This window comes from Physcomitrium patens, chromosome 14 (genome assembly GCF_059467195.1).
Source record: "Physcomitrium patens ecotype Gransden chromosome 14, ASM5946719v1, whole genome shotgun sequence".
In the NCBI taxonomy this organism is placed as follows: Eukaryota; Viridiplantae; Streptophyta; class Bryopsida; order Funariales; family Funariaceae; genus Physcomitrium; species Physcomitrium patens.
This window is the reverse complement of record NC_143423.1, coordinates 3,243,854-3,315,021: the sequence shown is the minus strand read 5'-3', so window position 1 is coordinate 3,315,021 and position 71,168 is coordinate 3,243,854. Positions and strand designations below refer to the sequence as shown.

The 71,168-nt window shown below is 35.0% G+C and overlaps 5 protein-coding genes and 1 long non-coding RNA gene across 28 annotated transcripts; 3 read left to right on the top strand and 3 right to left on the bottom strand.

Moving 5' to 3' along the window:
* The first annotated feature begins 30,994 nt into the window (after positions 1-30,994).
* LOC112291481 (transcription factor HBP-1b(c38)) lies at positions 30,995-35,281 on the top strand. 2 transcript variants are annotated; one of them, XM_073538949.2, is made up of 8 exons: positions 30,995-31,714; positions 31,899-31,979; positions 32,248-32,307; positions 32,426-32,503; positions 33,169-33,253; positions 33,586-33,857; positions 34,027-34,266; positions 34,456-35,281. In XM_073538949.2, the coding sequence occupies exons 1-8, from the start codon at positions 31,658-31,660 to the stop codon at positions 34,600-34,602; spliced, it is 1,020 nt and encodes a 339-aa protein (XP_073395050.1). In that variant the 5' UTR covers positions 30,995-31,657; the 3' UTR covers positions 34,603-35,281. The 2 variants fall into 2 exon arrangements, with proteins under 2 accessions (XP_073395050.1, XP_073395040.1); XM_073538939.2 differs by having other exon boundaries at positions 33,166-33,253.
* Positions 34,995-36,965, top strand: LOC149987802 (uncharacterized). 7 transcript variants are annotated; one of them, XR_016506235.1, is made up of 4 exons: positions 34,995-35,136; positions 35,424-35,533; positions 35,910-36,304; positions 36,531-36,965. It is a non-coding gene; the product is annotated as an uncharacterized LOC149987802 (long non-coding RNA). The 7 variants fall into 7 exon arrangements; XR_016506232.1 differs by having other exon boundaries at positions 35,128-35,268; XR_016506237.1 differs by having other exon boundaries at positions 35,128-35,268; positions 35,424-35,540.
* Positions 36,519-47,245, bottom strand: LOC112291733 (uncharacterized). 7 transcript variants are annotated; one of them, XM_073538936.2, is made up of 16 exons: positions 46,689-47,245; positions 46,505-46,587; positions 45,762-46,255; positions 45,288-45,500; positions 43,284-44,914; positions 42,960-43,097; positions 42,660-42,731; positions 42,427-42,468; positions 42,067-42,162; positions 41,686-41,793; positions 41,307-41,399; positions 41,007-41,086; positions 40,725-40,773; positions 40,166-40,502; positions 39,585-39,810; positions 36,519-38,948 (listed from the first exon to the last, which is right to left on the bottom strand). In XM_073538936.2, the coding sequence occupies exons 3-15, from the start codon at positions 46,213-46,215 to the stop codon at positions 39,611-39,613; spliced, it is 3,513 nt and encodes a 1,170-aa protein (XP_073395037.1). In that variant the 5' UTR covers positions 46,216-46,255; positions 46,505-46,587; positions 46,689-47,245; the 3' UTR covers positions 36,519-38,948; positions 39,585-39,610. The 7 variants fall into 7 exon arrangements, with proteins under 7 accessions (XP_073395037.1, XP_024395329.1, XP_024395330.1 ...); XM_024539561.3 differs by lacking the exon at positions 36,519-38,948 and adding an exon at positions 39,221-39,426; XM_024539562.3 differs by lacking the exon at positions 36,519-38,948 and having other exon boundaries at positions 39,221-39,810.
* A 183-nt stretch (positions 47,246-47,428) lies between these two features.
* On the bottom strand, positions 47,429-51,465 carry LOC112291734 (uncharacterized). 7 transcript variants are annotated; one of them, XR_016506230.1, is made up of 8 exons: positions 51,258-51,465; positions 50,945-51,129; positions 49,686-49,858; positions 49,346-49,530; positions 48,785-49,081; positions 48,508-48,596; positions 48,196-48,317; positions 47,429-47,996 (listed from the first exon to the last, which is right to left on the bottom strand). XR_016506230.1 is itself a non-coding variant. In XM_024539567.3 (8 exons), exons 2-8 carry the CDS (start codon positions 51,047-51,049, stop codon positions 47,835-47,837), a joined length of 1,101 nt encoding a protein of 366 aa, XP_024395335.1. In that variant the 5' UTR covers positions 51,050-51,132; positions 51,258-51,462; the 3' UTR covers positions 47,429-47,834. The 7 variants fall into 7 exon arrangements, 4 of the variants coding, with proteins under 4 accessions (XP_024395335.1, XP_024395332.1, XP_090111744.1 ...); XM_024539567.3 differs by having other exon boundaries at positions 48,196-48,285; positions 50,945-51,132; positions 51,258-51,462; XM_024539564.3 differs by having other exon boundaries at positions 48,196-48,285; positions 51,258-51,462.
* Positions 51,466-55,809: 4,344 nt separating this feature from the next.
* On the bottom strand, positions 55,810-61,371 carry LOC112291035 (uncharacterized). Of its 4 annotated transcripts, XM_024537969.2 has the most exons (14): positions 61,150-61,286; positions 60,661-60,739; positions 60,132-60,354; positions 59,708-59,781; positions 59,428-59,587; positions 58,762-58,786; positions 58,413-58,502; positions 57,867-58,038; positions 57,641-57,714; positions 57,287-57,356; positions 56,974-57,045; positions 56,642-56,778; positions 56,325-56,398; positions 55,810-56,021 (listed from the first exon to the last, which is right to left on the bottom strand). In XM_024537969.2, exons 2-14 carry the CDS (start codon positions 60,685-60,687, stop codon positions 55,969-55,971), a joined length of 1,251 nt encoding a protein of 416 aa, XP_024393737.1. In that variant the 5' UTR covers positions 60,688-60,739; positions 61,150-61,286; the 3' UTR covers positions 55,810-55,968. The 4 variants fall into 4 exon arrangements, with proteins under 4 accessions (XP_024393737.1, XP_024393739.1, XP_024393738.1 ...); XM_024537971.3 differs by lacking the exon at positions 60,661-60,739 and having other exon boundaries at positions 61,150-61,371; XM_024537970.2 differs by lacking the exon at positions 56,974-57,045.
* Positions 61,372-63,789: 2,418 nt separating this feature from the next.
* On the top strand, positions 63,790-67,273 carry LOC112291048 (elongation factor Ts, mitochondrial). The gene is made up of 8 exons (XM_024537991.3): positions 63,790-64,287; positions 64,417-64,589; positions 64,917-65,006; positions 65,120-65,291; positions 65,774-65,961; positions 66,263-66,388; positions 66,610-66,701; positions 66,887-67,273. The coding sequence occupies exons 1-8, from the start codon at positions 64,050-64,052 to the stop codon at positions 66,894-66,896; spliced, it is 1,089 nt and encodes a 362-aa protein (XP_024393759.1). The 5' UTR covers positions 63,790-64,049; the 3' UTR covers positions 66,897-67,273.
* Positions 67,274-71,168: the final 3,895 nt, after the last annotated feature.

Genomic DNA, 71,168 nt, shown 5'->3' with positions numbered 1-71,168 from the left:
CGTTGGAAGAATTTATGTCCAACCTACACCACAACTTGCTTCATATAAATGCATACTCTATGTTTAACAATTAAAAACTTCTTGCGGTTTTAAAATAATTTTTTTTGGATAATTATGGTATTATTATTTCTAATTCAAAAAACACATGCATGTGTGTGCATATATTTTTAAAAGCATAATTTAATCCTTTGTGAACAAGAATTGTGTATTGGTACATCTTTCTCTTCAATCACAAAGTACTATGTGTTGTTATATACATATTTTAAATTTAGTACTCATTAGAATCACATGTTCATATTTTGAATGAACTCAGTTGAAAATCATAGTCACAAAATATTGTATTGTCTTGTAATAAGATATTTAATATTAAAAAAGTATTGAAAAAAAGTCTGCTCTACAAAGTAATGATAATTTACTGTTTACTTTGACAGACTTCATTAAAATGGTTGACTCACAAGATAGGAAAAAATTGATTATATTTAATAGTCTAGAATTTTGTTTATGTGTATATGTATAATCTGTGATTATTTTATCTACCATGCATTTTATTTTATTTTCAATGTGATTTGTAAATTTTAATTTTGAAAATTTCTTTTTATTGATCAACAAGAAAAAATATTATTGTACATTATCAAAATTCTTATAAGTAGTTTTGTTAGTTTTCTCAAATCAAAGTATTGTCAAAAGCTAAATTTCAATTCTTTAATTTAAAAAGTTTCAAATGGTTAAAAAATATTATTTTATTAAATTTAATTACTATGTTATTACATAAAGTTTTTTTATTTAATTAATTATTCAATACAAAAATTCTAATTTTTACCTTATATCTATCTTTAATTAATCTAACTTATCTTTTTAAGTATCATAAGAGTGTATTCTTTCTTTAGAGTTTTATTATGATTTATGTCCTTGATAATTTGATAATATATATATATATATATATATATATATTCTTATTTTATTTTAGAAGAAATTGGATTATTTTATTTTTTATTGTTGTATTCTAAAGGTTAAAAAATATCCACTTTAAAATTAATATTTTTATCTTTTAATATTATTTTTTTCTTAAATAAAGTAGACAATTCTTCTTTGTAAAGATTTTGTTTTAATATAAGAGGTTGTGAATTATCTGCTTTTAGTTTGACTTGAGGATTTATTAAAGTTATTTATTATAAAGATGGAATAGAAAAAACTTATGGATTCTACACTTGGTAGAAGTGACAATAGCAATGTGTCACGGACACAGAAATATAGACTCGAGATCTAACAAGAAGTCTAAGAAGAACTGGCAAGAACTAGATTAATCAGATGAGAACAACATTAGAGAGGTGAGCTAGAGCTCCAAGAGATGTGTTGTCGAGAGTGAAGAACTCTTCAGCCTCGATTCCAATATATACTTCTATTTAGGAAGCTTCTCAAACAACTTCTACCAACTATGAAGCTTCTAGAAGGTTCCAGAAACTTGCTTCTAGAAGGTTCTAGAAACTTATCTCTAAAAGGTTCTAAGGACTATGTCCCTAATATCTTCTACCAACTAAGAAGCTTCTAGAAGGTTCCAGAGACTTACTTCTAGAAGGTTCTAGAAACTTGTCTTTAGAAGGTTCTAAAGACTATGTCCCTAACATCACCCCCTCCTTTAGCTTCGAGGTCTCTGAGAAGCAATGTTGTTATCAATCAATACTAATGCAAGAAAATGAAGATCTATCGCATAACGTCTACTATGAATTCCAACTGTTGTTCACGAGGCAAGTGGTTCATCGGCCCTTGAAGCCAACGGTAGTGGCCCACTCCTTCAACTTCTGACCAAGCATGAACTTCCGTGTCCTCATTATGAAATTGTTCTACAAGCACGCCTTCTGGCTGACCATTGTAAGCAGGCTCGGACTGAAATACAATCACCAGTGATCGGTTACTCGGTATCCTCCGACATTCTCATGGTGTAGGTGGTTCTTCATCTCGGGGTCGCCTTCGTGAGTTAGTCGGTTGAGATAATCTGACTGGCATAGTATCTATCTCATGGCTATCCATATCAGAAGACCAAACTATGGCTACTGAAAAAATTCTATTTTATCTTGGAGAAAATAACTACATCAACTACGAATTTTGGTGGTGCTCTCCTACTTTCTTATATTCTTAAGTGAACAAGCTTCAGAAGGAAGCTATTGTCGAACCGGCTTAGGTTTATGAGGATGTTGTTGATGAAACTCCTGTACCTTTTGCGGCGCATTGGTGAGATTTTCAGCTGGCTCCCACGTTCGCTCATTAATGTCGTAGCCGCACCAATGAACAAGATACTCCAACTTGCCCCACCTTTGCCGTGAATCTAGTACCTTTTCAACCTCATATTCCTCGTGGTTCTCGATCTCAATACTAGGTGGCAGACATTGTACTCTTCCAAGAAAAGATGACTCTCGATAACGCTCCAACAAAGAAACATGAAAGACTGGATGTACCTTCATAGAAGTCGATAATTCCAGACGGTACGCCACTGGATTGATTTGCTTTTGGATGATAAATGGTCCCAATCTTCGATAGTCCAACTTATCACATGGTCGCTTGGTCTTGATATTCCGTCGAAAAAGCCATGCTTTATCTCCAATTTTGAAAGTAGGTGCTTGATTCCGAAATCTATCTGCAGACGCCTTGTAGGATTCTTGAGCGGATTGTAATTGAAGCTTCAACGTATTTTGAAGCTCTGATAGTTGTTTCGCAAATCCTTCAGCTGCTGGATTGTTATTTGTTGACGGACTCAATAAATCAAGCTTCGGATGATACCCATAGTTGGAAAAGAATGGTGTGTATTGAATCGACGCATGGAGGGTGTTGTTATATGCAAACTTGGCTAGCGATAGATATGTGGTCCAATCGTCTTGCTGATAGTTGATGTTGCATCGTAAGTATTGTTTCAAGACTTGGTTCATCTGTTCCGTTTGGCCGTCAGTTTGAGGATCAAAAGCCGAAGAAAGCTTGATATCCACCTTCAGTATTTCAAAGAGAGATCTCCAAAACTTTGATACGAACTGGGTTCCTCGATCTGATACGATATCATTTGGTAGTCCATGATATCGATATACATTATCGAGAAAGAGCCTTGATGTGACTTCACTAGACGATGTCTTCTTGTAAGGGACAAAGTGCGTCATTTTTGTAAGCTGATCTACCACGACAAAGATGCTGTCAAATGAGTTCGATGATGGCAGGTCTGTAATGAAGTCCATAGAAATTGAAGACCATGGTCGACGTGGAATCGGCAATGGCTATAGGAGTCCATAAGGGCGATGCCGAGGATTCTTGGATCTTGAACAGATGTCGCAGGAGAGGACAAAATCTTTCACATCCTTCCACATTTGGGGCCACCAAAAATCTCGAGAAATAAGCTTCAAGGTCTTGTTGAATCCAAAATGTCTCGCAGGTGGAAAATCGTGGCGAGATTGAAGAACTCGGAGTCGTGTTGGTTCTTTTGGGATATATAACCGCTCCTCAAAGTATAAAAGATCTCCCTCCACCTTGAACTTGTTGTCATTGGCATGCTGCTTAATATCAATTTCTACTGAATCTTCAATGGTCATGGCATGTACCTGATTCAGGAAGTCAGCATCAATTAGTACAATAGTAGCGCGAAGCCAAAATTGCCCTGGCTTCAACAATGTCATACATTGTTGATCAAACGCTGCTTCTCCAGCCTTTGGTACAAGATACAATCTCCTCGATAAGGCATCAAATAGTCCTTGTTCTTTTCTAGGTCGATAAGTGATAACAAAATCGAACCTAGATAGCAACATACTCTACCGAGCTTGACGTCGATTTAGAACTCGAGCCGACATGAAATACTCCAAATTCTTGTGATCTGTGTATACAGTCACTGGATGTGCAGCTCCTTCAAGAAGGTGATGCCATTCTTGGAAAGAATCCACTATAGCAAGAAGTTCTTTATCGTGGATCTCATAATTGATTTCAACAGCAGAGAACTTTCGAGAATAGAATGCAACCGGATGGAGCTTCTTGTCTTCTCCCATTTGTGAAAGTATAGCTCCCAAAGCAAAATTCGAAGCATCAGTTTCTAAATAAAAAGCCTTTGTAAAGTCTGGATGTACCAAGATTGGAGCCGTAGTAAATGCGGTCTTCAGGTTTTGAAACGCCTTCTCTGCTAGAGGTCTCCATTCCAGCTTATTCTTGCATGTCAACCGAGTGAGAGGAGCAGCAACTTGAGAGTAATTCTTGATAAAGATCCGATAGAAGTTGACAAAACCAAGAAAGTATTGTACGTCTCTAACCGTCTTCGGAACCTCCGAAGATACGATTGCTTCCACCTTCTTGGGATCCATCTTTAAGCCTTCTGTAGTCGCAACAAACCCCAAAAACTCCATCTGTATTTGATGAAATAAACACTTCTCCAACTTGGCATATAGTCCTCGCTCGCGTAGTTTCTCCAAGACCAAACGAACGTGTTTTTCATGCTCTTCCTCATTTTTGGAGAATATCAAAATATCATCCAAATAGATGACAACAAAATCGTCAAGGTACTCTCAAAAAATGTCATTCATCATATGTTGAAAGATCGCTGGAGTATTGATAAGACCAAAGGGCATGACATTATACTCAAAATGGCCATACCTTGTATGGAACGTTGACTTCCACTCATCTCCTTCCTTGATTCGTACAAGGTTGTAAGCTCCCCTTAGATCAATTTTTGTAAAAATCCTTGCACGTCCAAGTTGTTCTAAGAGACCAAAAATCAAGGGTAACGGGTAATGATTCTTCTTTGTTACCTTGTTGAGGCCTCGATAGTCCACGCACATCCGTAATGAGGCATCTTTCTTCTTCACAAATAAGATGGGTGCTCCAACTGACGATTTTGAATGATGGATGAAGTTCTTGGCTAAATTCTCATCGATGTACTTCCGCAACTCCGTCTGCGATAGATTGTAGATTGGGCCAAAAGGCGGTTGTGCTCCTTCCTGTAAGTCTATGGCGTAATCATATGGTCTGTGTTCCGGTAGCATGTTGACATTTTTCTTTTGAAACACGTCTTTAAAATCCTTATATTGCTCCGGTATACTTGTTGTCGAGATCTTCTCCCCGATAGTTGGAGCCGCATAAATGACAAACGGTGTGCCTTCCTTGGACGATCTTATAAACGCTCTTGCTCCAATAAATAAGGATTTCTCTATTCGGGGTTTTCTACTAGGCTTGCTCTTGGGTAGTTTTGTGGGAAAGGTCATCTTCTGCAACCTCCAATCTATGGATGGGTTATGCTTTTTCAACCAAGAAAGATCAAGAATAACAGGATTTGATGGAGTTCTAATAATATTGAAAATAATATGACTACTATGGTTCTAAAACGTCACTTCTATAGGTTGTGATTCATAGGTGATACTACCAGACAATAAAGGTCGTCCATCTATGACCTCAACGTGAACAGGTTTGGATTTTTGTACTAAAAGGATCTTATGATGCTTCGCAAATTCTTCGTCTAAGAAACAAGCAGATGCTCCTGAATCTAATAATGCTAAGGTTCTCAGTTTTTGAGGGCCAATAAGCAAAGGGATTGTAAAACAAAGGGCAGGTTGAGCGGAAAGAAAAGAACTTGGTTGTTGTTGCGATATTTCACTATCCAGCCGCATGGTTCCTATTGCGACTGGGCATCCTCATTTTCCTGAATAAACGTGCCCCTTGTCTTGACAATACGTCGATTTTACTTCTTGGAGTAGTTTCCAACTTTGTGGCCTTCTTCACCGCAATACAAGTATAGACCTTCCTCCATACGCCGCTTTTTTTCTTCTAGAGTAAGGAATTTGACATGTACCACATCAATTTGCATGTCTTCTACCTCTGAATGTGAATTCACGCTGCTTGCCGACATAGTTGGGGCGTGGCGAACCGTATGTTGTCTTGAACGTTGGTCTTGGCGGCGTTGGAATAAGCAGTTATCGGACTTCACAGCTTGCCTAATAACTTCATTGAGCATTTGTGGATCAGGAAGAGTTAACAACAAATCCTTCACATCGTCTCTTAAATCCCAATAGAGTTGATTCATCAATGCTTCTTCGTCCCAATTGATGTCGCATGCTAATTGCCTGAAGTCCGATGCATAGACTGATGTAGAGCGCATTCCTTGTCGTAGTGACCGGATCTTTGTTGTAGCCCATCGAACCTTGTCGTATTCACCAAATGCTTCCGCAAATGCCTCCAAAAAGGTTTCAAAGTTGTTTAGTATGGACAATCGTTTCTCAAACAAAGGAGCAAACCATGATAGAGCTTGTCATGTAAGTAAGGTTCCAACAAGCCTAACACGTGACTCCTCCGTTGGATAGCATTCGGATTGTAAAATTGTTATCAACCTGATTTGGTTGACGAATCCTCAAAACTTGGAACGCATATCATCGAACTTGTCCGGAAGGCTAACTCGGGGTTCCTTATGTTGTAGAACCAGCGGTGCTTGTCGAACCTGAGGCAAAGTTGTTTCTCCAAGTGTAGAAGTTTGAGGCTGGTGCAACCTAGATTGTGCCATCCCATATCCTCCATCATTATGAAGCCTTGCCATGACTCCTTCAATCTCTACAGTTCTTTGCGATAATGTAGCGAGGGCATTCATGATAGCATCTAACTTGGACTCTGAACTTTCCGTCATACTAATGTCTTGGCCTTCGGCCATTCTAAGAGAAGGACAGAAATGACTCTACAAGAAGACAATATTGATTTAGAGGAGGGTACTCCGCAACCTCTAAAATGCCTTAAGAGCTTCAACAAAAAGGATAATCCACTCTCTCCAAGAAGAATAAGACTCCAATATTGTAACAAAAGAAGTATCAGTTTAGAGGAGGGTAATCCGCAACCTCTAAAATACTAGTACACTTCCAAGCAGAGGGATAATCCACACTCTAACAAAGAAGAAACTAGCTCTGATATCTGAGGTGAGTGAAGTCTCGACAAATTATCACGGACACAGAATACAGACTTGAGATCTAACAAGAAGTTCAAGAAGAATTGGCAAGAACTAGATTAATCTGATAAATACAAGAACAACACTAGAGAGGTGAACTAGAGCTCCAAGAGATGTGTTGTCGAGACTGAAGAACTCTTTAGCCTCGATTCGAATATATACTCCTATTTAGGAAGCTTCTCAAGCAACTGCTATCAATTAGGAAGCTTTTAGAAGGTTCTAGAAACTTATTTCTAGAAGGTTTTAGAAATTTTTGTCTAAGAGGTTCTAAGGACTATGTCCCTAACATCTTCTACCAACTAAGAAGCTTCTAGAAGGTTCTAGAGACTTGATTCTAGAAGATTCTAGAAGTTTGTCTCTAGAAGGTTCTAGAAACTTGTCTTTAGAAGGTTCTAAGGACTATGTCCCTAACAGATATATTAAGATAAACTTTAGTGAAGCAAAGAAGGTGAAGCATCTTTTGAAGCCTTGAGGATAACATTTATTTGTATACCAATCTTATATCCTGTTGACTTTTTGAAGATATTTTTTTATAGAAATAGATGCATCAAACTTTGCTATGGATGTTGTTTTGTTACAAATGGGAACAGATAATAAGCTCGACTTGATAGCTTTTCATTTTAAAAAAAAATTCAGTAAAAAAGATTAATTATGGAATCTATGACAAAGAGCTTTTTACAATTATGGATTCATTTCAAGAATGGCATTATTATCTAAAAGGCACTTTTAGTCCTATCACCATGTACACAAATTATAAGAACCTCAAGTATTTTATGTCGGCACATGTAAAAAATCATTCACAAGTTTGTTGAAATATCTCTATATCAAGATTTGATTTAAAGATCACTTATTGATGAAAAAAAAAAAAAAAAAAAAATGTATGATACCTTTTTTAAAGGTTTTTAGCTTACATCTAAAGGAGGATATATAGTTTTTGATTAATAAAGAATGATTCTTTTTAAAGCCAAAGTATTTTCATCTTTAAATAATATAATCAATATTCAATGTTGATTCAAGATTTGTCAAGCAAATTCAATCAAGTATGTCCTTTAATCTTTTTATTCATGCTATCAATAATAATTCTTTTAAGACTCATGATACTTCCAAGTTTGAGTTTAAAAATAATCTACTCTATATCAAGAAATAATTATATAATCCAAAAAGCTAAGAATGATTATTATTCTTTAAACTTGTCAAGGCTTTCTAGTAGTTGGTCATTTTAGATACAATGAGACTTTGGAGCTAATATTAAGAGATTTTTGGTGGACTCTAATGTAAAAGGTAGTTAAAGACTTTGTACAATCATGTGATTTTTTTTCAAGTTTAAAAAATCCTCATCATTAACCTCATAGACTTCTTCAGCCAATACCTATTCCAAAACAACCATTGTCTTTTATTTCTATAGATTTTAATAGAGATCTTTTAATCTCAAGTTTATATTATTTTACGTTTGTGATAGTAGATTATTTTAACAAGATAGTATATTTTGTATCATGTACAAAATCTATTACAAGTAAAAAAATAGCTAAGCTTTTTTTTAATAACATCTTTAATTATCATGGATTATTCAAAGACATTATATTGGATAAGGGAACTTAAATTATATCAAGATTTTGGACGATCCTTTTCAAAATTCTAAAGGTGGATATAAAGCTTTCTTTGGCTTTTGATTTTTAAACTAATGAATAAATAAAACAAATGAATCAAGTTTTGATGCAATATTTGAGGTATACCATCAACTATCATCAAGATAATTAAACAATTCTTTTGCTATTAGAAAAATTTGTATTTTTAAAGGTTTTGTCATTTTTATATCATATACAAATGTCTATTATTAATGTAATAGAAGGTGAGGTTGTTGAAGAGAAAATATAACCTTCATTAGATATTGTAAAAGATTTCAATTGCACAATTTTAATTGTAGTTTAAAAAATTCTATTTTAGATATATTTTTATTAAAAATTATACTATTTATTTTATAGTTTTATTTTTTATTTAGATAATATTAAATAATATAATCATATTTTCTATAATATAAGGATAATTTTTTTTGACAATATTATGTCTTTTTTTATTTGGTGATAGATTTAAAGATTATTGTATTAATTTGCATAGGTTTTGATTTTGAAGAATAAGTTTTTGAAAACTTAGAAATTATTGTCATAACTTCATTCATTCTTCTTCAACCAAATCTTTGTTCTTTGTGCTTTTCAAAGAATTGATTGTTATATACAATGGCTTAAGCAATAAAAAAATTCAAGGAGTTTGCTTTTAATATTTTTAATAGTAAATCTTTAACATCATTCTTTAATCCATATCAAAATTGATTAATAAGGGCTTTATCATTCTAATCTAAATTATAATAAAGACTTTGGAATTTGGTAATATAGATGGTATTTGATTGTGATCTATGTTGTAAAAATACAAGTTTTATTTTTGATATCATTTCTTAATTATTTTCTCTAAATGTAGCCAAAAATACTTCTAAGAATGAATTTAGATCACATAGAGATTGTGAATCTTTTTCTATCAAACATCCATGCCAAGAGAAAGTATTCTTAGATATTAATGCAACAATAGATCTTACTTGAGTAAGTCAATCAACATATTGCAATAGATGTAATCTTAAATAGAATATGATTTGTTGTAAAAATCTTCAAAATTTCGATCTTATTCCATCAAACTTCTTTAACATACAAATCTTTGTATCTTATGTATTTATAATAGCATAGTTATTTTTTATTCACTTATAAGATCTTCACTCTTGTCAACTCCTTTTTTGCTTCTAGTCTAGTTTCAAGAGTCTCAAGTTTTCTTGTCTTTTGATAATATTGAATACTCTAGAAGCATTTTTGGCAAAATTCCAGTCCATATATAGAAAACAGGATGCAACTTATGTTGCAACCAACAAGATCCGTATTTTGTGACAAAATAATTGATTTGTAATATTATATACTTCATAGTTTTGATAACTTATAATTGATATGAAGTAGGATGATGTTGCACTTATTAGCCAATTTTTCTTTGGATTATAATATGAAGTAAAGAAATTGATGCTCAACTTATCTGATCCTCAAATATTGAGTCAAGCAATTGACTTTGCTGTGAAATGCAACAATCGACTTTTTGAATTTTGATTTGAGAGTTTTATAAATGAACCTCAACATTACTACAATTCAATGGTAATACCAACATCTCTTCAATACATACATTCAAAAGTAAAGGATATGCAAATTGATGCGCTATGTTTTAAACCTCTTACCAAACAAGAAAAGATTCATCGCCATCAAGAAGGATTGTGCTTATATTGTGGAGAACTTAAACACGATGCTCAACATTGTCCAAAGAAGCAAAGAAATTGCAAAATGAGGAGCACATCTGTCAAAGAAGTCAATGTGTCAAAAAACAAATTTGTCCAGCTACAATAAGGACTATATGGTTGGAATCTTATAAAATTTCTAATCAAGGTTCTATCCTCTCCTCAAAACCTTCTTCTTATTTTAAAATAGATGTACATTTAGGAGCTAATAATTATAAAGGCTCTACCTTGATAGATTGAAGAGCCTTAGCTTGTTTCTTAGATGTACAATTTGTTAAAAGTCATAAAATACCATTAGTACAAAAAACCAAACTTGTTCATGTAGAAGTCATAGATGTCGTTCGTTATCTTTTGGAGATATTATTCATGAAATATTTCCTATAGATGTAGCAATAAATGGTCATAGTAGTAGCATAATCTTTAATATAATTAGATCTTCTTCTAATCCAATCATTTTAGGTTTATTATAGTTAGAAAAGTATAATCCTTACATACATTGGATTTCTTGTATCCTTGACTTCTCTAAAAGCATAATTAAGAGTGAAATTAATCTAGTAGAAAGTCATAAGTCCAGTGTAATTAAACTTATATTTGTAAGTATAAGAGCTTTCTTGCATGTTGCAAAAAAAATATCACCTTGTATCATTTACGCCACAGATGTTTCTAATGATGCAAAGAATTCAAGAGGCATTCTCAGCTAGTATCAAGAATTTTAAGATGTATTTGAGAGGAAGAATATAGATACTCTTCTAGAACATCATCTCTATGACTGCTCAATTTACCTTCAAGAAGGGAAACACCTCTATTTCGACCAATCTATACTTTATCACAAAATGAATTAGCTGAACTCAAAGAATACATTGAAGAGAATCTAGCCAAGAATTTTATATGCCATTTGAAATCACCAACAAGAGCTCCAATCTTATTTGTGAAGAAGAAAGATGGATCATTGCGGATGTGTGTTGATTATCAAGGATTCAACAAGATTACCATCAAGAATAGGTATCTTCTACTTTTGATATCTAGACTTCTCGATTAACTGAATCAAGCTAATATCTATACAAAATAGATCTACAGGAATATACAATCTAATACATATTAAAAAAAGAGATGAATGAGAGATTACATTTTGAACTAGGTATGGGCATTTTGAATACAATGTCATGCCTTTTGGACTTACAAATACACCGATAACTTTTCAACATCTAATAAATGATGTTTTTTGAGAGTTTTTAGATGATTTTATTGTTTGTTATTTGGACAACATCTTGATTTATTCCAAGAACACAGAGGAACATGAACTTCATATTCGTTGTGTGTTACAAAAATTAAGAGATGCGAGATTCTATGCCAAGATAAAAAAGTGTGTATTCCATACTACTCAAGTCGGCTTCTTAGGATACATTATTTCAAATGATGGACTTATAATGGATCCTAAGAAAGTTCAAACGATCATAGATTGGAAGTTTTCAAAAATAGTAAGAGATATCTAATATTTTTTAGGCTTTGCTAACTATTATTGGATCTTTATCAAAGACTTCTCTCGAGTTGCACCTCTACTTACATGTTTGACTTGCAAAGACAAACTTGAGTGGAGCAAAGAAGCTCAAGCATCTTTTGAAACTTTAAAATCAACCTTTATTTTTGCATCAATCTTATATCACGTCAACTTTTTTAAGGTATTTTTATAGAAACAAACGCATCAGACTTTGCTTTGGATGCTATATTATCACAAATAGGAATAGATGATAAACTTCACCTAATAGCTTTTCATTTCAGAAAATTTTCAACAGTCAAGATTAACTATGAAATCTACAACAAAAAACTTCTTGCAATCGTGGATTCATTTCAAGAATGGTGTCATCATCTAGAAAGCACTTTTAATCCAGTCACCATATATATGAATCACAAGAATCTTGAATACTTCATATCAGTGTATATTTTAAATTGTCGCTAAGCCCATTAGAACATATCTTTATTAAGATTTGATTTCAAGATCACATATTGACCTAGAAAAAAATAAGATTTGTTAGACATCCTTTCTAGACATTCTTATCTTACACCAAAAAAAAAAAAAAAAAAAAACTTTTGATTAATAAAAAATAATTCTCTTGAAGCCAAAGCATTTTCATCTTCAGTTAATGAAATCAACATTGACTGTTGATTCGACTTTGGTGAAACAAATCCAATCAAGTATGTCTTTTGATCCTCTTATTCACAATATCAAGAATCTTTTTTCTAAGTCTCAAGATACTTCTAAGTTTGAATTCAAAAACAACCTATTCTATTTTGAAGGTCGATTATATGTTTCAAAAGGAGAAGTGCAATTATGTATTTTTCAAGCACATCATGACTTTCCAGCAGCATGACATTTTGGATACAACAAAACTTTGAAGCTTATATTCAAAGATTTTTAGTGGCTACAAATGTGGAAGGGTGTGAAAAACTTTGTTCACTCATGCGACATTTTTTCAAGATCATAAACTTCTCATCATTGACCTTACAGATTTCTTCAACCATTACATATTTCAGAACAACCATGGTCTTTTGTTTCTATGGATTTTATTACAAATCTTCCAATCTCATATTCTTATGACTCTATATTTGTGATAGTAGATCGTTTCACCAAGTTGGTACATTTTGTACCATGTACAAAATCTATCATAAGTGAAGAAACAGCAAAACTCTTTATTCACAATATCTATTGCTATCATAGATTATCCAAGGATATTATATCCGATAGTGAGAACTCAGTTTGTATCAAGATTTTGGCGGACTCTTTTTAAGATTCTAAAAGTGTATATAAAACTATCTTTGATATTCTATCTTCAAATTCATGGACAAACGAAGTGTGTTAATAAAGTTTTGGAATAGTATTTAAGATGTACCATCAACTATCAACAACATGATTAAACGATTCTTTTGCCATTAGTAGAGTTTGTTTATAATAACATGGTATATTCTTCTACAAAACAAATACATTTCTTTGTCAATTATGATTATCATCCACCACTTGATACTTTTGATTTTTCAAAAGCTAATAATCGTGGGGCAAAAGATTTGGCAAATCATTTGTTAGAGCTACATGCAATAATGAAAGCGCAATAAAAAAAGAAGCTCAATAACAACAAATAATCAATGCAAATATGTATTGAAAGGAACAACCACTATTTCACATTGGTTACTTTATTGCAATATCAAGACCACTTGTCTTTGTGACAAGTTGGACTATTGTAGGCTTGGACCATTTCATATTTTTGTACAAATCAATCTAGTTGCATATTTTTTATGCCTACCGGAGCTAATAAAAATCCATCTAATATTCCACATGTTTCTTCTTTTACCATATAGGACAATAGACATACTAAGAAAAAGAAAAGCTTCACCTCCTCTTATAGAAGTGAACAATAATAAAGAGTTTGAAGTGAAAGAAGTCTAAGATTTAAGGCGGAGTTAAAATAAATTAGAATAACTTATTCATTGTCAAGGATATGATATTAGTGAATGTACATGGGAGCTAATAAAAAATCTTACAAATGCAACAAAGGCGGTGGAGGCTTTTCATCAACGATTTCTATCAAAATCAAGATGAAAACCTTTCCTATAAAATAATAAAAAAAAAAAACTAGACAAGATAACATTCTACTTTCAATCCTTGTTTGTAGCTTCTTTGTAGTTGTGACGTTAAGGAGATGGAGAACCAATAATTAGCAAATTTGACTGAAGACCCTTCATTTGTTGACCTGATAAATGAGACATTGTCATTATCACAACCTTCAAGACGACACAATCAAGATTAAGATCTTTAAGAATGACATATTTTTCTTCAAATAGATGGCAAGATATAACATATTTGGTATCACGATCTTGCAAGAGACTCCCAATATTTGGTAATTTTATTAGAGGTAAGAACAATTCTTGACGGCGTTTCAAATATTTTATTTGAAAGAAGTTATGAAAGCCTCAGCAACAATCAAATAATAGGGTGGTCTTCCCGCCCTAGTATGGAATACTATCGATGGTTGAAAGGCCCTATCAACCATCTTCAAAGATAATGAAGGTTTGAGTATGTCGTGAATATAATTTGTCGCATCATAGATTTCTTCAACATATGATAATCGCTCTACATGGAACTCATCCCTAGAAGGGGGGGGGGGAGGAATAATGTTACAGATATATACATGTAAGTCAATAATTACTTGTATAAATAGGTAGAAATAAGTATAAGTAGGTAAAAATAAGTTAATTCTATAATATCATCTATGAAGCTTCCTAAAAGCTTCATAGATACTACTTTGTTTCTATAGGTATTTATAATTGACTTTTTGGATTAAATTATTGGTCAACAAGTTAGCCATGTGCCACACATGTTGTTAGCTTGAAGACCAAACTAACTATGTGGCCCGCACGTAGAAAAACTTACATTGTAAGTCAAGGCATGTGTCTTATAAAGTCAACTTATATTGGAGGTCCTATAGAACATCCTCCACGTAGCTCCTAGTTAGATATTATATATAGAGACAAGAGTGAAGCCTTCTTCACTCTTGTTAACTCCTTTCTTACTTTTAATCTAGTTTCAAGAGTCTTAAGTTTTCTTGTCTTTTGGCAATAAGCTATTCCATATTTTTTTTAATATATGTACTTCCTTGTTTCTATTGAATTATTCTTTCTTTGATATGGATTTCATTGATTTATATATCATCTTTTAGTTCATGTCCTTGACACATACATAATAGATCTTATTGTTGACTTCTTCCATAGATATAAAAATAATACTTTTATAATTGACATTAGTAGTAGGTAAAATTTTGGCTCTAAGAGTATTAACAAGCTTGTGAAGATTAGTAATAGTTATATATAGTATGAGAAACATAATCCTTAGAACCATCTAGAGAAAAGTTTTAGGAATCTTCTAGAGACAAGTTTCTAGAACCTTCTAAAAGCAAGTCTCTCGAACCTTCTAAAAGCTTCTTAGTTGGTAGAAGATGTAAGGAACACAATCCATAGAACCTTCTAGAAATAAGTTTCTAGAACCTTCTAAAAGCTTCCTAGTTGATAGCAGTTGCTTGAGAAGCTTCCTAAATAGGAGTATATATTCGAATCGAGGCTAAAGAGTTCTTCAGTCTCGACAACACATCTCTTGGAGCTCTAGTTCACCTCTCTAGTGTTGTTCTTGTATTTATCAGATTAATCTAGTTCTTGCCAATTCTTCTTGAACTTCTTGTTAGATCTCAAGTCTGTATTCTGTGTCCGTGATAATTTGTCGAGACTTCACTCACCTCAGATATCAGAGCTAGTTTCTTCTTTGTTAGAGTGTGGATTATCCCTCTGCTTGGAAGTGTACTAGTATTTTAGAGGTTGCGGATTACCCTCCTCTAAACTGATACTTCTTTTGTTACAATATTGGAGTCTTATTCTTCTTGGAGAGAGTGGATTATCCCTTTTGTTGAAGCTCTTAAGGCATTTTAGAGGTTGCGGAGTACCCTCCTCTAAATCAATATTGTCTTCTTGTAGAGTCATTTCTGTCCTTCTCTTAGAATGGCCGAAGGCCAAGACATTAGTATGACGGAAAGTTCAGAGTCCAAGTTAGATGCTATCATGAATGCCCTCGCTACATTATCGCAAAGAACTGTAGAGATTGAAGGAGTCATGGCAAGGCTTCATAATGATGGAGGATATGGGATGGCACAATCTAGGTTGCACCAGCCTCAAACTTCTACACTTGGAGAAACAACTTTGCCTCAGGTTCGACAAGCACCGCTGGTTCTACAACATAAGGAACCCCGAGTTAGCCTTCCGGACAAGTTCGATGATATGCGTTCCAAGTTTTGAGGATTCGTCAACCAAATCAGGTTGATAACAATTTTACAATCCGAATGCTATCCAACGGAGGAGTCACGTGTTAGGCTTGTTGGAACCTTACTTACATGACAAGCTCTATCATGGTTTGCTCCTTTGTTTGAGAAACGATTGTCCATACTAAACAACTTTGAAACCTTTTTGGAGGCATTTGCGGAAGCATTTGGTGAATACGACAAGGTTCGATGGGCTACAACAAAGATCCGGTCACTACGACAAGGAATGCGCTCTACATCAGTCTATGCATCGGACTTCAGGCAATTAGCATGCGACATCAATTGGGACGAAGAAGCATTGATGAATCAACTCTATTGGGATTTAAGAGACGATGTGAAGGATTTGTTGTTAACTCTTCCTGATCCACAAATGCTCAATGAAGTTATTAGGCAAGCTGTGAAGTCCGATAACTGCTTATTCCAACGCCGCCAAGACCAACGTTCAAGACAACATACGGTTCGCCACGCCCCAACTATGTCGGCAAGCAGCGTGAATTCACATTCAGAGGTAGAAGACATGCAAATTGATGTGGTACATGTCAAATTCCTTACTCTAGAAGAAAAAAAGCGGCGTATGGAGGAAGGTCTATACTTGTATTGCGGTGAAGAAGGCCACAAAGTTGGAAACTACTCCAAGAAGTAAAATCGACGTATTGTCAAGACAAGGGGCACGTTTATTCAGGAAAATGAGGATGCCCAGTCGCAATAGGAACCATGCGGCTGGATAGTGAAATATCGCAACAACAACCAAGTTCTTTTCTTTCCGCTCAACCTGCCCTTTGTTTTACAATCCCTTTGCTTATTGGCCCTCAAAAACTGAGAACCTTAGCATTATTAGATTCAGGAGCATCTGCTTGTTTCTTAGACGAAGAATTTGCGAAGCATCATAAGATCCTTTTAGTACAAAAATCCAAACCTGTTCACGTTGAGGTCATAGATGGACGACCTTTATTGTCTGGTAGTATCACCTATGAATCACAACCTATAGAAGTGACGTTTTAGAACCATAGTAGTCATATTATTTTCAATATTATTAGAACTCCATCAAATCCTGTTATTCTTGATCTTTCTTGGTTGAAAAAGCATAACCCATCCATAGATTGGAGGTTGCAGAAGATGACCTTTCCCACAAAACTACCCAAGAGCAAGCCTAGTAGAAAACCCCGAATAGAGAAATCCTTATTTATTGGAGCAAGAGCGTTTATAAGATCGTCCAAGGAAGGCACACCGTTTGTCATTTATGCGGCTCCAACTATCGGGGAGAAGATCTCGACAACAAGTATACCGGAGCAATATAAGGATTTTAAAGACGTGTTTCAAAAGAAAAATGTCAACATGCTACCGGAACACAGACCATATGATTACGCCATAGACTTACAGGAAGGAGCACAACCGCCTTTTGGCCCAATCTACAATCTATCGCAGACGGAGTTGCGGAAGTACATCGATGAGAATTTAGCCAAGAACTTCATCCATCATTCAAAATCGTCAGTTGGAGCACCCATCTTATTTGTGAAGAAGAAAGATGCCTCATTACGGATGTGCGTGGACTATCGAGGCCTCAACAAGGTAACAAAGAAGAATCATTACCCGTTACCCTTGATTTTTGGTCTCTTAGAACAACTTGGACGTGCAAGGATTTTTACAAAAATTGATCTAAGGGGAGCTTACAACCTTGTACGAATCAAGGAAGGAGATGAGTGGAAGTCAACGTTCCATACAAGGTATGGCCATTTTGAGTATAATGTCATGCCCTTTGGTCTTATCAATACTCCAGCGATCTTTCAACATATGATGAATGACATTTTTTGAGAGTACCTTGACGATTTTGTTGTCATCTATTTGGATGATATTTTGATATTCTCCAAAAATGAGGAAGAGCATGAAAAACACGTTCGTTTGGTCTTGGAGAAACTACGCGAGCGAGGACTATATGCCAAGTTGGAGAAGTGTTTATTTCATCAAATACAGATGGAGTTTTTGGGGTTTGTTGCGACTACAGAAGGCTTAAAGATGGATCCCAAGAAGGTGGAAGCAATCGTATCTTCGGAGGTTCCGAAGACGGTTAGAGACGTACAATACTTTCTTGGTTTTGTCAACTTCTATCGGATCTTTATCAAGAATTACTCTCAAGTTGCTGCTCCTCTCACTCGGTTGACATGCAAGAATAAGCTGGAATGGAGACCTCTAGCAGAGAAGGCGTTTCAAAACCTGAAGACCGCATTTACTACGGCTCCAATCTTGGTACATCCAGACTTTACAAAGGCTTTTTATTTAGAAACTGATGCTTCGAATTTTGCTTTGGGAGCTATACTTTCACAAATGGGAGAAGACAAGAAGCTCCATCCGGTTGCATTCTATTCTCGAAAGTTCTCTGCTGTTGAAATCAATTATGAGATCCACGATAAAGAACTTCTTGCTATAGTGGATTCTTTCCAAGAATGGCATCACCTTCTTGAAGGAGCTGCACATCCAGTGACTGTATACACAGATCACAAGAATTTGGAGTATTTCATGTCGGCTCGAGTTCTAAATCGACGTCAAGCTCGGTAGAGTATGTTGCTATCTAGGTTCGATTTTGTTATCACTTATCGACCTAGAAAAGAACAAGGACTATTTGATGCCTTATCGAGGAGATTGTATCTTGTACCAAAGGCTGGAGAAGCAGCGTTTGATCAACAATGTATGACATTGTTGAAGCCAGGGCAATTTTGGCTTCGCGCTACTATTGTACTAATTGATGCTGACTTCCTGAATCAGGTACATGCCATGACCATTGAAGATTCAGTAGAAATTGATATTAAGCAGCATGCCAATGACAACAAGTTCAAGGTGGAGGGAGATCTTTTATACTTTGAGGAGCGGTTATATATCCCAAAAGAACCAACACGACTCCGAGTTCTTCAATCTCGCCACGATTTTCCACCTGCGAGACATTTTGGATTCAACAAGACCTTGAAGCTTATTTCTCGAGATTTTTGGTGGCCCCAAATGTGGAAGGATGTGAAAGATTTTGTCCTCTCCTGCGACATCTGTTCAAGATCCAAGAATCCTCGGCATCGCCCTTATGGACTCCTATAGCCATTGCCGATTCCACGTCGACCATGGTCTTCAATTTCTATGGACTTCATTACAGACCTGCCATCATCGAACTCATTTGACAGCATCTTTGTCGTGGTAGATCAGCTTACAAAAATGACGCACTTTGTCCCTTACAAGAAGACATCGTCTAGTGAAGTCACATCAAGGCTCTTTCTCGATAATGTATATCGATATCATGGACTACCAAATGATATCGTATCAGATCGAGGAACCCAGTTCGTATCAAAGTTTTGGAGATCTCTCTTTGAAATACTGAAGGTGGATATCAAGCTTTCTTCGGCTTTTGATCCTCAAACTGACGGCCAAACGGAACAGATGAACCAAGTCTTGAAACAATACTTACGATGCAACATCAACTATCAGCAAGACGATTGGACCACATATCTATCGCTAGCCAAGTTTGCATATAACAACACCCTCCATGCGTCGATTCAATACACACCATTCTTTTCCAACTATGGGTATCATCCGAAGCTTGATTTATTGAGTCCGTCAACAAATAACAATCCAGCAGCTGAAGGATTTGCGAAACAACTATCAGAGCTTCAAAATACGTTGAAGCTTCAATTACAATCCGCTCAAGAATCCTACAAGGCGTCTGCAGATAGATTTCGGAATCAAGCACCTACTTTCAAAATTGGAGATAAAGCATGGCTTTTTCGACGGAATATCAAGACCAAGCGACCATGTGATAAGTTGGACTATCGAAGATTGGGACCATTTATCATCCAAAAGCAAATCAATCCAGTGGCGTACCGTCTGGAATTATCGACTTCTATGAAGGTACATCCAGTCTTTCATGTTTCTTTGTTGGAGCGTTATCGAGAGTCATCTTTTCTTGGAAGAGTACAATGTCTGCCACCTAGTATTGAGATCGAGAACCACGAGGAATATGAGGTTGAAAAGGTACTAGATTCACGGCAAAGGTGGGGCAAGTTGGAGTATCTTGTTCATTGGTGCGGCTACGACATTAATGAGCGAACGTGGGAGCCAGCTGAAAATCTCACCAATGCGCCGCAAAAGGTACAGGAGTTTCATCAACAACATCCTCATAAACCTAAGCCGGTTCGACAATAGCTTCCTTCTGAAGCTTGTTCACTTAAGAATATAAGAAAGTAGGAGAGCACCACCAAAATTCGTAGTTGATGTAGTTATTTTCTCCAAGATAAAATAGAATTTTTTCAGTAGCCATAGTTTGGTCTTCTGATATGGATAGCCATGAGATAGATACTATGCCAGTCAGATTATCTCAACCGACTAACTCACGAAGGCGACCCCGAGATGAAGAACCACCTACACCATGAGAATGTCGGAGGATACCGAGTAACCGATCACTGGTGATTGTATTTCAGTCCGAGCCTGCTTACAATGGTCAGCCAGAAGGCGTGCTTGTAGAACAATTTCATAATGAGGACACGGAAGTTCATGCTTGGTCAGAAGTTGAAGGAGTGGGCCACTACCGTTGGCTTCAAGGGCCGATGAACCACTTGCCTCGTGAACAACAGTTGGAATTCATAGTAGACGTTATGCGATAGATCTTCATTTTCTTGCATTAGTATTGATTGATAACAACATTGCTTCTCAGAGACCTCGAAGCTAAAGGAGGGGGTGATGTTAGGGACATAGTCTTTAGAACCTTCTAAAGACAAGTTTCTAGAACCTTCTAGAGACAAGTTTCTGGAACCTTCTAGAGACAAACTTCTAGAACCTTCTAGAATCAAGTCTCTAGAACCTTCTAGAAGCTTCTTAGTTGGTAGAAGATGTTAGGGACATAGTCCTTAGAACCTTCTAGAGATAAGTTTCTAGAACCTTCTAGAAGCAAGTCTTTGGAACCTTCTAGAAGCTTCTCAGTTGGTAGAAATTGCTTGAGAAGCTTCCTAAATAGGAGTATATATTGGAATCGAGGGTGAAGAGTTCTTCAGTCTTGACAACACATCTCTTCGAGCTCTAGCTGACCTCTCTGGTGTTGTTCTTGTATTTATCTGATTAATCTAGTTCTTACGAGTTCTTCTTGAACTTCTTGTTAGATCTCAAATCTATATTTTTTGTCCATGACAATATCAAGCATATTAGAAGAGTCAGAAAATTAGATTTTTTTTTGATGTAGATCTAGTAATAATTGGCAAATTCCAAAAAATATTGGACATCTTTGATTGTTTTTGAAATCTTCTAATCTATGATAGTTTGGACCTTTTTAGGATCCATTATAAAATTATTATTTGAAATGATGTATCCTAAAAAGTCAACTCAAGTAGAGTGAAATATACACTTTTTCATCTTTGCGTATAATCTTACTATCAAAATCAGAAACTGAAAAAGATGCATAACTCGTGGAATTTGTGTCAAAAGGAAAGTAAAAAATAGAAAAAAGTACGTATATTCAAGGAAGAACTGGAATTACTATTGCCAAAGATTAGAAAACATAAGATTCTTGAAACTAGACTAAAAGCAAGAAAAGAGTTGACAAGAGTGAAGAAGGCCTCATTCTTGTCTCTATATATAATAATTTATTAAGAAATATGTGGCGACATGCTATAGGACCTCTAATATGCGTCCATATTGCAGGACACATGTCTAATTTGCAAAGCAAGTTTCCTAAGTGTGCACCATATATCCAACTTGTATTACAAGTGGTCAACATGTCAACTCGAGATTTCTTTGTTGGCCAAGTTTTCAACCTATCAATCACCTTTAAACATATATAAAGGCAAACAACATCTATGAAGCTTCTAAGAAGCTTTTCACAAGATATTATCATATTTATCTACTTTGACTTACTTCTACCTATTCTTATTATCTTAATAATTATCAAGATAAATATGTATATCCATGACATAAGGTTAGATAACTTTGGAGTTGAAGCTCATTGCTAGTTATATTTGATTGATGAATTTTTTAAAATTTTGATCTTGTGCCATTAAATTTCTCAAGTAAGACAATTTTTGGTTCTCTAATACTTGAACAATGTTCCACTATAAGAGAAGTAGCATGATTTGGTGTAGATATTGATGCAATTTTAATCATCTCTATATCTTGAGTATCTGTCAGGGACAAGAACTCGATGAAAGCTAAAGAGTAAGTGAGACTTTTCTCAAAAAGAAATAGGACAAAATAGAAATATGTATATTAAGAAAGAAACTGGAATGGCTATTGCCAAAATACAAGAAAACTAGAGACCCTTGAAACTAGACTAGAAGCAAGAAAGGAGTTGACAAGAGTGAAGAGGGCTTCACTCTTGCCTCTATATATACTATCTAACTAGAAGCCACGTGGCGATGTTCTATAAGACCTCCAATATATGTTGACTTTCTAGGCCACATGCCTTTGCTTGCAAGGCAAGTTTTCTATGGATAGACCACGTAGTTAGCTTGTTCTTTAAGCTTCCAACATGCGTGGCACATGGCTAATTTGTTGACCAAGTTTTTAACCTAAAAGTCAACTATAGACTCCTATAAAGTCAAAGCAGCGTCTATGAAGCTTCTAAGAAGCTTCTCTAGAAGATATTACACAATTAACCTACTTTTACATACTATTATCTATTCATATAGGTAATTATATGTATGTCCGTGACATTACCCCCCCTTCTAGGGACGAGTTCCACGAGGAGCGGTGATTATATATTGAGAAAATCTAATATGCGGCGAATTGTATTTGCTACATACTCTGATCTTTGTTCTCTTCGAAGATAGTTGATGGGTCCTCTTAGCCATCGATAGTGTCCCATTCCAGGGCGAGAAGACCACCCTGTTATTTGATCACTGTTGAGGCCTTCATAACTTCCTTCAAATAATACATTTGAAACACCATCAGGAGTCGTTCCTATCTCCAATAATATCACCAAACATCGAGAATCTCTTCCAAGGTCGTGATACCAAACGCGTTGTATCTCACCATCTATTCGAGGAAGAACATGTCGTTCTTGAGGGTCTTCATTTCGGTTGCGTCGTCTTGAAGGTTGTGACAATCGCAATGTTTCATCCGGTAAGTCAGCAAACGAAGGTTCTTGAGTTGAATCCGCTGGTTGTTGGCTCTCCATCTAATTAGCGTCACAAAATGCAAAGAAGTTACAAACAAGGATAGGAAATTGAATGTTATCTTGCCTCAATCTTGTCTCTTTTATAAGAGAGGTTTTCATCTTGGTTTTGATGGATGTCGTTGATGAAAAACTTTGACTTTAGCTGATGCATTTGCTAGATTCCTGGATGGCTCCCATGTGCGCTCACTAATATCATATCCGCACCAATGAACAAGATATTCCAGCTTATTTCGGCGCCGCCTTGAGTCTAATATCTCTTCCACCTCAAATTCTTCATTATTATCTACTTCTATAGGAGGCGGTGGCATTTGTCTTCTTCCTTGTATATCCACTGTCTTATATGGTTCAAGAAGAGACACGTGGAATACAGGATGGATCTTCATTGACTCCGATAGATATAACCGATATGCAACTGGGTTGATCTGTTCAGAAACAGAAAAGGGGCCAAGCCTACGATAGTCAAATTTGTCACAAGGTCGAGTGGTCTTGATATTGCGACGAAGTAGCCATACCTTATCACCCACGTTGAGTTGTGGTTGCTCTTTACGATATACATCTGTATTTATCTTTTGTCGTTCTTGAGCTTTCTTCAACTGCGCCTTCATTATTGCATGTAACTCTGACAACCGATTTGCCATATCTTCTGCTGCAGGATTATCAACTTTTGAAAAATCAAAAGTATCAAGTCGTGGATGATAGCCATAATTGGCAAAGAAAGGTGTTTGTTGCGTGGAGGAATGTACCATATTATTATAAGCAAACTCTGCCAATGGCAGAAGGGTTGTCCAATCATCTTGTTGGTAGTTGATAGTACACCTTAAATACTGTTCCAAGACTTGGTTTACGCGCTCTGTTTGTCCATCAGTTTGAGGATGGAAAGCTGAAGATAGCTTTATGTCCACTTTTAAAATCTTGAAAAGAGTCCTCCAGAATCTCGACACAAATTGAGTTCCCCTATCCGATATGATATCTTTAGGTAATCCATGATAGCGATAGATATTATCAATGAAAAGCTTAGCTGTTTCTTCACCTGTGATAGATTTTGTACATGGCATAAAATGTACCATCTTGGTGAAACGATCTACTATCACAAATATAGAATCATAAGATCTTGAGTTTGGAAGATCTGTGATGAAATCCATAGAAACAGAAGACCATGGTTGTTCTGGTATAGGTAATGGCTGAAGAAGTCCGTAAGGTCGATGTCGAGGAATTTTTGATCTTGAACAAATATCACATGATTGTACAAAGTCTTTGACTGACTTCCACATTTGTGGCCACCAAAAATCTCTTGATATGAGTTCGAGAGTCTTATTATATCCAAAGTGCCCTGCTGCTGGAAAGTCATGACGTGCTTGAAGAACACGCAAACGTGCTTTTTCTTCTGGAACATATAGGCGTCCTTCAAAATATAATAGATTATTCTTGAACTCGAACTTAGAAGAATCATGAGACTTGGAAGAATTATTCTCGATATCATGAACAAGAGGGTCTGAGGACATACTGGACTGGATTTGCTTGAGAAAAGTTGAATCAACAGTCAATGTTGATTTCACTGCTCGGAGATGAAATTGCTCCGGTTTCAAGAGGACCGTTCTTTATTGCTCAAAAGCTGCATCTCCTTCTTTTGGTGCAAAATAAGAACGTCTAGACAGGGCATCGGACAAACCTTGTTGTTTTCCTGGCCGATAAGTGATAATGAAGTCGAATCTTGACAAAGACATACTCCAACGAGCTTGACGACGATTCAACACGCGTGCTGACATGAAATACTCGAGGTTCTTGTGATCTGTATACACAGTGACTGGACTAGAAGCACCTTCTAGATAATGACGCCATTCTTGAAAAGAATCCACGATTGCAAGAAGTTCTTTATCGTGGATTTCATAATTGATCTCAGCTGCTGAGAATTTTCTTGAATGAAAAGCTATCGGATGAAGTTTGTCATCTGTTCCCATTTGTGATAAAACTGCACCCAAGGCAAAATCCGATGCGTCTGTTTCCATAAAAAATGCCTTAGAAAAGTCAACACGATATAAGACTGGTGCAGAGACAAACGATGTCTTCAAGGCTTCAAATGCTGCTTCCGCTTCTTGATTCCATTGGAATTTATCTTTACTAGTCAAGCGTGTAAGTGGAGCTGCAACTCGTGAGAAGTCTTTGATGAAGATCCGATAGTGATTGGCAAATCCCAAGAAACATTGGACATCTCTCACAGTCTTTGGAATCTTCCAATCCATGATTGTTTGGACTTTCTTAGAATCCATCATAAGACCATCATTTGAAATGATGTATCCTAAAAAGTCAACTTGAGTAGTGTGAAATACACACTTTTCCATCTTGGCGTACAATCCTGCATCTCTGAGTTTTTGTAATACTTGACGAACATGTATTTCATGTTCTTCAACATTCTTAGAATAAATCAGGATATCGTCTAGGTAGCAGACGACAAAATTGTCTAAGAATTCACGAAATACATCATTCATGAGATGTTGAAAAGCAGCTGGTGCATTCGTGAGTCCAAAAGGCATGACATTATATTCAAAATGCCCGTACCTGGTTCGAAACGCAGTCTTCCATTCATCTCCTTCTTTGATCCGTACTAGATTATATGCTCCTCTTAGATCTATTTTTGTATAGATCTTAGCTTGATTTAACTGGTCAAGGAGTCCTGATATCAAAGATAATGGATACCTGTTCTTGATTGTGATCTTGTTGAGTCCTCGATAGTCAACACACATTCGTAAAGATCCATCTTTTTTCTTTACAAATAAAATTGGAGCTCCTGTTGGAGATTTTGAATGGCGTATGAAATTCTTCGCTAAATTCTCGTCAATATATGTCTTGAGTTCAGCCAACTCATCTTGCGATAAACTGTAAATTGGTCCAAATGGTGGCTGAGTTCCTTCCTTGAGATCGATTGAACAATCGTATGGGCGATGCTCAGGAAGAATATCTGCATTCTTTTTCTCAAAAACGTCTTGATAATCCTGATATTGACTTGGAATGCCACTTGAAGTCTTTACGCTTTCAGAAATAGGTGCAGCATAAATAGCAAAAGTTGATCCTTCTTTTGCTGCATGTATAAATGCTTTTGCACCTATAGGTGTGAGTTTTACTATACTAGACTCATGGTTTTTTACTTGGTTAATAGAACTGTTACTAATGCTCTGAGGAAAATCAAGTTTACGAGAAATCCAATCTATTCGAGGATTATACTTTTCTAACCATGATAAGCCTAAAATTACTGGATTAGAGGGAGATCTAATTATATTAAAAATTACGCAACTACTATGACCATTTATTACTACATCTACAGGAAGTGTTTCGTGAGTTACATCTCCAGAAGACAACGGACGACCATCTATGACTTCTACGTGTACAGGTTTAGTTTTTTGTATTAATGATATTCTATGACATCTAGCAAATTCTTCATCTAAAAAACAAGATGAGGCTCCTGAATCTACCAAGGCAGAGGCTTTGTAATTATTAGGTCCTAAACGCACATCTATTATAAAACAAGGAGATGGTTTTGAGGAGAGGATAGGACCTTTATTAGAAGTTGTACAAGATTCCAGCTGCACGGTCCCTATTGTAGCTGGACGTACTCGTTTTCCAACATACTGTCTTCTTTGACAGCCGTACTCCTCATTTTGTAGTTACGTCGCTTCTTTGAACAATGTTGAGCAGTGTGCTTAGGTTCTCCACAATATAAGCACAATCCTTCTTGTCGACGACGAGACTTTTCTTGCTCAGTAAGAGGTTTGAAACGTACCGCATCAATTTGCATATCCTCTACTTCCGAAGGTATGTATTGAGGAGACGTCGATGTTGCCATTGAATTGTAGTAACGTTGAGGCCCACTTGTGCGACTCTCGGATCGAAATTCAAAAAGTCGATTGTCGCACTTCACAGCAAAGTCAATTGCTTGACTCAATGTTTGAGGATCAGGTAAATTAAGCATCAATTTCTTTACCTCATATTGTAATCCGTAGAGAAATTGACTCACAAGTGAGGCATCATCCCACTTGATATCAGTTACAAGTTATCGAAATTGCGAAGCATATAATGTTACTGATCGATTGCCTTGTCGCAAAATACGGATCTTGTTGGTTGTAACACGAATTGCATCATGTTCTCCAAACATGGATCGAAACTCCGCCAAAAAAGCCTCCAGATTATCCAATATTGGATCTCGTCGTTCAAGAAAAGATGAAAACCATGACAATGCTGAACCTGAAAGAAGTGTACCAATGAATCTTACTTGTGACCCTGGAGTTGGATAGCTCTGGGGTTGAAGTTCAATCACTAGTTGGACCTGATTGATGAATCCTCGAAACTTGGATCTGGTACCATCAAACTTCTCGGGCAAGGCAACTCTCGGTTCTCTAACACTCGAAGGGTGTTCCATTCTGGGAGAAGGGACATGGTTTGGTGCAGATGTTGAAGCAGCCCCAATCATCTCTATATCTTCACTTCCTACCATTCTTGTTGCTCCTTGTGGTGGTAAATTGAGTTGATGCATCGCAAGCATTAACTCCCTCAATTGTTCTTGCATATGTGCCATTGCACTCTTCATTTCAACAAGCTCTGCCATAGTAGCACTTAGAAAAGAGAAGATGTCTAACAACGCTCAAAACAAATAGAAGAGAGGAATTGATAACAAAGAAAATACTAAGAACAATATCAGTTTAAAAGAGGGTAATCCGCAACTTCTAATGCGCTTATGTCTTATCAAGAAAAAGGGGTAATCCACTCTTAATCAAGAAAAGACAAAGCTCTGATATTGTAAGTGTACTCTTGTCAATCTGTCAGGGACAAGAACTCGATGAAAGCTAAAGAGTAAGTGAGACTTTTCTCAAAAAGAAATAGGACAAAATAGAAATATGTATATTAAGAAAGAAACTGGAATGGCTATTGCCAAAATACAAGAAAACTAGAGACCCTTGAAACTAGACTAGAAGCAAGAAAGGAGTTGACAAGAGTGAAGAGGGCTTCACTCTTGCCTCTATATATACTATCTAACTAGAAGCCACGTGGCGATGTTCTATAAGACCTCCAATATATGTTGACTTTCTAGGCCACATGCCTTTGCTTGCAAGGCAAGTTTTCTATGGATAGACCACGTAGTTAGCTTGTTCTTTAAGCTTCCAACATGCGTGGCACATGGCTAACTTGTTGACCAAGTTTCTAACCTAAAAGTCAACTATAGACTCCTATAAAGTCAAAGCAGCGTCTATGAAGCTTCTAAGAAGCTTCTCTAGAAGATATTACACAATTAACCTACTTTTACATACTTTTATCTATTCATATAGGTAATTATATGTATGTCCGTGACAGTATCTACCAATCTTATTGCTCTTTGTGGTGGTAAATTGAGTTGATGCATAACAAGCATTAACTCTCTCAATTGCTCTTACATTTATGCCATTGTATTATTTATTTCACTAAGCTTCATCAATATACATAATAAGAAAGAAGATGTCTAATATGTCTTAAAATAAATAGAAGAGAAGATTAGAAGACAAAAGAAATTTTAAAAATAATATTAGTTTAGAAGTCCATAATTTATAAGTTTTAATAAATTTATATCATATAAAAAAAAAGACATAATCCTCTTTTAATCAAAAAGAGACAAAACTAAGATATTGTAAGTATATCCTTATGAATTTATCAAAGATAGAAACTTGATGAAGATAAATAAATAAGTGAGATTTAAAAAAAATAAATTATAATATAAAAACAAGAAAATATGAATAATAAAAAGAAATTAGAATGGCTATTGCCATAAGACATAAAAATATATAATTTAATATATATAAAAATAAAAAAAATCAATAGAAGATTGCATTTCAAACTAATTATGGGCATTTTGAATATAATGTCATACCTTTTGAATATACAAATGTGCCAATTTCTTTTTAAAATAAAATGAATAATATTTTTTGATATTTTTTAAATGATTTTGTTATTTATTATCTAAAATATATTTTGATCTATTCTAATAACATATAAAAATATAGATTTTATAATTATTATATATTATAAAAACTTAGATATATGATTATATGCCAAAATTAAGAAGTATATATTTATCATAGCTCAAGTTGATTTTTTAAAATATATAATTTCAATTGATGGTCTTATGATATATTTTTTAAAAAATTGAATTATTTTGGATTAAAATATTCTAAAAATTACAAGATATGTTTATTATTTTTTAAAATTTGTCAATCACTATTAGATATGTATTAAAAAAAAATCTTAAATTGTAACTTTGCTTGCACTTTTGACTTATAAATACAAATTTAAGTAGAATAATAAAACTAAATTATTGTGGATAATATTAAGCATGACCAACATAAAAATATTATCCACCATACTAACTTATACCAAATATTATCCAATTAAGGATAAATAGATAATTAATTATTTTATTATAATATAATATATTTATTTTATATTATTATTATTATTATTATTATTATATTTTCAATATTTTGTGTCATCATTGATTTTTTAAATTTTTTAATCATTTACATTTCATGTATTATTTTGTATGAGACCAACTAATCTTTGTGGGAATGCATTCATAAATTTATCATAGTCTCAATCTAGAAGAGATGGTTCTATCAATCTTTTTTATAACACACATCAACAAATACACGTATAGATGGAGTATTGTGCATCACATCACCATCTTCAGCATTGGAAAAGGAAGAATGATTTCCACATTCATCCAGAAAACTGAAAAAAGAGATTAAGAAACATTGGTAGAATTAAAAAAAAAAAACTATTTCCAGTATCTATATATATAAAAAGAATCTTAATTTACTTTCTTAAGTTTGATAATAGTTGTAGAGTATCCGTATTCTAATAATAGAAATATGATGATGATGATCCCAGGCAGGCTAATATCTAACCAACACCGCATTCATCCATTCATCCGCATTGTCAAAGCGCCCCCCTCGTCAACGGAGTGGGTAATGGCAATGCTCACCCGTTCCCGCCACGCCACGCCCCCTCTCCCCCCTAACCAGAGTTAGGTACAGAGGGGACCGTGCTGCAGGGGCAAGATGCTGACTGAGGGCGATGACGTCGCTCCCATGACATCACCACGATCTGAGCCCTTCCTCCTATTTGACCTCAGCACCAACGTGGCAGATCTGCAGGAGGAGGAGGAGAAGGAGCCATCAAAGAAAAAAAAAAGATAAAAAGTAGACCTGACGCAGGACAGGGTGGGAAAAGAAAAGAAAGAAATGGTAGAAAGAGACAACAGAGAGAGACAACAAATGGAAGGGGGGCAGGGAAAGATAAAGAGAAAGAGAGAAAGAGAGAGAGAGAGGAGGAGGGCGGAGTGAAGAAGAAGAAGAAGAGGGCGATGGATGACACTGGCAATATTAAGCAGCAAAACTATTATTAATTATTATAATTGTTATTATGGGAGGGAGGGAGCGAGAATGCGAGGGGGGGGGGTTTTGGTTGGTGTTTCTTTGCTGAAGCCGTAAAGAGCCACCACCACTGCCTCCACCACGATGATGGTGATGATGATGAAGACGCCGACGACCTTCCCCTTTCATTTCCTCTTCTCCTTTCCTTTCCTTATCCTTTTTCCTTCCGTCGGTCTTACACAGAGAGAGACTGGAGTGACGAGGGCATGACGCCGGATGGGGGCTTCGCAGCTATCCTTATTTTAGGACGTGCCTTGGCGATTGGGACTTTGACACTTAGCGTGCCTTGCGATTCTGCTTTTTCCTCCCTACATTCACTCACTTAAGTGATGACGATTACTTCGTCGACGGCCTTGACGTGCTGTGGCCTTCGTGTGCAAATATGTGAAACTCCCTGCCATTCACCAGATTTGCCACACCACAGCCCTGACGTTCCATTTCCTAAATTTGGACGAGATGGGGACGAGTTTGGAACAGTGCGTGGCCCCTTGTTATTTACTCCTCGATACACATACTCTCCTCTTTTGCTGTGCCGTAGTTGTGCACGAGGGCTGTGTGAAACTACCATGACTCTGGTGGAGAGTGAGGAAAAGAGCGGCAACGGGCCGTGGAGTGTCAGGATGGTCAGCGGGCAGAGTGTGGTCGCGTTGCGGTGGTAATTAGATGCCACAGCGCACGAACGCACTCGGGTTGTGTGTGTGGATGTGCGACGGAAAATGAGCTCGTGTTAGCTTTGTAGAGGGGGTGATGGCAAGGGCAAGGGCGAGGGCGAGGGCTTAGAAGTGTAGGTGGATTCGGATTCTGGAATTAGGGAGATTACGTCGGGAATGTGGTCGAATGGAGGGCAGGTGGAGTTCAAAACATGGAAAACTTTTCGGTGCGCTTCGGAATGCTATCTGATACTCCCGTTCCCCCCTCACGTAATTGGGTTAGGTTTTCGGATTTGACAAAATGCGAGACAGTAGTGCAAAGACAGATACTTCCTCCGACATGGATGGTGACCCTAAGGTATTCGACTTTAGTGGCAGTTTTGTTCTGATTCACTTCTAAGCCCGCTTCACATTTTTTCCGACACTCTGTGCAGTTTTCACTGATTTTATGTGCGAGAACCCAGGCCTTATGGCGAGTGTCTGTGAGCTTGTCGTATAGCTTTTTAAGAGACTGTCTTAACTGGTTCACGACCTTTTGGCAGTTAGATGACGGTCATCATTTAGTCACTGGAGGCTCAAATGACTCTAGTCACGAAGCTGGAACCAAGAACGGTGACTTCAAGGTGCGTGTGCAGGTCTTGATTTATTTTATATTTTATATGTTTTTTTCCTTTTCACTTTTAGCAATCAAGTTGTTTGACCTGCAGTCTTAAGGATTATTCTGGAAATATTTTGTTCGTTCTTCACGGATTAAAAGAATTAAAATAAATTTAGAACCATAGTCTCATACTGTGAATCTTGTCGGATTCTGTCAAATGTTCTGTTTCTTAAGTATGGCGAAATGATTCTCCAAAGTTCAGCTGCTCATGTTGGACCCTTCGTGTGGTATAGGTTCTCAGACGTCTGGCACAAAATCGTGAAGCAGCCCGAAAAAGCAGGCTTAGGAAAAAGGTGATCGATCTGATTGATCGATATTTGTATTCCTGGTTACTGAAACTAATTTTCACAGACACTTGCATTACATCGTGGGAGTGCAATGTAAGAGATTAATGGTGGTTTTATGTTACAGGCCTATGTGCAGCAGTTAGAGTCCAGTCGTATCAAATTGAACGAGCTTGAGCAAGAGCTTCAAAGAACTCGGCAACAGGTTCATCCCTACATTTTATCCATGTGCTAATCCATTTGTATCTGTATATGAGGGTGAATATTCGATATTTACTCATTGTTTTTTTCAAAAGAATTTTTTACGAGCAGTATTTGTCTCACTGATCAAATATATCAATCTCTTGTTCAAGGAAAGATAGATAGTGAGTAGCTTTGATTGCTGGTGACATTGGTGTGGCGAGAATATCCTTAGCTATTTCTACATTCTTAGTTCGAAACCTGCGGCTACAGCTTTCAACTTTTGTTTATCTTTCTAGCATATCCTCGCTTCTATAAATACCTTTTTTCGGTAATGCATTCGATTGGTTCTTTTCTATCATCCATTTTAATGTCCAAATAGTCAAAGAATTCCTCTCCAACGCTCGAGCAAGCTTTAGTTTACCGTCTCGAGCACTTGATTTATGCTACAAGTCTAACCCTGTCACTTGACCACATTTGTTGAGCCCCCAAGCTTTATGTGGCGTCTGTTTCCTGTTTTGTCTCACTCACCTTATACTAGGATGTGACTGCCATCATTTACAATGTTATTCATTGGGCGGTTCTTATTGTGTGTGCAGAAGTTGTGTTGACATTCAACATTGCAGCAATTTCTTTGATCTTTCATACGACTGGAACCTGAGTGATGCATGTTTGTGATTTTCTTAGCAGGGATTATATCTCGGACCTGGCTCGTGCAGCGTTGACCAAAATGGTCATTCAGCTGGAGGCACTTGGGGGACTAACAGTAGTTCAGGTATGTCGAAGATCGTCTGTGCGTGGTATGGGCAACGATGTTGATGATGAATAAGTGAGCTGAATCTTGATACTTTTGTGCCCAGGTTATACCTAATGCTTTGCAAACGAATTAACCCCTCAGAAACACCAGAAAGATTTTATTTTATGTTATTTTTGTTTAACGTTTTATTCAAAAGAAATGCCATTGAAGTATTCATGTAGACAGCTTACGAACCAGACTGTTATCAGCCAATCCACTTGATACCTTCGCCCAATTCAGTTATCGTTCGACCTTTGCTTAAGGATGCCGACTTGGTTTCTGATTTAGCAAGGTGTGTTGAATCTAAACAGTAGCCGCAGCCTTTGACATGGAGTACGCAAAATGGGTTGAAGAGCATCACCGGCAGACCAGTAAGCTCCGTGCTGCTTTACAGGGTCATGTCGCCGACTCTGAACTGCGGGTACTTGTGGATGCGGGATTGGCACATTATGATGACCTTTTTCGACTCAAGGCCGTTGTTTCTAAAGCTGATGTTTTCCATCTTGTATCCGGCATTTGGAAGTCTCCTGCAGAGCGGTGCTTTATGTGGATGGGTGGATTTCGCCCCTCTGGGCTACTGAAGGTGCTTTATCTACCAATTTGTTGTGCCGCATTGTCATTTGAAAGCCGGTATTGACAATTTCTCACATGCTGATCACATCTCTCATCGTGAAAGGAGAAATTACTGTTAATAATTGATTGCATCTCAAGGCCATGCTGACTAATGCTGTCTTTTGTTTTTACTGATGCAGATATTACTACCACAGATAGAACCTTTGACAGATCAACAAGCGTCAAACATCTGCAACTTGCAGAAAGCTTCTCAACAAGTTGAAGATGCTCTTTCTCAGGGGATGGAAGTACTTCAGCAATCACTTGCCGACGCTCTCTCTGTTGGTTCTCTTGGCTCATCAGCAAATGTAGCTATTTATATGGGACAGATGGCCATGGCCATGGGGAAACTTGGCACACTTGAAGCTTTCATGTGTCAGGTATATATTTATATTGATTTTGCATAGCTGGGTGTTGTATGGTTTTTTATGCGGCATTTTGGTTGGAAGTCTCGAGGCATGTTGCTTGTATCATCTAGCATTATGTGGGTTGTTCTCAGTAATGCAGTACAGTACGCTATTAGCCTTTTTTTTCAGGTCAGTTAACGATTGTTTTGATGGTTTTGACAGGCCGATAAAATACGTCAACAAACATTACAGCAAATGCACCGGGTGTTAACCACGCGCCAAGCAGCCCGGGGGCTTCTCGCTATGGGGGACTACTTTGCTCGTCTTCGCGCATTGAGTTCCCTTTGGTCTGCCCGGCCTCGTGAATGAGAAGTATAACTGTACCAGGCTGTGAAAACAGTCCTTGACGCAGGTGTGGAAGCTCCAGCAGTCAACAATCCTGATAAGCTATCCAGCTCAGATTGCACAATATGCCGTATGATGTCGTTTCAGACGAACTTCGATGATGACGGGTTGTGAGTGTGGTCGTATATTGCTACAAGGCCATGCATGGCTTGGGTACGCTTGCGTGTAACGTTGACGCAGTTCCAACACTGGCAGAATGTACTTCAAGATAAGGAAGAGGAAAACAATTACATGCATCCTATGCGTTAGAAGTTCTCATCAGATTAACGTGAACATGCCATAGGTGGTACTAAACGACCATACTACTCCATTATTTGTATCATTTCGCGCCGGCTCTCAATAGGACGTTTTGAGCTCACAGCTCCATTTGTGTATTGTTACACTGGAGGTCTGAGACTGATCACTGAAGTAAAGGTCAAAATTCTCTGTTAGGCGCTTTGAGCGTCTCATCTGGAAGCAGATGGGAAGTTCGTAGGCGCCGCAAGGATGCTACAGAAGGTTGACACTAGATTCATTATCATACTTTGAAATACCGTCGCATTGGCCAGAAATCTACTTTTGTAGATGAATTGAAAGCCACTGCATGCTTCACTCTGAGTGAAAGTATCCTGATGAATCTGATCATCAATGGTTCATCCCCCCACCCTCTTTGCATCCGCGAGATTTTCCTCCTCATTCTGTACCGTTCTCAATTGGTTGAACATCTCTCTCTCTCTCTCTCTCTCTCTCTCTCTCTGAAGCGGTTTTATTAATTGCATTTTGAATTTTGAAAGTTTGAATTGCAGAGGATTCATGTGCAGCGAATCATCCAAGTATTAATCACAGCCTTACCAATCTTCGAAACTCACGGCAATGTTTGCGGTCACCAGTTCCAATCATTGGAGAAGCCAAACAGGCACGAAGTTCGTGAACTTACCTTCTCGCTTCACTTGAGAGTACCACTGCAACATTATAGAATATATGCTTTGTGAAGATCCTTTCGACATGTATAGTGAAATGCGTTCTTACAAAGCATTCATAATTGGGTAATGCTCGGCACATTTGTGTCGCTCTTTCTCGAACGCATCTACATAAATTAGGATGTTTTTTTACCAATATTCAGTAATTGATATCTCTGCACTGATCAAAAGTTTTTTGCAGGCCTTGGCATGTAGGTTTTACTGTATGTCTCAATTCTCTTTAGTCACGCCGACAACACTCTGGATTGGCCTACTTGTGATCAATGCTCAGTGCTCCTCACATTTTGTTGCCTTCTCTTTGACATGTTACAGAGTTTCAGCAATTGTTGCTTTGCGAGTGAAAGCTTCAGATATTTAGACCTGGAGCTGCAAGAAAGGCTCACCTCGAAAAGCGGCTAGCTTTGCTGGAAGTTTTTGTACACCGCAGGATTTGTAGTCCTGATTTTGGTCCGGTCCTATAGTCGCCAATTTAGCCATGGCTCTTATTCCTGAATGACGGGATCACTTCCAGTCTGATGATCTCTGAGCGAGACTGCCATCTCTGCAATGGAACTGCCCCCATTGACTTCGATATTTTCTTGGTTGTCTATTCGATGATAGCTGCCGGTGTAGAGATTACAAACGGAGTTGCGCACTGGCAGGGTTGGAGCTGAATCCATTGGTGTTGGAGCATATTACCAGGATTCGTTTGTGAACAAGCGAGCAAGGTAGGTTTGCGTGTCTTTCATGTTTGAGGTTTTCAATTTGGTTTTGTTTTGTTTTGTTTGTTTGTTTGTTTGTTTGTGTGTTTTTGCTTTTTTGCTTTTTTTGCTTTTTGTCTTTTTTTCTTTTGTGTAAAGATCATTTTTCGGATCTTAGTACGATCCTCTCTAAATAGGATTTCACTTGTGTTGTATGGGTTCAATATTTTTGGAGAACGTAATCACCCTGCAGCCAATAAAATAAAACACCTGCTGGAGTTGCGGAATCTCGTACAATCCCGATTCGCTGAGGAAGATAAACTCCCAAAGACGTGTTCATTAGAACTTGTCAGATTCAGGAAGTTCCCTTCCGAAGCAACGGGCATCCCTGCATCTTTTTCCCGACTCTCTTGATGCTTCTGTGCGAGTTGCTAAGAAACATTAGGCAACCCTTGAAGACATCTAGTTCATCGATCGCAGTTCTTGATTAAGATGTGCATCGCTTTGATCTCTTGACGAGACCCCAGGAGTTAACTACGGTTACGGAACATGTTTTTTAAAAACTCTTGTAGAAATGGAACCGAGGTGGGTACGATTCGCTTGAAGCAAGTGCAGTGATCTGCTCAGCCTGACGGAATCAACTTAAGTCGTACAAAACTCACTGTAAGTTTCAGACACTGTTGCTCGACTGTTACTTGTGTCACGTGCCCTGTACACAGAAATTGTCTTCAATCCCATGCCACTCCAGTTCCCGATGCATCTTTCTTTTAATTGTTTTTAAAAATAAAAATAAAAACAAACATTACTAGAATTGTAAATCTCAAATCACAGATTAAATGGTTTGTGTCTTTGTATTCAAATGACATATTATCCTACAATTCAATAGTGGGAATGGATTCTTACTGTGGTGAAGAAAATAACTTAAATTCAGCAAAAAAGTAACTTGGGTACTAGCTAAGCTGTGATTCGAGAGGATATTTTTTGATCCCTATACAAGTCCAAAAGGTTGGTTAGAGCTACTCTAAGCAGCAGAGACTGCTTAACTTCGTATGGAGGGATTGGATGTTCATTTACATGTTTGTTTGTGCACAAATAGTTTCCCCGGCCAAAGGTAGGTCAATAATGGGAGTCAAAGTGAATCCAAGTTACATAAAATATGACAGCGAACTCATGAGCTGGTGAGGAATCTGCTCCTATTCATGTCAATATGCTAATAGTTTGAGGGATCTTCTGGATTACTTTTTAGTCCCAATGAAAGAAAAACGAGAATTGTAGTGTTTGGAAAGTAATTGAGTGAAGGTTGCATTGACCTTACCATGTTTTATTTCAATCTTTTCAATCCTTTTATTAGTAATTACCTTAAGAAAATTCGTTCATAGATGCAACAATTTTTTTATGACATAGCTACAAATAGAATAATTGAATGGAAACGAACAAAAGAATAATAAAAATAATGAAAATAATCAACCAGTTGTTTTTAAATGGTGCTTTATGTATATTTCTTGTTAAAACATATTTCAAATAGAAAATATGTTAATTGTATGTTTAAAAAATTACATGTGTATAGTATCCTACTAAAAGTCATTTCTTATTGAAATGTTATTTTTATTAGAATTGAATGTACCTCAATAATTTGAGTGTAAATTAATCAACATATAATAAACTCTTGTAAGGTCATATGTGTTAATATATTTCCAAAAAGCGTATGACTAATATTATGATAACTCTATTATTTTTATCAATTTGTGTTCTAGTACTTTGATGCAATAATATAAAAAAATAAAAGTTTAATTTTAATTTTTAATAGTCACCATTAATTATAAAAACTGAAACAATAAACATAACAATAAGTTCAAATATTCTATTCAAAAATTTGTGACATTATTAAATAAATTATTATTTTTTATTTATTTACTTATTTTCATCTATTTCAATTTATAAAATTCATCTAAAAATGTGTATGATAGTATGTAATTCCATCACTCATTTGAAAATTAGTTACTTTTACGTTTATAGCAAGCATATTGAAAGGTGGATTAAATGCACAGATTTCACTCAATAGTAAATATGATGCACCATCAAGTTGTAGTTTAGCATCATCTAAACTACAATGTTTGAAATCCCATGTAAATTTGTTAATTAGAATGCAATTTACACACCTTTAAAAAAATATCATTTTAATTGTCAAGTAAATGAATAGCAATGATCAATTGATCAAGTAAAAAACTCGAAAAACAAAATGAAAAAAAAAAATACATAAATGGTAATAACATAACTCAGGCTCACTACTAGCTAAAATCTTAAAATTATAATATTGACAACTTTTTCATCTTTAGATCATTAATCTTTTGGATTTGAACGTTTTTAAATACGAAAATTATTTATGAATGATATACTAAGACCTATTTATGATAATGTGATTTTTGGACATTTTGTTTTGATCTCCTCATTATATATATATATACTTTTGTTAAATTTCCATTTATTGCATGTTTCTCTACATTGATTTTAGTTTTCTTGCACTTACATGCTTATATATATATACATACACACACACACTCACATATATCAGTGTATCCAAGGACTCACTCCCTTTGTTTGTCACTTGTGTCCATCTTCAATTCTATGATTTCACTTTATTTGTGCCTATGAGTTTAGCTCATTCTTGATTCTAACGGTTCTCAAATATATATATACGCACACACATATGTTAGTAAATTTCACAACATGATTTTTTTTAATTTAAAGTTTATATATATAAGACAATGAAAACTATAGAAGAACTTAATTAACATTTGATTTATGAGAAATTAAAAAATATATATTACTATTTAATATAAAATTTATATTATTACAATATTTTTTCATAAAAGAAACTCTTAATTATCTTTTCACTTAAATTATGTTTTTCACGTATCTAAATATGAGAAAAACAAAAAAATCTAGATAAGTCACAATTCATTCAAATGTAGAGGTTTATCACATAGAAACACCCTTCCACCCTAGTATAAATAGAGTAAAAAAGAGTTCTATACATTCTTTATTTCTATTCGTCATCAATATTAACATCTGACATTCTATACTTCAGAAAAATAAATAAATAAATAAATAATCATCCTCAAAAAAATCTGTATGCATTCTCCAAAACTCTGAAGACATAACAAAGATCAATTATATTCCTTAAAGATTTAAAAATAATATGAAAAAATAAATATCCATAACATGTTGGAATTTTTTTTGTATAATTACATGGAACATTTACAATGTTACAACAAACAAACAAACAAATAAACAAAAAAAAACTCACTCAAATTTTGTTAGAATGTCATTGTATTATACCGCTGCACTTTCTCGCCCAAAGTGCTTCAAATAGAACCTCGGAGACACAAATGCCACACTTACTTTTGCATTCCCATACCCCCGGCCATGAAGGGCATGAGCCGCGTGGCATGCCGACTCATCTCGGGAATATTCTACATAAATGTTCCCTGCTTTCAAGGGCTCCATTCTGCTCATTTTGCATGTATTGCTTCCTGAGTAGCACATCACTTTTATTTCTTTATATTGATTTAATTGTTTCGCTTTATGGAATAATTGATAGATGTTTTATAGTTGTAATGTGATATAAAGTTTATTGTGAGTTTTTACTACTCTATTTTTAAAAATACAAAAGAAATACATACTTAAATGAAAATCCATGTGGTGTATTGTTTTATGTCATGTGAAAACTATAAATCCAACAATCATTGCGAGAAATACATATAATGTTTTTTATCAAGTAAAACAGAAAAATAAAAAATAAAAATTTGTGTGTCTTACATACACACTTTCCCATGAGTATTACTATTGATTTTAAGTGTAAATAATTGAGTGGGTTTTTGGATTTACCAAGTAAATTGTTGGGATTTAAGCTTGATGAAATTGAAGTAGAGATTTGAAGCAGGGGTTGTTTTTCAATTTCTTCTTTGGTATTGCAATCCACATCTTTGCATCCATCTTCCAGTTTTATTTCTTCCATGTTGTTTATTTCTTTATTAGTAGAATCCTCAACATCATTCCCACAATTGTTGGCAATGGATTGTGGGATTCTCTCCATATCCTTCAACTCACAAGTTTCATTTGTAATTGCTATGGTGGGAATATTGGATTCTTCTTCATTATTTGAAGGCTCTCCATTTGTACCCATTAGAATTTTCTCTTCTTTCTGATCTATGGTTTTGCATACCTACATTCAAAAAAGATAAAAGATAAAAAATAAAAACTAAATTTCATTATTGGTTTTAAAAATGTTTATCCTTAAAAATAAAATAATTAGCATTTTAATAATTCTAAATATTGGCTTTAAGAGAAAATTTATTACTAATAAATATTTGAACAGGAATTTTAATATGTATGTTTTAAGGTGTGTTGTGCATTAAGATCAAAATATCTTTGTAGAAAGATCTACTTGTGGAATTGAGGGTTTCACAATTTGTATCGATCTGATGTTACCAAATCTGCATCATACAACTATGTGTTAACCTACCACCAAAATAAAAATAAATAATGATGCACATAAAAAAATGTACAAATTGCCTAAGTATTTTGGATTTTTTTTTCCATAGTTTACTCTAATAATGCTCTATTAAAAGAATATTGAATTTTTTTAATTAAAATTTATAAATGCTATATTCCTTTCTATACTTAAATTATCCTTTTTATATCAACTTAAATTATCTTAGTACTCTACCTTTTACATTCAATCCGAACATCTTCCATCAATTTCCTCACATCTTTATCTTGCATATGAAGAACTTCTTCCTCACTTACCTAAATCAATGGTGAAAATGGATTATGATTTAATAAGTGAAGGAATTAATGAAATAAACGTGAGAACTATTAGTGTGCATGAATGAAAGTATATATATATATATATATATATATATATGAAGAAAAAAGAAAAGAAGAGAACCTGACCATTTATGCACCATTTTGTAATTAAGTGATAAAGTTAATATTGGAATTCATATTAAACTCAATATATACCTACCAAATTGTGAATTTCCAAAACATTTGTGGGTGTTTCTAATAAAGGAAGTGCTTCTTCTGGAATATCATAAAATGGTGGATTTTTAGAAAACACCTGAAATCATGTGCAAGATTACAACAATTAATCATTGTTACAAATTGTTTTACAACTAACAACAAATTATACCAAATAACAAATAAATCAATCAAACAATCAATCAAATCAGATCAAATTAGTGTTATGAAACAAAAAGATGCTTATGAAGAGGTAGAAAATTTTAATAAAAATTTGACTTGATAATTCTAAAGGATTAATTCGAAATTCTTGAGGTAGTATTTAATGTTTCAATATATATATATATAAAGAGAGAGAGAGAGAGAGAGAATTAGAATGTGTAAACCTCATATTTAGCATCTGGTGTGGCCTGAAGGACAGTTAAAACTTGTCCTCCTAAGTTCATCCCATTCAAACCTTTGCAAGCTTGATGTGTCACTGTTGGATCTAAATACTACATCCCCATTGCAAAATATCATACATTAATGTAATTCCTATTATATTGTAATTGCCTATTCTCTTTTAAATATATATATATATATATATATATTTAAAGTGTGTATTTTTATTAAAGTAAACTCATAGATGACATTTTATTGTAAAAAAATGAAATTCAAAGAAGATGAATGATTATAAGTTATGACCATCCTAAGATCTTGTCATAACTTATAATCATTATCAAATGCCCTATTTTGAAACTAATAATAACCCAAAATATAAAAATTACCTCAAAAAAGGCTATAGAGCAACCACCATTGTTGTGATGCATGGTCTTCCAATGAAAGGACTTTAATTGCCCAAAGGCTGTGATGATTTCTTTAACCTGGTGTAGATATGAATGAAGTATGTGAGTTTCAATCATGTATTTAGGAACACAAGTTTCATATTTTAATATTGATATTAATATTTTGTTTGAAAAGCCTTTGAATACAGTATCTATTATGTATGTTTGTGTTATAGAATGTAGTAATGAAATAATCTCGTAATGTGTGTGTGAATATATATATGCAAAAAAAAAAAAAAAAAAAAAAAAAAAAAATCTTTCTATTGCTTGGTGGAAATAAAATTGTGATATAGGTTTACTAACCTTATCTGGTGTTAATAAAGAAGATATTCCGCCTACAAATACCTGCAAATTTGAATGAATTTCAGATTTTGGAAATTGAACTTTTGAAACACATAACCATTTATATGGAATGCTAAATCCTATTGTTGTTATTTTAAAGTAGTTTCTTTAGCTACAAATAATGTAACACGTATGCAGATTTATTTCTCAAAAGGAAGGAATAAATAGAAATAAAATATTAATGAGTTAGTTACCTTGTGAGGAGAGTCTAAGACAACATCTCCTACTAGATTGATGACTGGTTGTGCAATAGGACAACCTCCATGCTACAAAAATAAAAATAAAAATAAAAAAGTTGCATTTTAAAATGGGTGTAAACAGGTTGTCATCTAAGTTGATGCTTATAAATTAACACATAAATTTATTTTAATGTTTTATTCTCCTATATATATATATATATATATAACCATATATTTGTAAATATCATGATATTTTCATGAACAAGTTGATTAGTAAACCAAAAAGAAAGCCATGCAAGTAATTGATTGTGATACCTCAGGTGCAATGAAATCTTTAGGGCGACGGATTTTTAGAATGGTGCCATGGAGGGTAACGCCATCAAAACCAAGAGCAGTTGTGGCATCCTCCGGGGTTATGAACTCTGCAAATGCATATGCCTTCTCTATATTCACCTATGAAATGCAAAATGCAAAATAAAATAAAAATTTGGACACAAATTTTAAAATCCCTTGTACAATAAGTAATTAAATATCACTGAAAATAACGTATAAAATGAGGGTCTAAAACCCTGGTTTTATCGAAACAATAAGAAAGGGAATGAACGATGGAATTCAAAAGGGGGAAGGGGAGCCCCGTACGATGCAGTTGATGCAGGGCTTGGTGCCGGGGATGTGGTGGGCGTTGGCGGACAGCATGGCCGCGTTCATGAACTCCATCAGCTCGCCGTCTGACACCGTCGACGGCACATTCCCCACGTACAGCCGCCGTATCGACCGCGTCGCTTGCGTCAGCGTCACCGTCGACAGCCCCCCTCCACCGCTGCCGCCGCCGCTGCCGCTGACGCCGTTCACCTGCTGCTGCACCTGCTGTTGCTGCTGCAGCAGAAGCGAGGGCAGCATCGCCGACAGATGCGACTGCGACGCCGCTGCTGCTGCTGCAGCCACAGCAGCCGCAGCGTTTAGTTTGTGAGGCGCGGTCATGACGCTCATCGGCACCAGCGGAGCCATTGACACCTGCTGCTGCTGTTGTTGCTGCGCTGTGTGTGCTGCAGCCAGGGCCGCCACCACTTTGCTATCAATCCCCGCGGGCACCATGTCCCACGCCCTAGTTTTGAGACGGATCGGCGACCGAGGCGGTGGAGACGGCGTCTTCACAGCAGCTTCTGACCTCCGCCGACGAGGAGAATACCCTCCCAAGCCACTTGATCCGCCGAACCGACGATTGAAGCGGCCATCGCAATGACCCTGAGTGGGAGAATTCTCCAAATCGCTGCCGTCGATGTTTCGATGAAGTTTTTTCCCGTCCTCGTGAGACGGTGGCGACGACGACTTCTTCAGCCGTTTACGTGGACCATGCGGTTTCTCCCTATGCGCACTGGGAGAAGATCGCTGCGATGTGCTCTCATGGTCGTCTCTGCTTTTCCCTCCATAGGAGCGTCTCTTCGCGCCGTATCCATACCGGTCCCGCTTCCTTGCATCTCTCGCGTCAATACCGTGTCTTCGATGCACGAAGTTGTGTCCATCTTCAGCAAACTTCGCCCTCTTCGGAAATATATGGGAGTGGTGATCATTCCTAACAAATACTTGCGATTCGCTTCTCGGATAACGGGATGAAATACAGCGATCATTGAATCTTTTCTCTCTGCCTCTAAATCCCTCAACTCTTCCTCTCACGTACCTGCTACTGGTAGTAGTGGTAGCAGCAGCATTATTTATTCTACTGAAGTGTCTATCCTCACATTCATTCTTCCTCGAATTGGAATCAACGTGACAACTATGCTCCTGATGAAAACCTTTTCTCTTCACATCTTTCGGACTGGTCCTATCCATTTGCTCGCATCGAACAGTCTCCGAGTCCGTCACATTACTGTCATCCAAACCGCTGCTCACTTTCTGTGCCTTGGTATTCCCACCGCCTCCACGGTTGTTGTCGAGCCTTGTTCCGTCACCGAGTTCAGAAGTTTGATCTTTCAAAACAGTCTTCGTCTTCGGCATACTGTCTCTTCTACTCGGAGACTCACGTTCGTCAGCTATTATCAAATCCACGACACCATTCTGTGTAGGACAAGAACAGTTTTGAATTAAATTAATCTCTTTTTGCGCCATCTCTTCAATAGCGTCGATATCACGGAGCCTTTCTTTGTTGCGTAGAAAGCCATTGCAGGAATCTCCGGATCTGTGCTTTGATTCCTCGTCGCTGATATCGTTTGCTGTGCCGTCATTCAAGTCAAGAGCATCGGTGCTCTTGCAGCAAATGTCTCCGAGTTCATCTGTTAATTGTGCACAGCTCTGTGAAATGCTAGACGTATACACACTTTCATTATCTTGTGCAATTGAATGCAAAAGCTCAGGTTTAATAACCATGCTTTGAGGTACTCAAAAATTCATAGCAGTGACTCAATCCATCGAATATTTTGTGTACTCTATTGTATACATTATATGGGTATATCAGAAACCATTAGAATGTTGCGACAATTTAGCATTTGCTTTCAGTAATGATTTTTTTAATTGAAAGTTATCCCATTGCAAAACTTATATATATATTTATTTATATATATAGAGAGAGAGATAATATATTCACGCATACAAACAAAGACCCAAAATAAAAAAAAAAATGCCGCTATGTAAAGGACATTGATTTACTTGTTGCAAAATGTAATACACCATTGTGTGGAGTCCAATTCATATCAGGATCTGTTGAGATAGCAGGAATGGATTCAGATAATTGCTTTGTGGGGTTTACAATTAATGTTGTAAGAACTTCACTGATCTTCATACTTGGAATTTTTATGCTTGGGTCATAAGAAACATGACGTTCTGAATAAACTTGCGGTATATCTTGAAACTTCCCATTCTCTGCAGAAGAAAAGGAACACAAACAAACAAATAAATAAATAAATGTTATTGTGTTCAAACCTAAATAGATAAATTATATAAATATATATATCCACACACACACACAACTCTGTTGTGCCAAAACCTAAGTTACAGACCTTTCACATTGTAGTTGATAAAACTAATGATTGGTAGAGTGCAATAAATAAATATAAGTTGAAATATGTTTGTTTTTATAATGCAAAGATTTAACCTAAATGATGTAAAGATACTTGTAATTACCATCCTCAAGAGCTCCTCCTATATCATTACAACCACTCTTCTTATATTGTTTTGTGTATGAACAAGGGCTCTTGTAAAGTTGTTCATACTTGTCAAAGAAGCATTCATCTATGTTCACTAAATCATGCTCCACAATATTATTCATCTCTTGCCCTTTATTTGAAGCCTTGCTTTTGAGTAGGTTGTATATTTTAAGGTTTGAGCAATTGTATTTGTTAAAATACACGTCCTCATTTGATGTTTCTTTAATGGGATTGATCATATTATAATTTTTGTATATGTTTGCATCAAAATCCAATTGACTTTCATGGTTATAGTTGTTTTCAAAATCATCATCTTGAATATCATTTATTGATCGGATCTTTTTTAATGCATTTTCTTTCAATTTGTCAAGAGTCGCACTAACCTCTTTCAAGTCCATGAAATTTGTGAGATTGGACGTCACACTTGTCATAATTCAATAACAACGTGTTGCATATAGGATATTTTAAAACCTACATTTGATCAACATAATTTAATGAAATAAGTATATAAACAAAAAATCAAAACAATACTTTAGTTCAAACATTTCTATTGCATATTTCTAAAACATAAATGTTATGCAAACATTATCTCATTATGTAATTTGATGTTTTCAAATAAAATCAATTACATCAAATTTGTAAAAATATATATTATATAATATAAAGTTATAAATGACAATGACTAATGGAATCACTAACAATAATGGAAAACTAAAACACCTTATACACTGAATTTTGATATTTTAATATTGGCAGAACAGTATTTTGCTTGATCACTTCAAAAAACTATACTGTTTGAAACTCTGCATTTATTTTCAAGAGTATTAAGTGTTGTTTTATAAAATGTGAATTGAATATAAATAAATAATTAATTAATTAATTAAAAAGGAAATAATAAACCTACCTCAAATTTCACATGACAGATTTAGAAAACCTAAATTTAATCGAAGTTGAATTTGATCTTAAACTCTCAATCCTTGGATATAAAAACAGAAAACAGAATGAATACAAGAGTTGATATCAAAATTAATCTGAATGAGGTCATTAAAGTTTTGGAAAACATGGATTGAAAAAACTTCACAAAAAATATTCTAAGTAAATAAATCAATAAATAAAAACAGAGCTCAGACTCTCAAAGAAGCTTCCCAATAAATGATGCACCTTCAATGCTTCTTTGCCAAGAACAGGACTACCCACGTCCAAGCTCACGCATTCATCCATAAAGGACTTTGCTTCCTCATCCAAAACTATACATTCATCCATGAAGAGTTCTGCCTCCATTTGAAATTGTGAAACAGTGTGTTTTGGCATTCTAAAACAACTTTCGTCATAATCATTATGCATTCACATGAAGATTGATTCAAGAAGCCCTTATGCCTCATTCTATATACTTAAAAATAAAAACCAAAAAAACGCATTCTTGAAATTACTACAGCTGAAAAATAATCCACAAACAGTATAAAATTCATTGAGACTCGGATACCCTGATTTTGTTTTCAAAACGTGATTCCAAGTTCGGCTTCTTAGGTCTCACATTAGTCTAGGACGCAGATTCTTCTCAAACGTTTCCAACAATATCGAGAAACATGTAACTGTCTTTCAAATACCAACAAGTCGCAGTTAAAAAAGAGGTCCACAGGTCCATTTTGCAAACGAAGACAATTAGGTACTCATCACACGCACATAAAAGTTATTTACACTCATCAAAGATATGACCCTAAATTAACATGATGTCAAAACAATGACAAACGTGCCTATTCGGTTCTTTCTATGTACGAGACTACCCATTTCGCATCCGTTAAGAGATTAAAGTAGGCGTTGCAGGCGTGGAAGATCAAACCCAGCTCTGTCTTGATCCTATTCAGTATGAACAGGCTTTGTATGCTCGGGGAAACTACTCAATGCTGTATCCATTGATTTGCTACATTACAGCATTTATATTGCCCACGAAGCAGCTGCACTGAAGAGGGCGACGTTCTTCAAGAGCAAGATGAGAAACTCTCTGTAGTTTCCAATCTTAATATGAAATTGGTAACCATTCCTGTACTTGCTACAATCCTAATCCAACTGTCCGGCCGTCTCGTCTTCGGAGCCCCTGAGTGAATTGCTTCTCCAAATCCTCTTGAAGCTCCCTCTGCTTTTCTTCAGTGAATATACCTGTATTGGGAGGTGGAGGTGGAGCCTCACCTTCCTTAATATCGCCTTTGACACCCTGCAACCCAACAATATGAGAAGGATATCTCCATATAGCAATCTCTCAACATCATAATAAAAACCACTTCTATTCACAAGCCACTCGATAACTGTGTTGATAATCACGCAAAAAAGAATAGTGGACACTCACACGAATAATCTGAAACAAAAATGTCATAATACTTCATCAACAAAGGCGCAACCTGTTATGAGCTTACCATGAGTTTGTGAAACTTCTCCATGCGATCCCTGTCGGAGAAATGAACAGTATCCCAGCGATTTGTTCCCGCTGCTGCTACGACCGGCTCCTGTATGTCAATGTGCTAAATTCTCAGCCAGGCTTCCAAAAGGAAGGGAAAACAGTGCACCTTGCGTTAGCAAAATGACAATTGTTATTCAGCGAATCATGTAGACAGTAAGGTAATCAAGCAGGAGCACAAAAGGCCTGAAAGGTATCCGACAACAGAATTTTCCCTCTGACGACCACCACATCTTCGGTAACTACCAGATCAACATTCAAATAGCTTTACCTGCTCCACCTGAGCCTTCTTGCTACCCCAAAGAAGCTTTTTCTTGTGATCGGCAGACATAAATCCTGCTAAGCTCAAGTTCTTGTTCACTAAAAACCCACCATAGATCAACACAAAATCAGTGATTTCCTAAAAGGTTCTCTCTTCCCACCCACATCAAACACCACTACACGCCCTTGAAAAGCTTGACGTGGGTTAAACATTAGTATTACACGCAACTAGTAAACAGTTTAAAATGTTGTGAAGCAATAGTCTCACAACCAAATTAGTCACTCACCAAGTTCGGCTGCTCTGACAGCAGCAATTTTGGCAGCCTGAAAATCATTGGCAACTTCTGTAGACATAGCATCCTCTGAAGAAGGTGCAGGCCCCCACTTGGAGCTCTTCCCAGGCTTCACAACAGGAGCAGCTACTGACTTGTTACCTTGCGCCTCACCACCATTTGATCCATCATCATAAACCTCTGACTGCTGAGCATGAGCACCGTCGTCTACTCCCATCTTATTCGACTGCTGGGGTTGTAAACCACCACATGCATTTCTATCGCTCCCCGCTTGAAATTGACGCTCAATACCTGAAATTGCAGACATATATCTATTTAAAACAAGTAATCAAATGTAATCTCAAAGTTCGCGAAGTAGGCGACTTCAAACCTAAGATAGTATTCGTGCCATGTCTTTGCATTGGACTACTAGAAACCCCCAACATAGAATGTAGATTATTCATAACGTTTCCATCTAAGGCAGATCAAAACAACCATAATCGAATCCGTTATTACACCAGATATCAAGTCCTCAACTCTCAGAAAATGTCGCACTAAGCTCGTGGCAGCACACACCTGGTACAGAAGCACCAGAACTGACAGCTGCACCCGACGGGGCCCTGTCAAATCCACTTGTTTTCCTTGAACGGGATCTAGAACGAGACCTAGAACGAGAAACATCCCGTGAGCGCCCCCGAGAGGACGATCGAGATCGATAGCGGTGCCTCCTGTCCCGATCGCCTCCATACTCGCGACCACGTCTGCAATAATTGCCAGCTCCGATATCAGATATGTGGCATATTACTTATAGCTGCTGAGGTTAGATAGAAAAACTAGATCATGAAATAGGTAGTATGACTTACAGTCACACTATAGAGGACCAAAGGGTTCAGCAAAAGTCTCCCGAGGCACTCACCTGTCTCTGTCATGGCCGCGATGACGTTCGGAGTCGATGTCCCTGCCTCTATCCCTGGTTCCTCTGTCTCTTTCGCGATCCACATCCACATCACGGTGGCGTCGACCTTTACCCCTGTCTCGACCCCTATCCTGGTTCCTTTCTCTTTCCCTATCAGATTCTCGAGAGGTGCGCTGCAAAACAAAGAAAACCACAACATGATGCATGCTAAGTACAAAGAGTATATTGCTTCATTCCACGGCGGATATGGTTCCGCAAAAGAGGGACAATAACTTGGATTACTAAACCTAGTACAAGCCATCTGCAATATCTCACACGTTCTAGTAGTATTCTGCCATGGAAGAAAATATTGATAAGCATCTCAGCTCAATCACGCTCTCGTATGAAGGTCTGTTGAATCAACAAAAAGAGCTTCATGAAAATAACTGTTCAAACTGGCATACTAATTTATTTATTTTTTTAATTATAATTGGATTGGATATGTCGTCACGTATGAAAATTTAGGCGATAGAACTATCTGAACGATGATTATAATAATCGTTGAAGATAGTACACATCGTCGTAAATCTATCCTCAAAAATATGCCCCTGAATCGAAAAGGTTCCGTTGTTAAGAACACGAAGTAGACATCAATGAAGTGCAATAAGGCCTCCACAGTGCACGACATTGTTGCTTCGAACATGCTTGTCAACGAGCTGGTGCAAATAGAAAAGACGTGCGTTTCGGAGATACAGGCGTAAGATACTAACTAAAAGGGAACTAATAAATAGGGCAGCATTCGCTAAAGATGCAACACGAAACAATTGCCTCTATCCAGGACACCTGGTCACCCGCATCCACAACCAAAGAATTTCCATTGATCGCACTCGATCAGCTGCTCAACATGCCAATCGTGTACTCAAACACCGCTCATATACTCTGTTGCAGAGAAAAAAAGAGGAAAATGGAGAATGAAAAACAAAAAATAGTAAATAAAGTAACCATCGTGCAGAGAATTCAAAAGAATCAATGCAAATTTCATCAAAATTTGCCGTCAACGGCCTCATACGGCCTCAAATATGCCACAACAGAAATGTACAGCGTCATGAGCACGGATCACAGAGCCGCAGTATCAGCTCTCGCTAAGTGCAGCCACGCTCCTAAAAATCTAGCCACTAGAACATCACCAATTGCATTTCCATCACATGCGCTTCACAATCGACGTCGTACCACCTAACGAGGCAACCGACATAAAAGCGCAACCAAACCACACACCATACCTCGCGCCTCCTCTCGCCGTTCAGGCGCTCCATGGAGCCGATATCCCCGTTGTGCGACCGCGGCGGAGGCGAGTGGCCATACTCACGCCTTTGGTCGTCTGCCATTCGTGCACGACTAAAACCCCACGCCCTCCCGCAAACACCAACGCAACCCCCGCTTCCGCGTCTATCCTGGTTCCCGGCGTCTGCTACATCCAACGTCAACCCCTCCTCTCAATGCAACGAGAAAATATTCAGGCGGAGAATGGCAGAGAATCGTGAGTGGCAAACACAGTGGCTATGGTGGAACCCTAACGCAGGAAACAAAGAGCACCTCGGCTTGGTAGTCGCCCGAACGGTGACAGTAAAACAATTGCAAGCCGTGACTCGGCAACGTTTCAATCCGTGCTTAGGACCAGCTTGGATGTCATTGCCACAGTGCCCGTGTGCGTACTCTCTCTCACTTTGCGAAGGGAAGGGAAGAGAATGGAGGCAGTGTGAAGGGAAAGGGAAGGGGAAGGGAGCGAGAGGGTCGAGCAGTCACGTTTCTAGTTTCATGCGGACCTTCGACACTCGTGTCTCCCTCACACGGCTCCCTGCCCCTCCCCCCGTGCGGTGTGAACGGGGCCCCTCCATTCCGAGCCTGCTCCTTTTCTAATCCTAGCCTCCCTCCCAACCCTGCTCCTTTTCTAATCCTAACCTCCCTCCGAACCTACCCTCCTCTCACTTTGTTTTGCTTTGGTGAGGCCCGACTCTAGTCAATTACTGTGGGTGGGTAGGTGGAATGAAATAGTATGGCATGATTCAAACTATTTTTATTATTATTGATGCTTGTGGATGTGAACATCATCTCGATCAGATGATTGTGTGATCTACTCAATACTTGTTGAGTTGATCACTGCAAGAGGCTATGTTTGGAGGGAACAAAGTGAATAATAAATTCTTCTTTAATTTGTTAAAAAACTATGTGTAAAGTGTGATAACAAGTATTTGAATGAAAATTTACATTGATGTAATGTAACAATAAATATATGTAATTTCATAAAAAAAAATTTAAAAATGGATTTTGTTTCATAAGATGAAGTATTAAAATATTATATGTATATATATATTTTTTATTTTCATTAAATCTATTAGAGGAACCACTAGGTGGACACCTCTCTTTTACTACATGAATATCCTCCATGCCATGCACCTCCAAATACACAATAAAGTTTTTATTTACACTAAAAAGTTTTGGAGTAAATTTATTGCAAAATGTTTGTGTGCAATGCCTTAGGGCAATTTTATTTTTGATTATATTTTTAAAAATTATAACATATTCCATGCAATTCTTTCAATTACTATTAAAATCTTATTAAATCCATTTAAATAATCTTTTGATGTAAATAAGAGTTTTATTGTATATATGCAGGGATACATAGCACAAAAGATGTTTACAAGTAAAAAAGAGGTATCTTTTTAGAAATTATATAATATATATATTCAAAAATAATAATAAATATAATTAAAATATTTTTATTTTTTTATATACCAAACTTTAAAGCATATCTAAATAAAATAAAATAAAAACATAACTTATTTAAAAATATTCCATTAAAATAATAATAATTTTTAAAAATAATAAATTAAAATATAAAAATTTAATATAGAATTTTATTCATAAAAATATTAGAATAGATTTTAAATTTAATTTTATAATAAAAATCAATATTAAATTTTAATTTTTTATAATCCTATAATAAAAATAGAATCCAAAAATACATATATATATATATATATATATATATATATATATATATATATAAAGAAATTACTTATAAAAAATTACATAAATTATATTAAAATTAAAATAATTAATATTACATTTTTTAATATCTCATAACTTATAAAAAATTAAATATGATATTTTTTCTATATATTTTGGATAGTTTTATTTTAAAAAAATTTAAAACTAAATTTTATCTTTTGTAGGTGGATTGAAACCATTTAGATTATTAAATTTAATAAAATTAAAAATAATTATTGTATCAAATAAATAAATAAATAAATAAATAAAACAATCAAAATATCAATACACTCTTCTATTACTTAAAAAAAATACATGTTCACTTGAAGATAGTATAATATTAAAGCTAGAATGACTATTGCCAAAGACTAGAAGACTAGAGACTCTTGAAACAAGACTAAACGAGAAAGATGTTAACAAGAGTGAAGACAACCTCATTGTAGCCTCTCTCTCTCTCTCTCTCTCTATATATATATATATATATATATATATATATGTATATTATCTAACTAGGAACTACATGGCAATGTTTTATATGACTTCTAACATGTGTCTAACTTGCAAAACAAGTTTCACACATATCTGCCACATGGCCAACTTATACCACCAATATGTGCAAGACATAACCAACTTGATGGCAAAATTTTCAACCTACTAAATACTTATCAATACATATAAAGTCAAATTTGCATCTATGAAGCTTTGTGAAAAGCTCATCCTCAAGATATTATCAAATTTACTTCTACTTACTTTTTATATTATTTCTTTAATTTAGATAAATACATATATCAATGACATATATATATATACATTGTTAAATAAAAATACATATTTTAAAATTTTATTAACAAATATTGTATATTCTTATAAAAAAAACATTCAATAAAAATATTGTGGTTTTTTAATACTTAATTATTTATAAATTATTATAATTATTGATTGTATTTTAGGAGATTTCAAAAAATAATATAAAAAATCATATTATTATAAATTTATTTGATTATATTTTATGAGATTTTATAATATAATATAATATAATAATATAAATAATAATAGTTAAAATAATAATATTAATATTTTAACTTTTATTTACAAAATTATATTTATATTTAAATATTTGATGATATTAATTAATAATTTAGCTTCCAAAACTAATAAAATTATCATATAATTATGTGACATATTTAGGTTCTTATGAGGTCTAATTAAATGAGTATTTCTAAATAAATTGAATTCTTAGTGGCGGATTAATTAGTATTATGTTTTTACCACAAATTCTGTTGTATTTAATCAAAGACTTGTGCTTAAAGAGTCCAAATCTAAAATTCATTTCAATTGGTAAATTCTCTTACATCTTTGTTAGTTAGAAGTGAGCTATTACATTGGCATAATAAGTTCTTAAATCAATAATATGATATTCTATGGTTCATTTATATGTTTTATAATTTAATCATTTGAAGTATATAAATAAATATATATATATATATATATATATATATATAATTTCTGAATAAAATAAAACTATGAAATATATAATTAATAAATATTTCAAAAATAGTGAAATATTTTTTTTATTCTAATATTTTCTAATTGAATTAATCTTAAAAATTCTACAAAACTTAAAAATTCTAAAACCCACTAATTAATATGACGGTTTTATATATGCAAATTCTTTGATCCTAAAAAATTTGTAGTTAAGATTATAAAGTTTGAAAGAATATAACATAATTAAATTAATTAGATTGTTATACATATCATAAAATTTGCATGTGATTAAATGATTTTGATATTTTATTGGCTTCACAATATAATATAATATAATATATTTGTTAAAATATTAATCTATAATATTTAGTTCCTGTATTTAGTCTTTTTTGTAGATTCTACTTAAGAATTTAAATAGTCAATAATACATATAATGTTTTTCTTTCAAAATACATTGATAATACATATTTTTTGAAATAATATATTATACAGGTGTAACATCAATTCTTAAATCTAAGCGTGTATCAACAATATTTTAATAAACTCAAATATTTTTAAAATGTCTATTGAAAAATCTAGATTATTTAATTGAATAAAGTTGTAGTCACGTATATTAAATCTTTAAGAAGTTGTGAGCTTTTATTAAGATCTATTTGTAACATATAAAAAACAAAATTGTGATTATAGTCATAAGTTGACAAAAAAATTCTAACAACATGTTTAATATTTGAAATTAAGTTTTAATGTATGTATATATATATATGTATATATATATATATATATATATATATATATACACACATATATAATCTCAATTCAAATTATATTTCTATAGATAAGAAGTGATTAATTAAGTAAAAAATTTTAAAATCATAAAAGTTTACTTTCAAAATAAGTTTAATTTATCTAACAAAAATATTTAATAAAACTAGAATATTAATTAATAGTTTTTAAGAATAAAAAATAGTGTTGTATATTAAATTGTAAACATCGAATCTAATAATAAAATATTTATAGCAAATTTATTTATAAAATTAAACCAAATCATTCAATGTATTAAAATTACCTTAGTATCATTATAGTGAATTTTAGAAACATTTATATTTTTGAATCTAATGTTCTTAAAAAAATTATTAAATTGCCAAAAGAAGACTGAAAGTAATTAACACTCACATACAATTAATAAATTGTTAAGATCAATTTCAATAACTTTGATATTATATGAGAACCATTTGAAGCAACCAAAGTTTTTTTATTTGATTACAATTAATATAAACATCATAAATATTTGCTATTAAAATTTATTTTGTTTATTAATTTATGTGCTAATCATAAATATTGTTAAAGATTATTTCTTTCTTTCAAAAAAAGAAGTTAAAATAAAAAAAATAAACACATTAATCTCTTGAAATAAATTATGCAAAAGTCCATTTTGAAGACTATATTTAATATGTGCCTTTAATATATGACAAAACATTGTATTCCAACCAAAACTACTCAACCAACTATGAATAAAGATCTTTCATTCATCTTATGTACTTCCAACTAATGACTAAGAAACAAAAATTATAATAACTTTTACCCTTTTCTCTAACTATAAGTAGTCAAGGAGTTGGATTTTTTTGTATTTTTTATTTTTTATTTAAATATTACCCACAAAATCAAAGAATAAAAACCACCTAAGTACAATCTCATTGATTAGCAAATTGAGACTCTAAAGATGTCTACAACATACAACCAACCATGTTTAATTCAAAGTATTGAGGACATTTCATGAACTAAAGTCTCTATTCTTGAGTACAAAAGGTCCGATCATTGTCCAACCTGCATAAGAAAAACACATGTGCTTTATCATTAAAAATAAATTTATTACAAATTTCAAAAAAATACAATAATAAAAGTTATAAAACATATATTGAGATTGTAATCAATTAAACTACAAATACTTAACTTAACATACCCACATCAAAATGCAATAATCAAAATAAATATAACTTATTAAAACACTTGGTATATTAACAACCAACTTTAAAATCACTTCATGTTCAAAATAAACATCAAATTCTTACTTAATTTGAAAGTTTATTAACAAAAAAAACTAAAGTATATAAAAACAAGTTAACTTACCATATATTATAGCAGCAAGCCATTGATTGACAATTTTTACCCATACACTAGCCCAACCAATATCAATACTCCATCTGCAATGCCAAACCATTTCTAAGTATCAAATAATAGACTAAAATAGATTGATTAAGGAAATTGAGGTATAGATTTATAAACATTATATACTAGTGTAATTTTACACTAAAAAAATCAATGATGTTAAATTGTAAAAAAAAAAAAAAATTGAAACGTTATGAATATATTTAAAATTTATCTATGATATATAGAATAAATTAGAATAAGCACAAAAGCAAATACTAAGTAAAAAATGTCCATACTTGTGCATGGTTTGGTGTAGATTCCAACCCACAAATAACATAGCAAGGTACATTGCACCCAATGCAAAAACAAAGTGGAAGAATCCATAACTATAAGGCAAACTTCCATCATCTTTTGATTCATCTTTTTTCTTGAACTGCATGTGCACATAAAAACATTAAGTTTCAAATTGCAACATTTGTAATAATAAGACACTAATCAATATTTCAATAAGTGCAATATACTAATAAATAAAAATAAGTAAATTAGATAAGAAAATCCTATATTAAAAGCATGTTGCTGAAATGATACAATGACTAAGAAAATATCACCAAATAGGTTTAAGGGGTACCGAGAAAGCCTCAGAATCAATGCCAGTGGTATATGTGGCAAACACTATGGCTAAAAATGCAATCAAAAAACTCTGCACCAAAGTTTCAAATATATTATTTTAACATATATATTTTTTCAATATTACTACCTAACTAAGTATGGACATTGTGTCTTAATTTAACTAAATTAAAAATTTATAATTATATAACTTACCCTAGTATTCATAAAATAAAGATACAAATATGACTAAAAATCCCCTCTAAAGTGTATAAATTCTCAATCAATTAAAAAATTATATTTATAAATATAAACACTTAAGTACAATCACTTACAATAATAGTAAGCCAATCAGCCTTGCCAGTTTGACGTTCTCTTGTATTACAAGATGCAGACAAGGGCTCACTGCAATTCCACAAGTATAAGTACTCAAGATTTACAAACATTATATCTTTAAATACTAGATATTTTCTTTCATAAGAAAGAAAAATAAATAAATAAAAATTAAAACTATTTATATGTTTATCTAAAAAATTCACATTTTCAAATGAAGGACAAAAATATATCATTCTAGAGCATTTTTTCATACTAAATTACTTCAAAAACCTCTATGTTTTAGTTATATGTTCTAATTACATAAACTAAACTACTTTAATTTATTTCAAATAAGTATAAAATCAATACTTTACCTCATAATAGCAGACCAACAAAGAAATATAAGGTAGAGGGACATAACACCTGAAGTTAATAAACCTGCATTAACCTACAAGCAATAGCATAACAAAGTCAATATCTAATCATTTAAAAGGCTTATGGCACTACAAACATACAATCTTATACTAACTTTAACATATACAACTCTCTAAAGAGGTTAAATAATAAAGCTAATAAAAAGGTATAAGAAGAAATACTTACCTTGGCATGCAATGAAATAATTGTCATTACAATAACCAAAATCATGGTCCAAGTAATGAAGAAAATATTTAGTCTACATGTGACGTGTGGAGTGAACCACACGTACATCAATACTAATCCAATAAAAGTTAAAATATAGCAAGTCATTGGGACCACCACCAATGGAATATAACTGCACATGATATTTTCAAAGTATTAAAATGCTTGTAAATTCACTTACATAAATTGTCAATAATGAGCACACAAAAATTTAAGAATATTAGAAAAATATATCAAATGATTAAATTGACAAGACAACAAAATGCAATTTTTTTAATAATAAAATAAAATAACATAATAGATATTAATGTAGTTAAAATAATTCCTATTCTTATGTCAATATGTAATCCTCTAAGACAATAGAATCATTAATAAGGCATTTCCTTTCTCATTCCTATGCATTAAAATATAATCTATATACCCATGGAACAACTACTCTCAAATTATTTTGTATAAAACATTCAAAAAAATTTGTATTAAGTCCAAGCAAAATATAAAGCAACGTACCATTGTCGCTCATGCTCAGGAGACATCCAACTTTCATTCCAAAGATATACAAAATTAATTATACTTAACAATTGGACAAGCAAGAAAATCCTGCAACAAGTGGAAATGAACCTATGATAAGTACATCAGACTGAATCATACACTTGAGACAATAAACACCTATATTGTTGCTTGCAGCATCCTATTAAATTCACACGATCATTCACCATGTGTTTGGCTACTAGCTAATTACACTTAAGATTCAATTACCATAAGGAGAATACGTATCCCATACAGAATCTGATAGCCATGACTATCTGAAATTTGTGGGCTTGTACTGCATGTAAAGTAGTAGTTGCAAAAGACTTACCCCGCGCCAAACCTTGCAATTTCTCCTGCAATATATATACCATCAACGACCATTGGTACAACTTGAAATCAGATAAATCCTTTCCAGTTCCGAGTCAAGGTCTCAAGTGCAAAATCAATTCAAAGAAAATCTCATCTTTTTCAACTATCAGTTATCAACTCCTGAGTCGTAAAGACATTTTAAACCAATTTCACCACAAAAACATACGTTAATACTAACACGCCATTTGCTCTACTTGTTAATGAGAAATCGTTTTAAATGTGTGGTGCAGTAAATAAAATTTTCCATACTTCAATCCCAGACACACTCAAACAAGAACCTCTCTATGAGCACACCTATTCAACATCAGACTCTCGATTTCTGCCACCAAAGGTAGTGGCAATTCCTAGAATAAGGGACAAAAGATGGTCTGACTTGTAACGACCTATGAAGAAAAACTAGATTGGAACATTTATAAAGGTTAATGTTTGACCATATCGATAGAAACAGATGCGTGAATTCACTGACGAAGACTTAATAATTGTACATGTAACCTGCTCTGCAACAAATATCAGTTACTGATCTATTAATGAATTTACAGCTTAAAGATGCACTCTTAATTATGCAATTAACAAATAAGACAAACAGATGTCTTAAACCAATCAACCGTGTAAAAGAGGACCTCACCATATAACTGGATGACGACCGAGGGCAAGAAAAAAGGCACGATTGTGAAAGTGATCCACAAAATGCTCTTCACAGGCCACCATCCAGAATGCCATCTATCTCTGGGATCGTCTTTTCTAGATGTCCCCACTGTTGTCATAAACATCACAAAGAAAAACATCTGTACATCGAGTTAAGGGTCACATTGTTCATTATCCAAAATAGAACATGGAAAACGATCCACTGGATAACAATTGAAAATGGCTACACTACTTCAGGTTTAACTGCATCAGAAGGATACGAAACACCCAAAACTAAGGCGGAGTACAGATTCTGAGCCCAGACAGTTTGCATCGTCTTCGCATCTTTTTAGATCTGCATAAAATCGCAAAACTGTCAACAAATGAAAGGAACAATAACACCAGCAGCGAGAAAAACTGGTAATTCTTTGTCGTGCAGAGGAACAGGGTGGGCGATTTCAAATCCCATAAACTGCCAATGGCAGACAAAAGTGAGAAAAAAATGTCTAACGATGAAGATTAATGAAGAGGACGTATTCGGCACTTTTCTTGAAAAAACCAAACAGTGAGAGAGTCAAGGGATGCATGACTGAAGTAGCATTGAAAACTTGATTAATAAGGCTGCATGGACGTTTAGAACGCAATTCTATTGTCAAGGCTTCACAACCGCATAAAAAGGGGGTTTATGTCAGAGTATGAACTTACGATGAAGATCGGTGAGAGCTCTTTGACTGTAATCACGAGTAGTCCAGGCCAGTATGTTGGTGAGAAGAAACAGAATGCCATAAATGTATCGAGCAATCATTGGATTAGGACCCTGGCATGAAAGGCAAATGCACGACGATGCCGTGCACTCATCCGAAGGCATTGCCGCTAACGCCAAACACCGATTCCACTTTCGGATTAAAAAGAGCTTCTCAGAATGTACCTGCGCAGATTGATTCAAGGAGACCATTTTTTGGTTCATAACCAACTGTTATCCACTGAACAGCATGATGATTCTAGCAGCGTAACAACTTTCTATTGAAGGATTTTCCAACTCCTTCTTTGTCAGCTAGGTACCCTGCCATCTTTGTACTGTAGGTTCTATAGTCAACTAGGTCAAAAGTTTGTTGGCGCTAGTGAAATTTGAACAAGTGAACATCAGTAGCTCATGGTCAACAAGAATAAAACTGAACCACAATCACACGTACGGTCCTGACGCGCCTGTTGCAAAAACCGAGACGTGTATTACCAGATAAAGATTGTACTGCTTTGGCATTGAGAATTAGACATCGAGATGATATTAACGCATAAACGTGGACATCAACCACCTGCACTCCATTCAGACACTCGGTTCATTGTGAATAGCTATCAAACTACAACTGTCTTCGTTTTCGAAAAAACAGATGCCCTGTAGGCAAGAATGTCGCACAACTACTTCGCTAGACCACCAAGAATCTCCATTCTAGTTTCGCACGACTAGAATCTGCTCACAAAATTCATAGAGCATCTGCAGACAATCGCAGATACCATCTAGAAAGCTCGAGGCAGAATTGGAGCAGCATTCAGCAGCAAAATGCACTCCACGTACAATCGTTCTCCAAAAACTTCGAAACAAAATCTACAATTACAAAAAACTCAAAAATTACAGGACCAACGGACACGCGAATCACCTAAGTCACCTACGAAAACGAATAGAACAAGTATCTGGAAACAAATATGAAAATGAAGCAAACCGCACCAAACACGAGCTGGGCGCACGCTCCTCCGATGCCCTTGCAGACGACCGTACCAAACTTCAAACCGCTCCAGGCCATCTCAAAGCAGCAGGGAGGCTCCAACAAGCAACGGCAACAACATCAACAGCAGCAGCAAGCCGAGTAAAGGTCCTAAACTTTCTCACTTTCTTCTTAACCGGCACGTTGCTTTGAGCCGAGAATCGTTCTTCGTTCCTTCCGCACAAACGCGCGCGCTCTCGCGCTGGAAATCGTCGTTACCGCAACGTTGGCTCATTCGCGCCCAGGCACGTCTCCAGCGTCGCCGAAATTCCAGCTAACGACCACTGGATGGTTGACGAGCGTGGGATGGTTCAAAGCTGCCATCCTTCGCGCACCCTTCCTTCCAAGGTGGTGTACATCTCACCGACCTTCGGACGAAGCGTCCGGGCCCGTCCATGATTGGATCTAGTTAGTTACTAGTGAACTTGTTGTTACTAGTAAGTTATGACATTTTGGTCAACCCAGTTGCTCCTGTAGTCGTCCCTTTGGCCTTCCACGTCATCCCTCCTTTTGGGTGTTTTTTAGCTATTTGAAATTCACCATGAAGGTTCCTTTACTCTCCCCCAAAATACTAAACTTTTGTTGCATTTTTTAAATCTCAAACTAGGTATCAATGTGGGATGCCCTACAATGATTGAGGAATTCATTATACTAACTATTTTTTCATTCTACTCTTCACTTCATGTGCAATTGTGTTGTGTTGTATTGATTTTACTTTTATTCTTTAGATAATGTTGTTAACACTCATGTTCTTCCGACAAGTCTTAATATGTATAATTGATTAGTTGTGATATGTGAACTGATTTTTATGAACAAAACTTGCATGCTATTACTATTGTTGTTGTTGTTGTTGTTGTTTTTTTTTTTGTTTTCTTTAACAAATGCTTATTATGAAACCAATGGTGCCACGTAACCATTTTGTTTTAAGTTATTATTTCATAGATGTAAACTTTGTACAACTATATGTTTTAGATTGAAAAAAAAATCATAACTAAACACATTCATGTGAATGTTTTCTATGATGAATTTTTCAGTCTATTAAAAGTTCATGTTAATGTGTATGCATATATTGAATAAAATATGTATTTTAATACTTTTTAGTGTTAAAAGTTATATGTGTATATATATATATATATATATATTTGAATTATTTTATAAATTAAATTCATTTGTTGTTTGAAGATACTAAAAATACATGAATTATTCACATTGGATAAAAATACTAAAATAATGCAACAAATGTTCTAGTAATTTCTATTTATGTTAACAAGGTTTATCTTCCAGAATTTTTTTGATTTAAGGAAATAAATAATATACATTCAAGTTACATTCAACTACTTTTTCCTCACAATTAAATATTTTAAAACTTCAATTACAATATCAAGTAAAAACATGCTATTCAAACTTAAAGATTGTCTTGATGAATATTCATGAATATTAACTAGTATGTTTAATTGTTTAAAAATAAATACAAGAAACTGATATATGTGTGTATGTATATATATATGTATATATATATATATGTGTGTATGTATATATATATGTATATATATATATATATGTGTATATATATATATATGTATGTATGTATTTTAAAGCATTCCAATTTTAAATTCATAGTTTTATGTAGAAATCTCTATAAATGAATATTTAGATAAAAATATACTAATTATATATTTAAATAAATATATGTATATATATGCTCTAATAATTAAATAATAAAATATGTTCATATCTTTCAATTGGTATTTTTAATCTTAGTGACCTAAAATAGTTAAATGCACCATAAAAGTATATTTTTATAATATTATTTGATAAAAAAAATTCCTAAATTCAATTCTACAACTTAAAATTTTCCTTAAAATATGTATTGTAGTGGTGTTACTATATAGCAAAAAGTAAGCTATTATTACAATCTTTTGTGTCGTTGTAGAATATGCAATTGTTCCCAATATTTCAAAAGAGATTTTGTTGCTTTTCAAAGTACTGAATGATTGACAAATTAAATCTCCATTTCAACACAATTTTGCTAAAACCCCATTATACAATGAACACACCGTTATACATTGAATTTCAACATCACTTTTTAAAGCAATGCACTAAAAGATGGTAAATACGACTTAATTATTATCCTAGAAAAAAATTAATCCAAAATTACATTTAATATTTACAAAAACTAATTTAGTATGGCTTCCAAATTGTAAAGGAGAACAATTTTGCTCACAGAAGAAGAATGTTGAGTTTGAAACTTCTTTAGCAAGTATGGAAGTTAGAAACTATTCCACAAGGGTGTTCAAAATTCATTATTATTTTTTGTTCAATAATAATAAAAATATATGGAGCACTACACCATTTGCTTCAAAACCTCAAAAGTCGAATTTGAGCAAATTCAGAGAATTGTGTTTACAGTTTGGACAACATCAATTCCATGGTGAAAGAGAGAAACGCATCCATCCAGTAAGAACTAGAAGACTCCACAGAGAGAGAGAGTCTTCACTGTGCATCTAAGCACATGTAATCGGAAAAAGTAGAGTATCAAAACCAAACAAGTGCAAATTCATGGAGTGAAATTCATAACACAACATGCATCTCACTGAATACACACACACACACCACATGCACATGGACACACAGACACACACGCAGAGAAAGAGAGAAAGAAGAGCTTCACCATTAGATTCGGCATCTCACTGCTCAATGCTTTCACGCTGCTGCTGTGCTTCGTTTCAGCATCTGAGAGTAGCATACTACACTGAGAGTTAGCTACATGCCAGCATATATATATACACACAGACACATACATACAGGGAGGGAGGTGAAGAAGGGGGATTGAGCTCGGAGGTGGACGCAAGCGGCGGCTACCATGGCTTGTGCGGCGGTTCGCAGGGGGTCGTCGCATGGGCATTGTGCGACGCAGCTGTTCTCGGCTCTGTGTCGAGAGCAGGCTGTTGTGAGAGGTGGTGCAGTAGGAGTAAGGAAGCCTGAATTTCGTCGGGGTTTTAGCTCGGATTCGGTGTCGCAGATCAAGGCGTTGCGGGAGAGGACGGGGGCGCCTATCAAGGATGTGAAGGCTGCTTTGGTGCAGTGTGGATGGGATGCTGGTTCGTCTCGTAAACAAGTCTAGTGTTTTTTTTGACGAGTGTTTGGTGTAATTTTGTCTTTTTTGAACTTCAAGCGGAGGGTTAGTTGGATCGATTCGGTTTGATGGAGACTTCGTGTTAGGCTTGCAGAGGCTGCGGTGTTAGAGTTGAGGAAGAAGGGTCTGACAGCTGCGAGCCGGAAATCAAGTCGGTTGGCGGCTGATGGATTACTCGCTGTGGCGAGTGGTGGGGGGGCCACTGCCGTCGTAGAGATTAATTCCGAGACCGACTTCGTCGCACGGAATGAAATGTTTCGCCACTTGGTGAGAAACCCTTTTTATACCTCCCCCCCCCCCTCGATTTGCCTCATAATTTCACTATGAGAAGTGCATCGTATCAGTTGTGACCTTCAATGTTGCGTGATATTTCTCTGCATTCATCTGAAATTCCAGCCTGCCATTGTTGGACGCAATGAATAGGTTGGAAGGGTACTTTTAGATTCTTAAACCCTTTGGTTTTTCATCTGGACTAGCTCGCCTTCTTTTTTCTAGTTCACAAGTTCTTTTTTCGTTCTTCTTTTCGATTTTTCTTGTTTCCTCCCTTAAATCTAACTACGTTGAGTTCTCATTAAACAAGTTATTTTTCACTAGGCTACACGAGTTGCAAGAGCAGCGCTTGGCGTGCAAGCACTGAAATCAGAACCATGGAGTGCAGCCACGTTAGATCTACCTGCATTGGAGGTGAGTATTTCTTCATCTTAACGATTGCGATGTGAATACCTAGTTTGGTTTCGAAATGTGAAGTCACACCTTACGAATTGAGGTTCGGGCCACATCTGCTTGTCTTGTGCCAGGCAGTGAAGATCAAGCTGGAGCATGAGAAATTGAGCGGCGAGGTTAGTGTCAAAGAAGCTGTAACAGAGGTAGCAGCTATTATGGGCGAGAATGTGCGCCTTCGGAGAGGTTTTCTTGTATCGTCCACTACGGGCATTGTGTCTTCCTACTTACACGCATCTGCGGATCCAGGTTTGTGTTAGTCCCTGCAGTACCTATGTATTATTACGATCATTGCCACTTACTATTAGGGTTTAGGTGTTGAGCGTTGGTTGTTATGACCGTTTGTCAAAAGATGCTCCTCTCTGTCACTGATCCACTGTTCGCGCTCTTGTCGATAGGCAAGGCGTTAGGAAACCGGGGGATCATCAGATGGCGATCTGTTTTTCCCTGGATTTGTCTCATTGACCTGTAATGTGGGGGTTGTCACTGATTAGAAGTGATCCCTGGATTTGTCTCATTTTTCCATAGCTTCTAATCAGTGATCTGGCCGCGACATAAATTTTATTATTATTATTATCATAATCAAATCTTTATTGTACGCTTAGGGAGGGTTGGGCTTGTGGAGAGCTTTTTCACGGTCTTTTTCTTAGCTGCATTTGTTATTGTAGCCTTCAGTCCACATTCGACATTGTCAACATATTCTTCTAACTTCCTGATTTGTCTTGTGATAGGGCTTGCAAGAGTTGTGGGACTGCTCACTCTTGAACCAGAGAATGGTACTTTGGAAGGTCAGGTGGCTGAGGCAGAACTTGGTTCAGCTCTAGCCATGCACGTTGTGGCAGCTAAGCCACTCTTTTTATCCAAGGAGCTTGTTCCTGAAAGCTATCTCAATCGAGAGACGGATATTTTCCGGTCTCAGGTATCGCCTTGTTTTCTGTAAATTTACGGTCTCTGTCGAAGCTACACAATTCTATTGTTTTTTACTGTTTTTATTAATTTTAATTCTTTCAATCAGCGCCAGTAAACTTCCCAGCCTTTATCATACTGCAGATCCTTGGTTGTCAAGAATCCTGCAGTCGTTACATTCCTAGCCATCTACTGCATGATGAGTGAACATCTATATTTTTTCCATGGGCTGAATTAGGATGTCTTAGGTTCTTGCTTTCCCTCTGCCAAATTCGTCAGCTGGAGACTAAGTAGGTTGAACGGAAATTTTTCAGGCATTATCATCGGGCAAACCATCCAATGTGGTTGATAAGATGGTGCAGGGCCGGCTTCGAAAGTACTTTGAGGAGACCGCACTGCTGGAACAAAAGTTCGTGGTAAATGACTCGATGAATGTTCAGGCAAGTACAGAAGCTTTTGTTTCATCTACTCTGTAGCTTTAGGTGGATTTGTTTAGTGCTTACCTTCCCCATGATGCTGTGGGTAACCTGTAACCAGCTGAATACTGGAGTTGAGTTTATTGGCGCAGGTTAAACAATGTTGATTTTTTTCTGCTTTTCTTGATTATGGTTTATGAACAATATGCATTTTTAATACTGAATGTGATCATTATGGTATTCAGGCTGTTCTTGATGCCCATCGCAAACTGACTGGAAGGCATGTTAGCATCACCAATTTCTTGAGGATGGAGGTTGGCGAGGGGATGCAACAAAAGTAAGAATCTGTTTGTAATTTTAGTACTATTGCACGCAGTATGGGTTTAGCATCTACGTTTGGCATTGTGGCCTGTCCTAAAGCAAGAGTTGGGTAATTTTCTTCATATATTGCAGCTCATGAGGCAGCTCTCCATGAAAACGTCGTCTTTAATTAACCTGATGATGCATGTGGTTACTTTACAGGGAAGAATGACATGGTGACCTGGATATAACTCAACACACGAATCGAGCTTAGGCTTTCTATTCGAGATTTTTGTGGCAATCCTTTTTGTAGCTTGACACACTGACTTTGATATGCATTAAGGTATATTGTTCATAATTAGTCAAAAGACTGGTGAGTTGATTAGGTGGAGTTCCTCCACCATGTCTGCATCCCTTCGAGGTGATCCTCCAATGCTTCCGTTAAGGTCGGGTACGGCTGTGCCATTCGTTTCATCCATAGCTGCAAATTTGCTGCAGCTTTCCCCTTAATTGATAGGGATGCCTCATACTAAATTTGAAAACTGGTCGCATTCATGACAATTGTTAGTACGGGAAGAGTAATTTTAAGAATTGCGTAACATTCATTTAGATTTGTAATTATAGAATTACATTTCCGATGGTCAGTATTGGAGTTTTGTTATTTTGTTTTAAAAAAACGTTCTGGTGGGGGGGGGGGAGGGGGGGGGTGTTGTATTGTGTGGGCTTATCTTCAAGATACTATTCAAACTGCGTAATTCTTTTACAACTCTGACACTCGTTCTCAAATCTTCTACATTTAACAAAACAATACGAACATTTTCAGCTTCTAGTAACATTGATTCCATATCACTCGAAGTTTTAATTATCATATAATAAGAGCAATAAAAGTTATAATCTAGATCGTTATTTTCTGTTGAAAATTACTTTTCTACAGTTCTAAAACTAATAATACAAGCGGAACTTTTTTACATATTTTATTCCTAAACCTACTATATTTATTAAATATGGTTGCAGAAATTTTGTGCTATCTAGGTGTTCATTTCTGTGTTAAAATCTCCTTAAATATTGAAGAAGCCCCTTCAAATTATTTTGCACAAATTAATGATTTAATTTGATTATCATGTATTATGAATATTTTATTTTCTTTGGCTTTTTTATTTAATCATTGATAGATAAAAGTGATGCTTTCAGAATAAATTTTTGTTTTGTATTTATAAAAGTGTAATTTTCTTAAACTGAAAAGTGAAAAAAAATGTGTATGTAAAAAAGTTTATGTAAATGTAGAATGTTTTATTATAGTTTGAGTTATTGTTTTAAATCATTAGAGATATATTCTTGACTTGAATGAAAATTAAAAATGTATCAACAAATAGCCAAATAATCTTCAAATTTAATAATTCTAAAATAATAAAGTTTATATATAAATAATATAAGTGTAATATATAAATAATATAAGTGTAATACTACCTAGAGTACAAAAATACATCTTATTTAAAAATATGAAATGGAATTATAGATTAGAAAAAATAGTAGTAACTATAAACAATAAGTTAACTTTATTCATTTAGAATAATTGAACTTTTAGTAAGATGTAACTTTTATAACATAATACAAGGAAATTATTTATTTGTTTGAATTTTGGATTTATTTGCAAAAATACCAATTTTTTAAAATGTATACTTAAAAACTACTGTATAAAACTATTTGATCTTTTTATAAATATTATCTTAAAAAATCATAAAATAATATTTATGGCTAAAAATAGAAATCTTCTTAAAAATTCAATAGATCACTATATAAAAATATTCTTCTTCCTCAACTCATATGTTTCACAATAAAATACATCAAAAGTTATGATGTAATATGGCTAGTATTTAAGCAAAAGAATGGTTGACTTTTACACAACTGTGACCATATAAGGTCACAATATTTATGTAGATGTGTTTCAATTTTTGATTTGAGGGAAATAATGCTAATTAGAAATTATTTTTTTAATATTTATTTTTTTTTCAAATTTTAAAATATTAATAGTAATCATGAATCAAATAATAGAATCTATTATTTTTGTATAGATGGTAAATGCTAGTATTATAATATTATTAAAATAAAATTGGATCATAGGATGAAATAATGTTATATCAAGACTTCCGATTCAAGTAGAATTTTATATTTATCCATGAATAAACAAGCCAATAGTAAAAAAAAAGTTTAAAATATAGTAAAGCACTAATTCTAAATTATAAGAAACAAAGTGTTAATATGGCTCTAATTTTGTACATAAGAAATAGAAATTGTATTAAAAATATAGAGAATGTATTAGAATTTAGTGGTATCATTATTAAACATTGCAATACAAATTATTGAAGAAATTTTTATTGTCTTCTAAAGATTTGTTAAAGAACCATGCATCTATAAGATGATTATTAATAGTAATATTTTTATGGCTCTTAATATTTTTTTGTAAGAAAATAAAGATCTTGTCAAAAGAAATGATAAACTCTTAGATTATTTTCAATAAAGAAATTATTATATAAATTATTAATTTTTAAAATTTATAACCAAAATTATTATAATTTTTTTAAAGAGATTATATGTTTTTAAATATTATCTATCTATCTATCTATCTATCTATCTATCTATCTATCTATATATATATATATATATATATATATATATATTTTAAAATATATACTTACATGCTATAAGTTTATACATATAGATGTGCCAATTTATGTCTAATTTTTTAAAATTTTACATAAGATAATTTGTAATAAAAAAATTAAAATATCTATTATGAATATTTTTTTATCCATTATGAATTTTTAAAATTTTTATTTAAAAAAATAAATAACATCAAATATAACATAAAAAAATTAATAAAAAAAATCAGAATACAAAAATATTTAAATGATATTTTGATCTTAATTTTAGACAAGAATAAAAAAATAAAATGTTTACTTTGTTTTGATACTAACAAGTTAAAGAATTAGAGGTGTAATTTAATTGCTACAAGATTTAGTTTTATTTAAAAGAATTGTTAGGTATACACCTCACTTGTATTGTATTGGTACTCCCTTGCATTCACACCTCTGCAAAAAGTAACTAGTTTTGATTTAAAATTATGATTCTTTCAATTCTTTTGTCCTTGCAAATCTTTGTCAAAATAGTGTTTTGAATCATAAAGCATAAAAGTTTGTCTTTCGAAAAAAAAAATTCATCAATTCAAATAAAGAATAGAAATTAAATCATTTAAAATCAAAACTAGTTATTTTTTGCTGAGGTGTGTGTGCAAGGGAGTGTCCACCTAACAATTATCTTTTTTTAACATAACATTGTACCAAGAATGATATAAAAGAATGTCATGTCTCTATAATGACAAAACGGCATGACATCTTTTATATCTACCAAAACGACACACACACACCCAATAACATCAACCATGGAAAACCACAAAGCACGTCGTTAGACGAGCAGGAAAAAAGATCCAGGAACTCTCTGACAACACATCCGGATCATCAAAAGAACTCCATGGAAATCAATCTCACAGACCACAGCCCAATCAGTCCCTGTTCAATCCTGCACTGCAAATCTCTGCAGGCATGGAAAACAACACTAACAATAACACCCACAGGCTCAGCAACAACAAAAAAACAATATGAAAAGCATGGACACAGCAATGGAGAGAGGGTGGGGGGGTTCGTTGATGTAAGCAACTTGGAGAGTGGGAGGACACAAGCGGTGGAATAATGCAGCAGCGGAAGATAAAGGAATCGCGAAGGGGAGATAGATGCACTGCAGTGCATCTATAGAAACAGCAGCGGAGGAGGAGGAATGGAGGGATGGAGAGAGGAAGAGGAGGCCATCGAGCTGGTACGAGAGAGAGATGGGCGTTGAGCAAGTGCTCTCAGGATTTCAACACGCGGTCCCGGACTGGATCATGACAGTGGCCCCGACGCATGCTGCCCCCTTGTGACAGCATGTAGACAGACAGACAGACACAGACAGACACTCACACAGTCACTCAATCAGTCACTGAGCCAGTCATTCAGTCAAGCTGCTGCTTCTGCTGCTGCTGCCCCCACAGAAACGATGTACCACCACCTCGCCCTTATACCCACCCCATGCTTTGCTATAATTCCACGCCTATGACGCCTCGCTGTTGTTTTCTGCTGACATATCCTAAGTTGGGTGCTCAAGAGGGATTGCATGATTGGCTTTTGTTTCTGACGCTCGTTGTAGGCCTCGCCTCATGGGAACCAGATTCTGTGCTGCGTCGTTACCATCAGGCTTTCTACTGTACATCCGTCGTTCATATTATAATTCGTTTGTTTTTATTTTTTTATGATTTTTTAACTTTTCTGAGTATGTGTTTTTTTGTGTGGGCTTTTGGAGTAGAGGGGGCAGGAACTATCTGTGAAGAATCACGTCTCTTGTTTTTACTGTTGGCGAGACCGAAAGAAGACTGTGGCAAGGGCGATGCCATGAGTGTGCTGCTTCTGCACAT

Coding starts and splice junctions, on each gene's coding strand:
- LOC112291035 (XM_024537969.2), bottom strand. CDS start 60,687: ATGCCAAAGCAGTACAATCTTTATCTG. Junction 56,399..56,641: donor CTACACCAAACCATGCACAA/GTATGGACATTT, acceptor TTGGCATTGCAG/ATGGAGTATTGATATTGGTT. Junction 56,022..56,324: donor GCTTGCTGCTATAATATATG/GTAAGTTAACTT, acceptor TTTCTTATGCAG/GTTGGACAATGATCGGACCT.
- LOC112291733 (XM_073538936.2), bottom strand. CDS start 46,215: ATGACAAGTGTGACGTCCAATCTCACAAATTTCATGGACTTGAAAGAG. Junction 41,794..42,066: donor GCTCTATAGCCTTTTTTGAG/GTAATTTTTATA, acceptor ATGGGGATGTAG/TATTTAGATCCAACAGTGAC. Junction 41,087..41,306: donor TTTTGGAAATTCACAATTTG/GTAGGTATATAT, acceptor CCATTGATTTAG/GTAAGTGAGGAAGAAGTTCT.
- LOC112291481 (XM_073538939.2), top strand. CDS start 31,658: ATGCGAGACAGTAGTGCAAAGACAGATACTTCCTCCGACATGGATGGT. Junction 31,980..32,247: donor CCAAGAACGGTGACTTCAAG/GTGCGTGTGCAG, acceptor CGTGTGGTATAG/GTTCTCAGACGTCTGGCACA. Junction 32,504..33,165: donor TTCAAAGAACTCGGCAACAG/GTTCATCCCTAC, acceptor TGATTTTCTTAG/CAGGGATTATATCTCGGACC.
- LOC112291734 (XM_024539563.3), bottom strand. CDS start 51,049: ATGGCAGACGACCAAAGGCGTGAGTATGGCCACTCGCCTCCGCCGCGG. Junction 49,531..49,685: donor CGCGGCCATGACAGAGACAG/GTGAGTGCCTCG, acceptor CAATTATTGCAG/ACGTGGTCGCGAGTATGGAG. Junction 48,597..48,784: donor TGTCAGAGCAGCCGAACTTG/GTGAGTGACTAA, acceptor GTGGGTTTTTAG/TGAACAAGAACTTGAGCTTA.
- LOC112291048 (XM_024537991.3), top strand. CDS start 64,050: ATGGCTTGTGCGGCGGTTCGCAGGGGGTCGTCGCATGGGCATTGTGCG. Junction 64,590..64,916: donor ATGAAATGTTTCGCCACTTG/GTGAGAAACCCT, acceptor ATTTTTCACTAG/GCTACACGAGTTGCAAGAGC. Junction 65,292..65,773: donor ACACGCATCTGCGGATCCAG/GTTTGTGTTAGT, acceptor GTCTTGTGATAG/GGCTTGCAAGAGTTGTGGGA.